Consider the following 60,948-nt stretch of genomic DNA (forward strand, 5'->3'; position numbering starts at 1 on the left):
CCTAATTATAAACAACACAATAAACCTCAATTCCAGCAGAGTTACTCTTCTCTATCAGGCAGATGGTAATTGCTTTTTTAAAAAAATACATATGTATACTCATGGCTTATCTGTTTATCTGTTTTGAGGAAGTAATAGCTATCTTGTTATATGGCCTAATTTTTTATTCTGCAGAGGCTAACGCTGAATAAAATCTCTTCTCAAGAAAAATATCACTGCCTAGATGAAAAAGCAGCACTAAAAACTGGAAGATTTTTGCAGAAAAGATGCGACTGCAGAGTGTTTGATTTAGAGGGAGGTCTTACAAGCCTTTGCTTTCAAGCTACTTGTGAAGGCAAAGAACAGCAGGGCCGTGCTTGGTGTTTGGCTGTTCTGCACCCAGGCACTCAGGGCAGGTTGGGGTGAGGACTTGACCACACTCAGGGGGGGAGGGGGGGAAGGAGGAGAGAAAAAGGGGGTGTTCTTGCCATTTAGGAATAACCTAGTGTTGATTATTCCCACTGCCTTAGAGGACCATTCCTTTTCTTTAGCAGATGCCTTTATCTGGAGTATTCCAGCCATAGCCCAGGATTCCTACCTATAAAATGCTTCACAGAAACACATGTTTTGTGGTGTGTGGGAAGGAGAGGGAATTACATTTTTTTTGTTTGTTTTAGTGGAAGATGATGTAGGCCAGAGTTTTAATACTGCAGGTCAAAGCCTATTTTCTAAAAAATGAAATAATAGAATAGACTAGACTGGATTGTAATAGGACAAATAAGAAAATATCACAGTGCCTTCCTTGCACAGAGGAAGGGTAAGCGTCGCTGCGTAGACCTTTAACCCTTGCAGAGTTACACAACCATTTATTCTAGATGCTCACTCCCCAGTTGCCCACCCACTGGGCAGAGGTGGTTAATGCTGCCCCTGAGCCATTTACGCTAAGACAAAAGGCACTGGAAGTCTTGGAAGGCGACTTAGATAGCAGGTGTCACCGCTGCACTATCTCTGCCTGCACGCTGCAGAACAACAAACAGACCAACCTAGCTCTGTGTGTTGACTCGAGCTGGTTTTAATAGATGCAAGGCTGAGGTAAAGAGGAAAGGATTATCACCACGTTCATGTGCTAAAACACACCACCTTCTCAAACAGGAGAACGGACATTTAGACATTTTCCAAAAGGGTCCATTCACTTCTAATGAATTACTATAGGCTTTTCTCATCATGGTGCATGTGTGTATTAGAACCCACCCCCATACCTCATGTGTCCAAAACACATACATTTCCTGCACAAATGTTTATAATTAAAATCTACATTTTTAACCAGATAAAAGACAAAATGAAACCCAAAAATGGGTTTAGCAGTATAGAGGCAACTCAGAGTCCGCAGTAGCAATCCGAAACTGTCATTGCTGAAATAAATGTTTGATGCCTCGAACCACCAGCATCATCCCCCAAATATGTTGCTTTCATCCAGGTAAGCTAACACTCTTGCACTCTGGGGTACTTTGGGATTCTGAAAATCATGAAGGAACAGTAACAGCCATACACTGTGATTACAGCCTCTGCGTTCCATCAAAATCGTCATTATGTGTGACCTGGCTTTTCCCAAAGTTTTCCTTAGTTAACACTCACTTTAAATTAAGCAAGAATTTAGTGTATTGCTCTCCACCCCCAGCCCTATCTGTGTATTTGAAAAAAAATTCTATGCCAGGACTCTCTTGTCCTCTGATTTTCTGTCGGAGGGGTTCTTGTCACACATTAAGGATAAAACCCTTTCCTAAAACCCATGTCATAGATTCTGAGAAAACATCTGAGCTCAGTGACTCTGGTCATGGTTTCGGCTGCCAAACAGCAGTCGAGACTCGTTCCAGTGTGGGGCTATCCTGGTGTCTCCTCCATATGGTATTTGTGCGGTCACATCCCTCAGTCAATGTAGGATTTCTCAGGGGTGGGCTGCCCAAGCTGAGAGGCGCTAAGAGGCCCTGAGAATCAGTCCTCTGTTTAAAAAGTCAATATGGCCCAGCCGGTGTGGCTCAGTGGTTGAACATTGACCTATGAACCATGAGGTCACGGTTCAATTCCCCATCAGAGCACATGCCCGGATTGCAAGCTCGATCCCCAGTGTGGGACATGAAGGAAGCAGCCAATCAATGGTTCTCTCTCATCATTGATGTTTCTCTCTCACTGTCTCTCTCTCTCTCTCTCCCCCCTTCCTCTCTGAAAGAAATAAAAATATATTCTTTTTAAAAAGAAAATATGTAGGACAGTGGGAGCCATGTATCACTACAACCAGAACACCAAAATGTGGGTGCACGTGAGACTCTTGTCCCTCCCTGCCTACAGTGCCTGCCTTTCTACACAAGGAAAGCAGCCCAAATTGTTTCTGGCGAGGCAGCATCACCTGTGGGGATTGCTTTGATCAGGACACAGGCCTTTCTATTTCAATACTCATTCCTGGATTAATTCATTTATGCACATATTCCATCACTCAGTAAGAATGCAGTCACAAATGCTATCCACTGACAGAGAGCAGACTCAATTGTAGCTTGCGTTGCTTTTGAAGATATTTGTTGCATGTGTTAAAATCTCCTTTTTTGTTCTTCTAGCTTTGTTTCCTCAAATGTTAGTTCTTTGGTTAGCGTTGCTTTTTCTCAAATGTTTGGTGGAGATTTATTCCCTGTGAATATGTGATTGCTCAGGAATCCCAGCTCACCCCCTGGAGAGGTGATTCTGAATTTCTGGTGTTCCATGATTGAGGATGAGGGACATGCTTGCACAATGAATGAAGTGGAGAGGGTCATCCGGGTGAGCGGCTTCCAGTTCATCCTGAGGTCTCCAGCTACACCCATGCTCTCTCCTAAATTTGGGTGCATCTTCTAAAGTAGCTTATTGTTGGCACAGCCAGAATCATCTTGGAGACTATCTGGAGTCCCCATCCCGTTGTTTATCTCCCTTACTCTGAAATAGCCCCCACCTCTGTGGCAGAGCTTTCACGCTGTGGCTTCTCTGGGATACTTTCTTTAACAATCCACTCCAATCTGCTCTTGTGTTTGGGGGATCCTCCAAATTTCACAGCCACTGATGATTCTCTTCCTTATTTTCTAGCAGTTATGCCAAGGGAGTGCAAAAGGACCCAACTTGGAAAATGGTCTAGAAGTTTCTTGTGAAGTTAAACAGATGCCTAGCCTTTGATGCAGTCATTGCACTCCTTGTCATAACCCAGAGAAGTGAAAACGTGTCCAAAAAGACTCATATATGAGTGTTCATCGAAGCTATGTATATCACAATATTTACAACTGGAAACAACACAAACATCCTTGGGTGGGAAGATGGATAAACAGAATGTGATATATTTATGCAATGAATACTATTGATCCATAAACGCAGAACACTGACACACATAAGACCTGACAAATCTCACCATGAAATCATATATTGATTATATATTGATTGATAGAAGCCAGATATAAAAGAGTACATACTGTACAAGTCCATTTATACAAAGTTCAAAAACAAGCAAGACTAATTTATGGTCAAATAAATCAGAATGGAGGGTGCATCTGGTGGAGGGTTGAGGTGGGCTTGACTGGAAGGAACATGGAGAAACTTTCTAGAGTGATGGAAATATTCCATATATTGATTGGGGTGTAAGTTACACAGGTATATTCATTTTCAAAACTCACTGAGTTGTGCAAGTGAGACCTGTGCAATCCACTGTACATAAATTAATCCTTTATTTTAAATAATTGTGAAAATAAGATACTACTTTTGAGTGCCAAATTTGCAAGGTTCATTTTAATTATATTTTTTTAAGCTGGCATAAGAGCAATAATACATTTACGGTCCTATATTGCTGGTAAGATAAATAGCAAAAAGGTTCAAAAGATTCCATTATGTTTTAACGCTTTGAAAATGCATAAGATAAATATAACACATGGTCTCACTTTCAACTAATTATAATATCTCACTCACCACCCCTCAGCTGTGTCAGGAAGCAGAACTGACTTCCCTTTCGCAGAATACTATACTTGGACCTATATTTAGAACTAATATTTAAGGCAGCATTGAATAGAGATGCCACCTTGACACGCAATATCAACTGTCATTTCACACTTCCACACAACCAGAAAGTAACTGTCTTTGCCTCAAGCAAAGATGAAAAGGACAGGGGAAATGAGATTATTATCTCTGGAAATCTCTTTAGGACCAAGCAGTTTCTTCTTCTGAAAAGAAAGCATGAGTCATCTCATCACTCAAGCATTGCTTCAACTGCCAGAGAAAATCTATATTCTGTAATTACGAAAGCCATCTCAGGTCCTTTCTTCTCTGCTCAAAAAGCTAAGTAGAGCCCAAGAGGAACCCTTCAGAAATTGTCACGGTGATGGTTCACACAGCTAGTCCACATGCTGACCCAAGGTTGGACTGGAGCACTTGACTTTGGAGGTCATCAGTTAACAGAGGAGTTATGATGCCATGCTAGCTCCCGGCAGTGGCAGCAGTGGCAGCGGAGGTGCATCAGCTGTGGACAGAGGCAGCCCCTGGGGATGGTGCCTCTGCAGCCATCCCAACACCGACAGCAGCTTCAGGTATAGGTCCCTGCACTCCAGCTCTGGGAGGTGAGGGTCATAATCCTCTTTTGATTCTTCAGCACCTTTGTTTCTTCTTTTATTTCTCAAATACTTCAGTACCTTTGTAACCAATTATCTAGAATAAATTTCTTCTGTTGAAACATTTAGCATATCTGTGTGTTCCTCACTAGACCCTGACTAGTACAGGGCTTGGGATCAGGAGTGGTTTTGAAGACTGGAATGACCATCTAACATCTCTGACCTTGAGCACCGTGATGGCCTCAAAGTCGGTGCAAAATGGAAAATTGGCAGTTAGTATAAAGCGAGGCATCACAATTCCGCTATGGTTCCCTGAGATGAAGGACATGCCTAGAGGAAAGCTTTGGGACAGCAAGTAGCTGCTTCCCTTGTCCCTTACAGTGGGGATGATGATGATAGAGGCAGTGCACAGAATGGCCACTTCTGACTGCGGTGGACAGCTTGCAAAGAAAACTGGCAAGCTCAAAGATTGGAACTCTCAGCGCAATTAGAGTCAGAGCAGGCAGAACACTCCATGATGGCCCTAAAGACTGTCATAACTCTTAAAACTGCAGACCTGGTACAACTGAAAATCAGTTCCAAAGTGTGGTGCTTGAGGTTGCAGAATTATAACAAACATTAAATTCACAGCTATGCAAACCCTCTAGGAAGTTAGGGCATCAATCATAAAGAGGTAACACCCTGACAACTGAAACGAGTCCATTTGAGTTGACTCAGAAAGCTTTGAGGAAACTACCACCTAAAACCTCTGAGCATCCTTGCCAGCAGAAGTAGTTTCTCCTCGCCTGGATGACAACACTAGCCTTCCTTTGCCAGAAGACTCCATGCTATCCAACCCAAGGAAATTGCCTTTCAAGGGAAGGCCTGCTCTCCTCAACACTCCTCATTGCCACCAAACCAGAGCCTAGTTCACCTCAAGGGGACAAATGCTGTGTCTTCCCCAATAGAAGAGAGTTTATATTCCAAAGGAATTGCAAAATGGTGTTATTATGCTGGTAGAAACCTGGGTCTCAAACTGAAGGGCAGAGTGGAGGATTGCTTGGGTACAGACTAGAGGGAATCTATGTATATAAAAGGCTAAGCGACAGTCCGACAGGCGGATAGGTATGACATGGCGGATAGGTATGACATGCACTGACCACCAGCGGGCAGACACTCAACGCAGGGATATGTTGTTGCTGGGCCACGCGATTCCACCTTCAGCCGTGGGTTATGTTGTTGCTGGGGCACTGTCAGCCCCAAATCTGGTTTAGCGGCAAGCTGCAGTGACTTGGCAGTGGCAGTTCTTAGGTGACACACCCCAGAACCAGAGAGGAGGGAGCCCGATTCCTCCTGGGGCTGTGCAATTCCACCTTCGGCCGTGGGTTATGTTGTTGCTAGGGCACTGTCGCCCCGAATCTGGTTTACTACACACTTGCATTTGTATTCCACACCCTGTATCACAGCAACTTTGCAGAATGCCCTCTCACCCTCCGGGACACCTTAGGGGGTGTCTGAGAGCCGGTTTTGGCCCAATCCCCCCAGGCCAGGCCGAGGGACCCCACCTGTTGGAGGGACCCCACTCACTCCACAGACACCCTTCGAGCTGCAGCACTGCCCTAGGTGAGGCTGGCCTGGGAGAGACCACGGGAGGTTGCCTCCAGACCATGTCCTGCCTGTCTTGCCCCACCAGCCACCTTCTGATTAATTTCCTTTCAATGTGCACGAATCCGTGCACCAGGTCACTAGTGTCTAATAAAGATTTTGCATTTGTGCATGATTTTAAATCCTTCATTTTACAATTTTCTCCTCTAAATTGAACTACTTAATGAATTAAATATCCACTAAGGAAAGTGCATGTGGCAAAGACTTCTAACTGACCCCCAGTGTCCATACTCCCTGTTTCTTCCTAGTGAGTTTAAGCTGATGCCTGCTTTCCAGCAAAAGCTACATTTCCCAGACTGCTTTGGAGCTGGGTATGGAATGGGATATGAGTAAGGGTGGTATATATAACTTCCAGGGCATTTAATTACAGTCACTTCCAGAATCAGCAAAAGGCAGCAACTAAAGTCTCCATGGAAGCCATGTGGTAAGTGCTCTGTCCCATTACATACAAGAGAAATATACTTCTTAGTTGAGCCTCTAGATTACTTTTTAAAAGCAACTTCACCAGTGCTATAACTAATACAAGGTGTATTATTTTTAAATATTTTTATTGATTTTAGAGAGGAAGGGAGAGGGAGAGAGAGAAAAAAAAACACCAATGATGAGAGAGAATCATTGATCGGCTGCCTCCTGCATGCCTTCACTGGGGATCAAGCCCGAAACCCGGGCATGTGCCCTGACTGGGAATTGAACCATGACCTCTAGGTTCATAGGTCAATGCTCAACCACTGAACCACCGCGGTTGGGTAAGATGTATTATTTTTAAATATAAATACTCCTAGGGAACTATGCATTACTTAAAAATTCATATGAATTAGTTTAACCAAAGTGTGTTCTTCCTGAATCCTTGAAGTTAAGTCAGAGACAGCCTGGTATATAGAACGCTGCTCATCCAGCACTTACAGCAGACATCCTTAAATCAATGGCCACATTCTTCTCTCAGCCCACTTATCCTTCTGAACACCGCTGGCAGCTTCCACTACTTGATCCAAGTTGGCAAAGAGCTAAAACCTACTTGCCATCCTGAGTTAGGTTTGTATGGAAAACAGCAAACTGAAGTGAAGGCTTTGAGAACTAAGAGCAGCATGAAGGCCCTGTGAGTTAGGGAGTGATGGATAGTACATGTGAAAGATGCCACAGAGCCTGTGCTCTGTGCAGGCTATTTCCAGCAAGCAGTCTCAATGGGACAGAAGTTGTATAAATTAAACAGTAGCATTCATCAAAGGAAAGTATAGATGTCATTTGAAAATCTCCAGGATGGAGAAATTTTATTTGGAGGCTACACAACCTAAATAACAACAAGATTATACTACTGAACCACCTGAAAGGAGACCCTACTATTCCATCCAGGGCACAGCATGTAGGTGGGACCATCCATTCTGAGCTCCAAAGCCACAGGAGGAATGGCTGCTGCCTCCAAAAGTTGGATCACCAGGACCAACCCTCATTGGGCCTCCATTTGTAACCTAAAGTTCCACTCTGGTGCATTGGATTGGCTAAGACCAAGTCACATGCCTGTGCCTGGATGCAAGGGAGTCTGGGAAAGCAAGCTTCTGGCTTCAAGGAGGCAAGAATTATCAGGAGCTGTATTGGTTACCTATTGTGGCATAGTAAGTTGTCCCAAAACATGATAGCCTACATGAATAATATTCTTTCTTATCTCTCAGTTTCTTTGGGTGGGGGACTCAGTTAAGACTTAGTGGGGATGGCCTATTTTTGCTCCCAAATGTCTTGGGCCTCAGATGGAAGCTTCAAAGACTGGGGACAGAACCATCTGAATCATCACACATATGTCTAGTGGGTGCTGCTAGCTGTCTGCAAAGACTTTAGTTGGGCTGAAGGCTAGACACGCTTCACCTGACCTCTTCATGCAGCTTGGGCTTCCACACAACATGGTGACTGGATTCCCCAGACAAGCATTCTAAGAGAAAGCAGTAAGAAGAATATGTGGGATGGGACCAACAAATCAGCATTGCCAGCTTTAGGAAATCCAATCTGCCACAGGAGGCGAATTCTCCAAACATAGGAATGTGTGCTAAAGTGCTGGTAGACATAAAGCATGATGGAAGCTCTTCATCACCTATTTCAGATTGACAGTGCTTGCCTCATGCTCCACCCTTCTTCCCTTCTGTCTTCTGGCCTTCCTTTCCTTCCTCTCTTTCTTCCCTCCTGCTCTTCACCTGTGGAATATGGCACCGGGAGGATAAGAGAGCCTTAGACAAGGCATCAGGACTGGCCTCCCTCTCTCACCACCTTTTGTGTGACTTTGAGCAAGATCCTGACTGCGGTGAATTAAAATGTCTGTGCTATAAAATGAAAGACTGATTATTCTATTAAACAACAAAAAATGGGTGTGTCCATTGTATGTCTTGAACAAATGCAGGGTTGAGTATGAAATGCTTCTTTGTGTCCTCAAGCTCTTTCCTTTAGTGACTGCCAGAGCATCTTTCTATGGAGGGCTCAGAGAGTGATCAGAATGTCCTCCCGAGAACTTCAGCTCCAGGAGGGTGGGATTTCTCCACAGTGACTGCATGCAGTCAGTGCTCACGTTGCAATGGCTATAGCGCCATCTGGAACCAAAGATGTCTGGGGTGAAATCCAGGCTCTGCTGACTCTGTGCCTTGGTTCACTCATATAGAAAATGGAGATAAACATGGCACCTACTTAATTAGAGTTCTTATGGAGATTGCTTGGGAAGGCATTTGAGATACGGCAAGTGCCATCTAAGAGCTAGCTTTGATGATCAATAAATGAATAGCATAATAGGTCATATGACCTGGTAATATCAAAGATCCACATTATGCTGATTTGCAGTGAATTCTTTTGGCAGAAAACGTTTTGTTTTTCTAATTTTGACAGTGATGTTACCAACTTCTTTCAAAAGAATAAACACATGGACACAGACAATAATGTGGTGAAGGCCTGGGGGCGGGCAGCAGAGACTGGGTGGAGGGAGGCAAAGGGGCAGAAAATGGGGGCTGTCAACAATATAAATAAATAAAAGAACCTGTCAGTTACATTCAGTCACCATTCCTGGTTATATAAAAATACTTGTAGAAATAAAAGACACTTAAAAAAAGAAAAGAGGGAGGCAGGAGAGTCAGAGTCAGAGAAGGAGATGTGATGAATGAAGCAGAGGTCAGAGTGATGTGATGGCTGGAGGGAGCAATGAGCCAAGGAACGTGGCAGCTTCTAGAAACTGGAAAAGGTCAGGAATAGATTCTCCCTTATACCCTTCAGAAGGAACACACTCTGCTGACACCTTAATTTTAGCCTAGTGAGATCAAGTGTGAACTTTTGACCTCCAGAACTGTAAGATAATAAATTTGTGTTGTTCTCAGCCAAAGAGAATAGCAAGTGTGACTCAGTTGGTTGAGCATCGTCCCATACATTAAAAGGTCACCAATTTGATTCCCGTCAGGGGAATCCAAGTTACGGGTTCAAACCCTAGTTGGCGTGTGTATGAGAGGCAACCAATCAATACTAAACAATGTGTGTGAATTGGGGACAGGTCTTTTGAAATGGTCTGGTTGATGCTTTGGAGATTCTATGAGATTGAGGATCACGGGGAAATAGGATCAATTGGAATAATAGGGTTTCAGTCCTTTGAGGCAGAGAATAAATGAGAAAACCCAAGTTCTGCATATTTTTGCAAAAACTGCCACTGGAGACAACTAGCCCCTGGAACCATTGATTCAAATGCTCATGGGAGAGTCATTGGCAGGTACAGTGCAATTAATTCCCTGACCGACCAACATCCCACCCCCTTCCTTTCTCCCGTTCATGGTAGATTAGCCCTGAATGTCTCTGCAGACATTCCCTAACCATCCTGCTCACCACCTCATCACTACTTGTGCACAGAGGAAGAGCTAGAGATCACAGTGGTCCTTAGAGATTCTTTTATTTGACTAAATGTTCTCAATTCAACTGTCCTAATATTGTAAATTTAATCTCAGAAGGCTAATTTTTAGAGTTTGTTAACAATTTTTTATTATAACTGTAATATATTCCTTTTCAGAATAATTGAAAATCAAGTAGAAGAGAATAACTACAGCAACAAAATAGAACCTCTACATCAAGCATGTCAAACTCGTGGCCAACAGGACGAATGCCTTGTTTATAGAAGTGGAACATTCTAGAATTTTCTGAGATAGGAAAATTTACAAACCACAGAGGCCTTCTTGTCACCGAAGTAAAGGTTTGGATGAATGGACTAGGGCATCAATTTTTAATCTTTTTCATCTTATGGGACACATAAGATGCAGCTACAGTGTGAATATAATTTTGCTCTCTGCCTTCTCACTTAACATTATTATGTAAATCATAAATATTTTCATTTGCTATATAATTGTTATTACTATAAAGTTACTGCTGTATACAGTAGGTCCTCGGGTTACGTTGGAGATCCGTTCCTACGGGCAACGTAAGGTGATTTTCGCCGTAAGTTGGAACCCACCTACATAAGCACCTACGTCACTCACATGGAGCACATAACAGCAGTAATAATGAAGTGAAACAGTAAAAAAAATTTAAAAGAAAGATAACAATTCCTGACCTTTACTTGTGATAAATAAATACTAAAAAACATAAAGCACATATGTACATACATTAAAATGACGGAACTGTTTTTTTAATAAATAAATGGGAGATGCTGACGCAACCACGAAACGACGTAGGTCAAGTCCGACGTAATCTGAGGACTGTCTGTAACATATCCTCAAGTGGAGTAGGTATAATTTACTTAATGCTTTCCCTCTAGTTGTAACTTTAGGTCGTTCCCAATTTCTAACTAACATACGGCTTTAGCCCTTCCAGAGCTGATGAGAGATGCTGTGTGATAGGTAGATAATAAGTAAATGACCACCATCTCATGTCAGTCAGTCCTGCTTTGGCCTCTTGTCCTAGCATCAGTATTAATTGTGATCCTTTCACTCTCAAAAAATAAATAAATAAATAAATAAATAAATAAATAAATAAATAAATCTGCATTCAGACAATAAATTTTATTATCACCCTAGTAATAATTTCATTCAAAAATAAAGGCCTTACAGACAGCTCCTTCGAATTTCAGTTAAACCTTTCCCAAACCACGCCAGATAACATCCCTGAGCCTCACCCAAGGTCAGCTGGTTCTGTGACAATGAGCACTACACCTGTGGAGGCTTTTGGGTCATAGACCTGGTAATGCAGTGTGCTGTTTGAGGCAGCTGGCCAACCTCAGCACAGGGCCTGGAGGCACAAGGACCAGGCCGTAGGTGGAAGCACATGGCTGAGCTGGGTCAGCGGCTGAGCCACTTCAAAACTCAGTTTCTTCACCAGTAAAATGGGACTTTTTCATATCCTTTCTCCCTCCAGGCTAAATGAACTCACAGTACTTAAGAGACAGACTGTATTTCATAGGTGATCTCTGCCTCTCACTATCACAGGGCTTGACCAGTCTAGACCATGCATGGCAGCGCAGTTCCTGCAAACATCGAAGCTTCACCAGCTCCCAGGTTGTTACAGCTTCTGAGGCTCTGAAGAAGCATTTTATGTGAAATTTTCACAGGTAAAAATTTTCATCTTCCTTCTCAACCTATCTTTAAAAATCAGAACTGGATAAAGCAAAGCCACCAAAAAAGCGCATGAGACCCAGACAAATAGACCTTCAGGCGATGGCAGCTGAGACTCCATCACCAATCCCTGGTCTTGCCTGGGCCACTGCACTACCCACTTCCACCCATGAGAAAACACTCTCTGCAGAAATGCATCTTTGTGTATAGTCACCTCTCCAGGGAACAGCAAGCCAGGATGCAGGCACCCCCTGCTCACCTGGCACAGCTTGTGAGGATTCTGCTGACATCTGGTAGACAACCCCAGAAAAGCAAACCCCAGACCCTTACTAGTGTCCGTCCACAGTGGCCTAAAGAGTTATTTTTCACAGTGGAATTTTTTAATAATTTGGAAAAGTGAAAATGATAAAAGCGGTTTTAAAAAAATCATGGTGGCATCAGAATGAACACACTCGGCTGATAAACTTCGAGGCTCCCCAAACTGAACTCTAACCAGGAACAGTAGTGAAGGTAGAGTCCTCAGCCATTTAGCTTTTCGGGGTAATGTTTTCCTATATTTCACAGGTGATCTCTAGACCATGCATGGCAGCGCGCTTCCTGCAAACATTGACGCTTCACCAGTTCCCAAGGTTGTTCCAGCTCCTGAGGCTCTGATCATGCATTTTATCCGAAATTTTCACAGATAAAAACAAGTTTCAAGGGTTAAAGACAGAAAAGGAGGGGAGGAAGGAAAGCGTCCAGGCTGAAGGAGGCTCCCCTCCTTTTCCGCGGATGGTCTGGAGGTCAGCCGTGGATACCCAGGACTCGGGTCACAGAGGGTCCTGTCCCCGGGGCTGCGCACCCACAGGCGCTAATGTTGGACGCGTTTCCCCGCATCCTTTCGGAAAGGAGTGAAAAACCATTGTTTGACTGTTCCCTCCTCTGGGGACCCCTTTTCAGAACGCAGGAGCCCGCTGGGGCAGAGGGTTAATTCCGCATCACATTAACCCTTTAAGGTTAACTCTAGGGACTTCAAGAGGTTTGGGGTGGGCGGGATTCCGGGCGGGATTCCGGGCGGGATTCCCACCCCTTCCTCCCCCGTCATGATTCTTAGATCAGTCTTCATGAAAGCGTCCCGCCACGGATCCCCTAGTCCCCGTCCCTGCAGGCTCAGGACGACTGTGCGGGACATCAGGCTCCATCTGGTCCAAGGGAATTAGTAATCAGGCTGCTTTCCATGCTGCCCACACCGCTTCCCCTTCGGATTGTTCTAACGAGGTTAAGTGAGGTCGGAGGCTCGGGCCGCGGGGCGCAGCGAGCACGGTAAGGGCGGAAGGACCGGAGTCTGAGACAGTCCCGTTTGCGCGCTCACACGCCCCTTCTCCTGCCAGCCCCCACCCTCGCCCAGGCTTCTGCCAGCAGGCTGGCCTCGCGCGCCCAGACCCCGCAGCCCACAGCTCGCCGCCCCGGCGCGCCGCTGTCTCCCCCCAGCGGCTGAGTGCGTGTCGCCGCGGGAGACGGGCGGCGGGAGAGTGGCGGGGCGGCTCGGCGCAGGCAAGCCCGCGGCTCCGCCCCGCGCCCCCCCTTTCCCGGCCGGCAGGGCCGCCCCCTCCGCGCCGCGCTCGGCTCAGACGGAGCAGCCGCCTCTGCAATGTCAGCAGCCGCAGCGGCGGCGGCAACGCGAGTGGCAGCGGCCGGGGCCCCGCGGTAGCCGCCAGCGCGGCACAGCCCGGCGGGCGCGCAAGACGCGAGCCCGCTGCCACCTCGCTGCCTCCGGGGCGCTGCGAGCGACTCTGCGCGCCCCGGCGCAGAGCTCCGACCTCAGGCCAGCCCGGCTGCGGCCACGCACAAAGGACCACGGACCCGGGCTCCGGGGGTCTGCGCCTGGGGACCAGCCCGGGGACAGCCAGCTACGCCGCGCCTTCTCCTCCCTCCGCTCCCCGGGCGGCCGGAGCCCGAGCCAGAGCGGGCCCCGTCATATGACAGCGGCGATCCAGCGGCCGGAGAGCGAGCCTGCCGCCTGCTCCGCTGCGCCACGGCAGCTGGTGCCCGGAGTGGCCCGCGCCGCGCCCCGCTGAGTGGTCGGCCCGCCGCCGCGCCCCGAGCCCCGGCCCTCGGGCTCCTCCGGCAGCAGGAGCCGAGTAAAGCCTCAAGCCGGAGCCGAGCCTAAGATGGCCACGCTGCTCCGCAAAATCGGGCTCATCCGCCTGCACAACCGGGACACCGAGGACCCCAAGCACCACCACAACCACCGCGGCGGCGGCGGCCAGCAGAGCGCGTCGCTGCGCGGCAAGGGCGGCGGCAAGAGCAGCGGCCACAAGCAGCAGCACCCCCCCGGGGGCTCGGGCGACGCCAGCCCCGGGCCGGGCAAGGGCAAGGGCAAGCGCGCGCCGGAGCTGGCACCGCGCGACAAGCCGCCGCAGCCGGCGGCCGGGGCGGCGGGGGCGGCGGGCGCTGGGGGGCCCCGGGAGCCGGCGACAGGCGCCAGGGCGGGGCCGGGCCCGACGGGGGCGGCGGCGGCGGCGAGCGGCAGCCTGATGCCCGTGGCGCGCCAGCAGCACTGCACGCAGGTGCGCAGCCGGCGACTCATGAAGGAGCTGCAGGACATCGCGCGCCTCAGCGACCGCTTCATCTCCGTGGAGCTGGTGGACGAAAGCCTGTTCGACTGGAACGTGAAGCTGCACCAGGTGGACAAGGACTCGGTGCTGTGGCAGGACATGAAGGAGACCAACACCGAGTTCATCCTGCTCAACCTCACCTTCCCTGACAACTTCCCCTTCTCGCCGCCGTTCATGCGGGTGCTCAGCCCGCGCCTGGAGAACGGCTACGTGCTGGACGGCGGCGCCATCTGCATGGAGCTGCTCACGCCGCGCGGCTGGTCCAGCGCTTACACGGTGGAGGCCGTCATGCGCCAGTTTGCTGCCAGCCTGGTCAAGGGCCAGGTAAGCGGGGAAGGGCTGGGGCGCGCGGCCCGCGATCCTACCCAGTGAGCTGGCCCCTTCTGCCACCTCGCTGCGGGACCGGACTGCTATTGCGAGCGGGCCTCCAACCGGGAGACTCCGGAGACTTCCTGGAGTCTCCACTTCTTTCCCCAAAGCGTTATTATCCTTCCCTACTTTTCCATCCCGTCGCTCCTGATCCCCCCACCCTGTCTCCGCCGCCCGTCTCCTCACTTCTTGTCTCTCCAGAATGCACTCTCCTGCTTTCTCGCTTCCTGCCTTCTCCTTTTTCTCCTCTCCCTCTTACCTCCTCCCCTGGTGTCCCTCAGGTCTACCCCTCTCTTCTCTGTCCTTTATCCTCTTCCCCACTCCTCCATCCCCTCCCCCATCACCGCCTCCCTCTCTGCCTTTCCTCCTCGCCAGCCACAGTCTCTCCCACTCTCCTCTCTCCTCCCTCTCGCTTCCACACCTCTCCTTCTCCTGTCCCCATAATGTCCTTAAAGGTGAAACTTTGTGTAACTGAGGATCCATATGTCCAACCTAGTTTACCACCCCACCACACACACACACACACACACACACACACACACACACAGGGTTCCTCCCCAACTTCTCAGGTGGGTGCCCTGCAGGTGGGCGCTCTGTAGTGGGGCGCTCTGCAGGAGGCCCAGGCGCCCTCTGCTGAATCTGCCCCCTGGCTCTGCTTGCTTTTCCTGAGCAGCAGCTAGCGTGAAGCTGAAAGTTTTGCTCTTGAGAAATTTCACGGGAGAGGCAGAGGTGTGAGTGTCTCCGTAAGTAACAAGGCCAGACTTTGTCAAGGAAACGCCTGGTACCTGTCCCTTCCAGGACCTTCACCTCTGAGGTAGAGGTTCAAGGTCCTGGTTTCTCAGACCTGTTTCTTCCTTTGGTTTCCTCAGTAGTTAAATCTTTCATCAGGGCTAAAGATTTTTCACTAAATATTGAAATAAGGGACAAGTTTGATGCCTGAGTCTTCTCACCTATTGCACCAGATGGCAGCTTTACCGAATAGAAACCCCAGAGGACTTGAGATGGGAGAATGAATGACTCCCCTGAAGTATGTTCCCACCTGGCTGCAGACAGGTGCAGGAGGGTTTTATCGTCCCACGTTAGGTGCCCTTCATCATATTCAAGTTGGTTGATGTTTTCCTGAAATCAATATTAATCGTTACTTAATAAAATCATATTTTTATATGGGCTTCTTCTAGATTTATGAAGAATAATTGTTGTGTTTAGAAGACTCGAATGACCTCTATGTGGTCTTTTTACAGCCAGTGTATCAGAAGCGATCAGTCCCTTGTCACCTGCCTCTGTCTCTTTCACTGCAGGATCTTTCACACTAATCAAATAATGCTTGTTCTGCCAATTTCACTAGAGCCAGAGCTCCTGGGATACCAAGCAAATAGCATCCTAACTCTAGTGGAGAAGGGCACTTAATTCTTGACTGAGGTCTGTTGTTACCAAGTAACTATCCCGCTAGTGCATCTTTTCTGGGGCTTAGGTTCCACTTAATTCTTGAGTTAGGAATAGGATGGATGTGGCAGGTCTAGAAAGACATCTCGAAGTGAGCGGGATTTAACAGTTTAACGTAAGAGGTTCATTCTGAATCAATGCTGGCTCTGATGTAAGGTGCCTATGAATTGAGAAAAGCCCCAGGGGTGGCTCGGGGCGGGGGCGGGGGGGAGGCGTGTCTCAGTTTATTTTTCAAATAGAATTTATACAAATTATGTGGGAGAATATTTTGTAGAAATGCCTTTGTTATTTATTGGTAATCAGAACTCTCTGGAGCAGTCTCTTACCTTTTTTTTCATTCTTCACAGTGAAGATGACTTTGGGGATCAGGGGGAAAGGAATATCATTTTGTTTTATAGAATCACAGAATCACATGTTAGGTTTGGAAGATATCGTAGAGGTCACCTGGACTACAGCCTGCACTTTAAAAGATGCAGGAAAGTAGGATCTCAAATGAAAACTAAGGAAGTCTTTTTAAAAAGAACCCTGTCTTAGTTAAGTGTTTTCCATGTTTATGTTAATGCTATGAATAATAGTTCTGTTGGTGCCCATATACTTCTTTTAAAATAGGCACACCCTTTGTGTTGTAATCAAAATTGAAAGTCTTGCATACAACTTGCAAGTCAGAGACCTCAGTATAGTTATCAATAATATTTTATGTATCGATTTCAAAGATCTTACCTAATTGAACTCAGGGTCCTTCACCTAGAACCGTGGTCGCCTAACTGTGGCTCGCGAGCCACATGCAGCTCTTTGGCCCCTTGAGTGTGGCTCTTCCACAAAATACCACGGCCTGGGAGAGTCTATTTTGAAGAAGTGGCATTAGAAGAAGTTTAAGTTTAAAAAATTTGGCTCTCAAAAGAAATTTCAATCGTTGTACTGTTGATATTTGGCTCTGTTGACTAATGAGTTTGCCGACCACTGACCTAGAATATTGTGTTATATTACCTATTCTAGTGCATTCAATATCTGAAATGAAGGTGAGAACTCAGCAAAGTTATTAAAATTCCAATCAGTTTATTTGCTTTTTTCACTCTGACTTCAATATCCAAAAGGGAGGAATGTAGAATATACATAAACTATTCGAAGTGCAATGTAAGAATGGGAGAAATGAAGTTATTCGTGTTTCAGGATTCTGTGCACAAAAGTGTTTCGGGAACCTGAGCATTACTGTGCCTTTCCTACCTTTATGAACTCCCTGCCTACAGGTTGCTCACTGCAGCACCGTAGCTACCGAATTATTTCCATAGTAAAAGGTAATAGGCTTTGGGGAAAATGCCTGATTAGGCATTCCAAGAGAACCAGGACTGCTACCAAACCAGTAATTACTTTAAAAGAACGAATCACTCATTCTAGTACATTCCTCCATCTGTTGGCATTTCTTTTCAGGGTTCATTTTTTTCTTAAGTGACAAAGTCAGAAAAGGCTCCTTTTTCCCTTGCACAATTGCTCAGCTTACCTTTCTGAATTGAGGATACACCAAGTCGATTTTGTCTCATACCTTTAGAGAAATCGTAAAATAATATTAAAGGTTTCATTGGCAATATGAAAAGATCAACTTAACCTTTTTGTGGACAAAATAAAAGTTGGGGTTTATCACACGATATGGTCAATTCAGTCATTTCACAAGGCCTTTACCTGACTCTTTGGCTCATGTTATCAAAATCTCTGGTGTGCTGCTGTATGGGTTGCAGCTGCTTTCAATGAAATCAGCATGAATTTCTTGTGTGCTGTATTCTGTGTGGAGGCAGTGACATGCTTGCAGGCCTATTTGTCTGCTGTCCAGCACGAAGCCTCTTTTGACTAATAGAGACATTTTAGGTTAACTCTTGCTTTTCTATAATTGCATGAAAAGCCCTGTATTTTTAAAATGAACTGCTGACAGTGTTCAAACGTTAGACCATTATTTATACCCTTCACCACTTATTGAACTCGAAGAAGACAGTCCACAGCTCCTGTACATGATTTTTAACGTTCAAAGCTGTAAGAAGTTGGTCTTGAAACCAAAGTCAGATGCAACCAAAGGTAGAAATGACAGTGGACAGACTCTGGGAACCTGACGTTGAAGGGTCCTGCCCGGAAGGGCCCCTTAGCTCACCGGCTTGTCCTCCAGGTGTGAAGTCTGGGATAATTGGAGGACTGGACAGAGACCCTCTTCTTGCAGTTGTGTGAGCATAAGGTTTCGCAAAAGCCACTTGAGGGAGCACTGACTTAGGATTCTGTTTTCACATCTGCTCACATCCTGAGTGTCCCCTTTTTAATTAGCTAGATATGGCCAGGGGCAGGGGACCAGATGGCACTTGAAAGACGGTTCCTCAGTCCTCCTGTATCCCCTCAGAGCCAACCACAGGACTGGACTTGCCATGAAAATGATATTGATCCGGATAATAGCGGCAGCCACTAACATGTGCTGCATGCTCTCGGCCTGGTTCTGGACCAGCTAAGTAAGCAATTAGGCTGTTTCACCTCACTTGGTTCTACTGTTTCGATGGTCAGTGTGCAGGTGAGGAAACCGCTGCTCCACGCAGTCAGGTAACATTAATACAACTTCATGTTCTAATACCAACAGTGAGTGGCAAGGCCGTGAACATCAACCCATAACAGCAAAAGCTTCAGGTATGACAGAGTCAAGCCCACCCACCTAAGCACTGGGCACTCTCCAAGTAGCCTCTGAATTGTGACCTGCATGATGAGCCTTTTTGTCCGCAGAAAACAGATGTGCAGCCAGCTATCAGCAGAAGACTGAGAACAACAGGACTGAAGCATCCTCAGATCTCAGTGTTTGAATTTAAAAAATTGGTAAGTGGTGCCAGGATAGTTATGTTTTCCTGACACCACCAGTTTCTGAGGCTTTAGAGTAAAGTAAACTGGCAGTTGTGGCCACTTGTCAGAATGCGATGAGGAGGTACAGGGCTCTGCAGACCACCTTGGTCATAACATGTATCACTGATGTAGGCCTTAAAGGGATCTGTACCATGGGTGTCACTGGGAATCACGTGTGCACACACACACATACACGCACACACACGGCCATCTTCAAGACTTCTTCCAAAGTACAAGGCCTAGAAACAGCATTTTACTGGTGACTGCAACATCTCCAGGTCTTATCAGAAAATATGATGAAGATGAACAGCGCTTTGGGTTCTTAAAATGTGTGAGCTTCTAAACTGTTATAATTGACATATGTGTAAAAACCCTGTATTAGTTTCCTAGGGCTGCTGTAACAAAATGCCACAGACTGGGGGCCTTCACCAACAGAAACTTACTGTGTCACATTTCTGGAGGGCAAAAGTCTGAGCTCAGGGTGCCGGCAGGCTGGTTCCTTCCCAGGGTATGAGAGAGAATCTCCAGGCCTCTCCTTGGCGTGTAGACCGTCTTCTCCTTGTATCTCTTCACATCTTCTTCCTTCTATTCGTGTCTGTGTCATAATCTCTTCTCATAAGGACCCTGATCATATTGATTAGGGCCTACTCTCATCAATATGTTTAACTTGATTGCCTCTAAATACAGTCACGTTCTAGATAGGACTCCAAAGATGAATTTTGTTAGGACCCAATGCAGCCCCTAAGGAGCCCAAACAGGAACTCCTTAACCAGCTTAATCCCTTGTTTCTCTAGAGCAGGAGTGGGAACCTTTTTTCTGCCAAGGGCCATTTGGATATTTATAACATCATTCTCGGGCCATACAAAATTATCAACTTAAAATTAGCCTGCTGTATTTGGTCAAACATTTAATTAACTCACCCCTAATGCCTTGGCAGGGCCAGATTAAATGATTTCATGGCCTGAATGTTCTCCACCTCTGCTTTAGAGGCTGTGCTGGTTTGCAGAGTAATGACAATGAAGGCAGTCGTGTGGACACAGGGCCACACTGAGGAGGGTCAGGAGGCCAACCTGGAGTGCAGCTTGGAACAGACAGATGGATTCCCCTTTAGAGGGAGGTTGGAGAACCTAGAGCACAAACAGTGATAATCCCAGGTGAGTGATACATGTGTTCACTCAGAGTGGACTTGAGGGGGTTCTATGAGTCACTGTGTGGTTTGTTCTGTGCCGCGAGTAGGTAGTGGAGAGATTTACCCACCATGATGACTCTGCAGCTTGAGGTATCCAGGTGCTTGACTGTTCAGAGGAAAAAATAGCTTGTTCTGCTATCAAGTAGGACAGGCAGGAGGACACAGACAGGACTCTGCATCCTAAAATAGTCCCACGCCAACTTGGCGGCCGGCAGCTCTGCTCTCTGGCGCTGTTCCTCCCCAGGCTGGTGGGACAGTTACTAATAGTAGTGACTTGCTTTGCCCTGAGTTGCCGACTTCTGAGAATCTAAACTTGCCAGAAGAGAATGTAAATGCATTTCTGATTTATATTAGGGGTGTGGGAGGTTTGTTTTTTTCTTTTTAAGGAACAGCACAGTTTTGGGATTGTGTTTGTTTGTTTCATGGAAAGTGCCACTATGGACAGAGTTCACGTTCAATTTAAAGTCTGAGAGCCACAACCCGGTGTGTCCCTCCTCAGCCCCGGGAACAGGTATGTGTGGATTCAGAAAGGCAGCCTCAGATATCATTTGGGGATGGCTGGTTTTACTTATTTATTAAAGCAGCCACTAACAGTGGTCTCTTTGAGCCATATTTCAAAACTGAGTCCTAGTTTTTTGCTGTGTTGATAAGGTAGTGAGAAGGGAGAAGGAGGATGGGTGACAGGTGTAACTCCTTTCCTCTCTGTCAGTGGTTCTCGCCTGGTGGTAAACCAGGTGCCCTGGGGAATGTAAATCATTCCAATGCCAGGGCCCTACCCTCAGAGATTCAGACTCCTGGGTCTAGGATCAGGCCTGGTAGAGGCTTGTTGGAAAAGCTCCTCTGTAATTCTACAGGGAGACCAGGATGGAAAAAGCCACACTGGACCGGTAATTCTTCATCATCCGGTTCCACCATCTGGGATGTGGCCTCACACAGCAGCTGTGGCAGGGAGCCTCAGGTGGTGGTGGGTATAATCAACCCCCCTAACCTTCCCCTCTCCACCTTAATTAGACTCGCTGTCCTCTGTCAACCCTGATGGAGCCCCCTTGAAGTCCTGCCATCATAAAACCAAGTCTCTTCCTCCCTGGACAGTATGCATAGATCAAAACAGGTGCGAACCCTGCAAAAGGACATGTGTTCAAGACAGATCACTGGCTCTTCATTAGGCACAGCTGGGAAGACTGGAGTACGGACCACCCAGAACTATGGATAGTCAGCTAATTCACATGGCAAGGTATGGGGTGCCTGCCATGTATCAGACACTTGCTAGGCACACAGGGGTGAATAGACACACGTAAAGTGCCTGACACGGAGAACTGACTACCCAGCGGGGATAACACAAACCCATTCATGTGTCTTTGACACAGCAGGCAGCTTCACAGTTACGGTTTGCTTGGTATTCGGGTAAGTGCCCATTCGTTGAATATATGTGGGTGTGTGTACACAGGGACTTTGGGAGAGGTGGGAACCTGGGGTCAGCAGCATCTTCAAACTTCCGAATGACTCTCCCAGAGGGAAACCTCTACTGACAGGTGGGTGGGACTTGACTCTACCATTGAGGGCTAGCTTATTTTCTCAACATTGTTTCATGCTAATAAATGGGAAGAGCAGGCATTTCTCAAAATACACAAAGCTCTCATAATAGCAGAAATGTTTCTAATAATGTCTACACTTTCCTACCAGGAAGTCAGCAAACTAAGATAAAGTTTGTTTTTTCCTCGTCACACATTTCATTCATTCATTCATTCATTCATTCATTCCGCACCCATTTGCTGAGGGTCTACCATGACTTGGGCACTATATCCACATTAGTGGCATTTCCGGGATGACCCTTCCCCATTCTGTGTGTTATTTCGTCCTCCTTTTGGCCATCTCCCAGGCTGGGTAATTTGGAGATGCCAGGAGAAAGCAAGCGGAGATGAGCAGGAGGACCAAAGACTGAGAGAGTCAGGGGACAAAGCAGATCTGGGACCAATCATGTGGCAAAGAACTAAAAGAGGAGGACAGGGCATGAGAACCAAAAGAGGTTGTTTCCCCCCAGCAGGCCTAGGTGTGGTCAGGGAGAGAATTAACTGGGATGCTTCCTTCCATGTTTGTCAGGCCCAGCTTTTCCTGCCCACCCTTTACTCCCGACTCAGTGGATACTTGTGACCTCCTGCTTGGATTCCTGCACTGCCCCTATCCAGTCACTCTGCCCCTTCCCACCCTCGCTGCTGCCACCTTCCTGGTTCCTCTAAAATGCAGACCTGGCATTCTCATACCCTTGATTGTGACCCTTACAGCATAGAGCCCAAGTCTCCGACGATGCCCACCCATAGGGGCACTCCTCTATTCCATGGCCCCCATGTAGGTCCCTCTCCCACCAGCCCCTTCCAGCCGTAGAATACCCACACTAGCTGGTTCTCTCCACCCCTGCTTAGCTCACAGATGTGCCCCCAGCCAGAAAGCACTTACTCCCCATACACCAGGGGAGCCCTTGGTCCTCCTTCAGAACCCTGCTGAGATGCTCAAACCCCTCTGCAAACAGCCCCTCACCACTCATGCAATAGAGCAATGGCTCCCTCCTCTGAACCACCTCTGCATTTTCTGGAAGACTTTCATTTCTAGGCTTAGCCTGGTAGATTATATTTACATACTTAAATGGTACTGCCCCTTCCTCTCAAATAATGCCTGACACGCCCTGTGTGCCAAATAAACGTCTGTCTCAAGATTGCTAGTCTGAGCAGACGCCCCATCCCTTAGCTTTGACCCCTCTCACAATGCAACATCAGATAGTGAACATGTATCAGATGCCATGCAAAATGCTTTATGGATAAATCCCTGCGACAGCCTATGAGATGGGCGTTGTTGTTATTCCCATCTTAAGATAAATCCTTGCAACAGCCTATGAGATGGGCGTTGTTGTTATTCCCATCTTACAGAGGAGGAAACTGAGGCATGCCCGAAGCACATGGCTAGTAAAGAGCAGAGCTGAGTCGCCACGAGGCAGTCCAGTGCCAGAGCCACCTGGTGCTATGAGCTGTGGGAATGGCAAGTGGAAGCCACCCCACCAAGTAGCATGTGCAGCTTGGTTGTTCCCAGGGGTCCCAATGCACCTTAGGGGAGGTTTGGCAACGATTTGTTCTTGGTTTTGCCACAAAGAAAGAGATAATGTATCCATCAAATCTAACACACAGTACTGAATTATCAGCAAAGTTGGACAACTAGAATGGTCCAAACTCACCATAAATTATTATACCTATTATGTGAAATGCAAGAATGTTTTAATTCTTTCAGACTGTAGGAGAAAGGTAATTATTACTGCTTTATTTCTTTGATACACAAAAGGGAGAGGCATTTTAAAGATTCTGAAAGTAACTTGAGAAAATGCTTTTTGAACATAATGGCTACATTGGTAAAATCATTCAGATTGAAGAAATTACTTCTTTAAAAATAATTTCTGTAAAATGAATACTAATTCTCTGTCACAATATTTGGCAAGCATTCTCAATATTTTTTAAGAGTTCTTTGATGAGAGAGATAAGGAAAAACTATGTTACAATGGATTAGATTACATTTAAAGTTGAAATGTATTCAATTGGGAATCGGAGGACAAAAATCCCAGACAAATATTGTTAAGAGGGTGCTTGCCATTTTTTTATCTTGAAATTCAGACATTTCCAAATATCAGAATTGATTATACACCCTATATAATAAAAGCCTAATAGTCATAGTGTCAGGTCGTCTGATTGACCAGTCACTATGACATACACTGACCACCAGGGGGTAGATGCTCTAACTGGTACGTTAGCTTACTGCTGGGGTCCGGCGGATCAGGACTGAGTGAGATGGGCTGGACATACCCTGGAGTCCTCCTGGTGTCCCTCCCTGGCTTGCCAACCTCCTGCATCCCTCCCTGGCCCCCATCATGCACCGGTGGGGTCCCTCGGCCTAGCCTGTGCCCTCTCACAATCTGAGACCCCTAAGGGGATGTCAGAGAGCCAGTTTTGGCCCAATCCCGCAGACCAGGCTGAGGGACCCCACTGGTGCACAAATTCGTGCACCAGGCCTCTAGTCTAGCAATTATTACTATTACATAAAGTTGGACATAATTATTAGAACAATTATTTTTGCTTTACCAATACATATGAATTAGGGTGATTTTTGGGTGTCAAGCTGGGCACCCACTTTGCTTCCACCAGTCAGGAATGGGATGTCATTGTATAAAATAAATATGAATTGCTGCAAGGATTTATCTGTGCCGAGGTCTTTCACAGTTAATGACATACCCTCTGCCACTCTGTTTCCAGCCAGGGAAAAGTAGAAGTATCATGGAAGAAATTTCAATTGAATTTTTTACAAGCTTAAATTAAACATAGCTAGTTTAATGTTATGTTTTTAAATATAACTTTTAAAAAGTCAACAAAATACTAATGTAATCATAATTTCTTCTTTTTAAAAAATATTTTTTATTGATTTCAGAGAGAAGGGAGAGGGAGAGAAAGATAGAAACATCAATGATGAGAGAGAATTATTGATTTGCTGCTTCCTGCATGCTCCTTACTAGGTATCGAGCCTGCAACCCTGGGCCCTGACCTGAAATCGAACCATGACCTCCTGGTTCATAGGTTCCACCCTCAACCACTGAGCCATGCCTGCTGGGATAATCATAATTTCTTTAATCTCACTTTGTGACAAGGAGACTGTTTCTCATGGAAGCTTCTTCTGCAGCCCATGTGTGTGGGAGAACTTGTCCATGTGGTCAGAGCCGCCCTCCAGCCTGGCCTTGGTAGGCAGAGCCTCCATAGCTGTGTGTAGGGCCCTCTGGGGAAAGGAAGACCTGTGTCCAGTCTGAAAATGGCCTAAATCTAATGTAGATGAGCTGCTCAGGGTGGTCGCTGCCATCCCAACCCTCACAGACCTGCTTGTTTTGCCTTTGATCAGTTTTATAAAGTAGATTTTGAAAAATCTTAGCTCGTAAAAGACATTTTCTCTAACTGTAGGGTCAACCAATAAAATTACATAAAGCTTAAAGGAAATAATTCTAATTCATAAATAAAGCTAATCTAATAAAAAGTGACTTTGAACACTGCTGGATTGGATTAGGGTGATTTATTTTTAGTAATTTTACTTAAAAGAGGATCCTGGCATCTGCCTTTTCATAGATAAGAGAGAAAGAGGCCTCTTGTCCGTTATTCTCGAAGATCAGTCAGAGAGGAGCAGGAGACCCCAGAACCCCTCCTGCCATGTCTGGCCCCAACAGGGTCACGTGGAGGACTGCGCAGCCTCTAAGCATCTGAACACCTGTGGGCTTCTCCTCAGAATAATGTTTTGAAATGCATAAGATAAAATCCACAGGATTTCAAAGGAAATGGAGTTATAGTAGTTCACCCTTATTCACGGTTGTAGTCAACCTCAGTCTGAAAATATTACATGGAAAATTCCAGGAACGCACAATGCATAAGTTTTAAATTGCACACCATTTTGAGTAGCACGATGAAATCTTCCTCCATCCCACTCTGTCACACCTGGAACGTGAACCATCTCTTCGTCTTCAGTCTCCACACTATGGATGCTCCTGCCTGTTAGTCACTTAGTAGCCGTCTTGATTATCAGTTAGATAGGCTGTTCCAGTACCACAGTGCTTGCCTCTCGTCTCTTAATAGCTAATTAGGGCCCTGGACATTGGCCCCTCATCTAGGGTAAGGCGAGCAACTAGATGTCTTCAGCATTTTTTCTACGTCTTAGGACTCAAATGGGTAGAACGGCATTCTCACAACCAGAGGAAATGGTATACCGCTCATTGATCCTCCAGAATTTTTATGCTGTTTTTGTTGTATTCACAGTGATTTTCCCATAGTTTAGCAATATTGAAATCTGAAATCCAGCATCTGAAATCATTGAGGCATGAAGCATCCTGTCCTCATTGTTTCTCAGCCTGCTGTGCAGATCATTCTAAGAAGGGATGTTATCATCTACGTGGAAGAGAGTCTATAACAATATCTAAATCCATGGGTGGTGTTGCCATAACTACTGCTTTAGGTCTGTAATGTTTTTAGCATCATAGTCACCAAATAGAAACAGATCTAAGCAGCATTGCTCAGGTTGTTTTTCACAGTTATTTGTGTCTCTTTCCTGCAAGCTAATTACTTAGCTGTCATCGAATCTTATGATTGAGATCATTTCAGTTGCCCAATCCAAAGAGAAATATTAAAGGCCCTCAAGTCACAACTTGGCCCCAACCACACACCATTTGGAGTTTCCAAGGCTGCCGCTCTCCCTTTTGATAAGTGAGTGGGCTTAGTTGGAAAGGATGAACCCAGCAGGCTCTGTTAGTCAGCACCTGACTTTATTGCCTTTCAGGGGCCAGTAGACTGCACAAGGGCAGGTGACTATCATTTAACCCTTTCAGACCTGTTAAAAAGGTGATAGATGGTCCCACCATGACTGTGGCCAGAAAACCCTCAGGGAGTTCAGAATGTCGTCTCGGTCCGCACCCAACCAGGAAAGACACCCAAGGCCCAGGACTGAAAACCCGAATGTGGGAGGAAGTGTATGAAGGACACAACCAGCAAGCAGATCTAAGAAGCTTGGGTCTGGGTGGAGAAAGGAGTGAGGATTCGGCCAGCAGGTGCCAGCCAAGGGCCTGGGACTGAGACAGGCTGATGAGAACAAATCAGACCCCACATCCCAGAGCAAAGCTTGCATTCACAAAGCACTTGCACATGCATGGCTTTCTGGAGGCCCAAGACAGGGAGGCATGCCTGCATGCAGAACAAGGCTGCTCGCACACGGGGGATGAGGCAAGTGTCTGCTTCATGAGTTCCTGCCAGTAATATTATTGAACCAGACCACACATCTCCAGTAGGAATGAGAGGCTGAGATCATCTCCAAGGGGCATCTTCTTCCCTCTATATAGTCTCATGTTGTAGCATCAGCGAGCAGTTGTCAAATACCCAAGTCTGAGAGACCATTGAGTAGAGAGTGAATGGTCTGCCACGAAGGGCTGGGTGAGCATGTTACAGGATTCAGGAAGTAAGAGATGGCCCTTGCTCAGCTTGCATTCAGGACAGAATACATCTTATCCAAATTCCTGTTGATGGTCTCCATATATTCGATGGAAACTTCCACACTGTACCATTAAGTTAAGTTGCCCCAGAACATTGAGGGCAATGTTAAGAAGGCTACCAAACTGAAGAGGGTCCGACCACCCAACATGCAGCAGAGGCAAACACTGGACACCAAGTTTTGCAGTGGAGAAATTAAAGCAGTTTATTGGCAAGGCACCAAGCCAGGAGAACAGGAAGCTATCCCTTAAAACCTGAACCCCTGCTGATTTTTAATCAAAGATTTTCAAATGCAAAGATTGAGGGTTAGGGATTAGGGCCTCAGGTGATGCTGACTGGTTAGTTCTTGTGTAAGCTTCAGTGGTTTTCCTTAGCCTGATTGATTCAGTTCCTGACATCATCTTGTCTGGAGCCTTCATCACTGTGGTCGGTGATCTAACTGGACTGAGGAACCAGGATTCTGCAAAACATCTCATGATTGTGTGTCAGTGATGTTATCTTTAAAACCAAAGGCAGAGACTAAACATCTTGTGATCACTGTTATTGTTTAAGCTATTGTTGCTTTGTGCTTAAGTAGCTACATTTTTTTCTATTATCTCAAACAAAGTGTACTTTTTAAACATTTTTGGAACTTGGGTTGTAGGCAGGCCTTCAGGATATGACAAACTTTCTTAGTCCTTGACTATAAGCTATTTGACAACCAAAGCAATTAAAACATTTAATTGACGCCTATACCTACATTTCTAGAGTCTGTTGAGCTAATGCCTACACATGTTTACTGTTGACTGTCAGTTTCAAGATCTTGGCCACAAGGAAAAGCTTCTGACATTTTTGGCTTCTAAACCTACAGTGAAAGACTGCTATTTTGTCATTTGTTTGGTCTTAAGAAGAATAATGCAGTGATATTAACTAGCCTTATAAGTCAAGCATAATTTGAGTGAGTGATAAAAGAATTTTTCATAGGTAATCTTACCTTTTGAAACCATGAATCTCTAAATCATCCATTATTTGCTACCTAACATTTTCTATTTTATGTTATTTTTCTCTACATAATTACAGTGACTATTGGTCCCTTGTACGCAATCCTCATTTTTTTCATCTCCTGCCAGTCTCATTCATTTCACTACTTTCAGGTAGTCTTCTAAGTCAGTAAGTCACACTATTGACTGGTAGGTAGCATTTTTAAAATACTTCAGAATATCCTAGAAGGTTTCACTCTGAGGTTGGGTGAGTAAATCCTTTAAAACTTTTATTCTTGGAAACCTTGAACATACACCATATGTTAAATTTATAATACAGTGATCCTAGAGAAAGTCTGGGGAGAGAACATGGGTTTGTAGTGACTGGAAGGGAGAAGAAAGAGCCCCTTGAATAGATGGAGAGAAGCATAGCATTTCCTCAGTAGAGGGCCTTGGATGGGACACCCTCCATTTTTTCATGCTGCTATCGACTGCAAATGTTGTCTTGTGTGTGGCTGATACCTCCTCCCACACTCTATGGACCTGGGACTGCAGTCAGGCCACCAGGGACCAGGAGCCGGATATTGATCTGAAATCCCTCAAAACCCAATCAGGCTTAACATTTGAGTTGTGATTTTAAAGTGGAATTTTTTCCAGAATATTCTAAACTTTTCTTTTCATTTTTGTACAATCAAATACTAAGCAGAGTTGGGAAAAGTAGACAAACTGCACACATTTGCCAGTAAACCCAGATTTTCACGTGTTTTATTGAGCCATAATAACATTTGGCATTCCCTTGCCATTCAGAGTAAATTCTCTTCCCAATATATTGTGGTATTAAGTTCTGCGATAGGAACAAGGAAGCTACAAAAGATCTAAAATCCTATAGGTGACAAAAATTCCAAAGTCAGGGTGGTGAGATCATAGCTGTCATCGAATGTTATGGTGGAGATCATTTCAGTTGCCCATCTCAGGTCACATTCTCCTGTAGCCTCTACTCTTTGGAACTTTAGGTTTTCCATCTCATCAATGGAAAAGAACAGGAAACCAGATCCCAATCAGTTCCCGTGGACCTTTCCGGCACACACATTCTATTGGTTTGTTTGCTTGTAAGGTATTGAAGGTCTCTTATCAGAAGTAGCTGATTTTAGTGTCGCATGTGTGAGGGTTCTTGGCCACTTCTGGCTGCCCTTCTGAGTTAGAACTGGACTGGATCAGTTATGAGGCCAGAGAGCAAACAGGGAGGCTCAGACAGAGCTGGTGCAGGCAGGTCTGGAAACGTCCCCTTTATCCTGATGTCACCTGTGGGCGCACTGCCCTAAGTACACACACACCTCCTCAGGCAACCCCCAGTCAGATTTTAAATGCCTTGACAATGTTTGGGAAATAGAGATTCCTTTTGACTTGGGTGCAGCTGTTTTCTGCTCTGGGCGTTTTAAGCAGGTGCAGTCAGAGGGATTCAGAGTTCTGAAGGGCCACCAGTCCTGTGCCCTGATGACGTCTCACCTTGGATGGATTAATAATATCAACCTCGCCGAAACCCGTTTGGCTCAATGGATAGAGCATCGGCCTGCGAACTGAAGGGTCCCAGGTTCGATTCCGGTCAAGGGCATGTGCCTTGGTTGCGGGCACATCCCCGGTGGGGGTTGTGCAAGAGGCAGCTGATCGATGTTTCTGGCTCTCTGTCCCTCTCTCTTCCTCTCTGTAAAAAATCAATGAAATATATTTTAAAAAATAATAATAATAATATCAACCTCATGTGCGACTTATCGGGGAGGTCACAGAATCAGGCACTTCTTAAATGTAACTGCCTTTCTAGTTTTCTTAGATACAGTGAAGTGGCAGACAATAATTTGATTGTTTCTGCATAGAGTGAATACTTTAATTTTGTAACAGGAAACCAGAAAATTGGCAAAATATAACTCTCCAAGTTGCTATCTCACAACCTGCTTCCGGTGTCCTGGAAGTGAACAGTGGAGCCCATGAGAGATGCTGTACTGTCCCTCTAACAAGCACTTTGTGAGGTACTCTGGGATGCCTCTTATGCCCCTCATGACCCAGGACACAGCAACTCCGTGTCAGGGAGGCCACACCTGGAGGACCCCCCAGCTTACTTGATGCTTGAGAATCACTGCAGGAACCTAACACCAGTTCTGAGACTACAGCATGAATCATGCTTGCACTTTAACCCGTATTTAACTTCAGTGAATGTGGAACCTTGAATCTTTTCCCCATTTTCAAATCTTTCTTTTTTCCCCCTGTGCAGAGCATTTACCTAATAATACACCTTTGTCTTTTCTATGTATGTGTTTATCACCTTCCTGCTCACTACCAGCTGCCTCCCTCTGCTGTTCAGGCCCTGAAGTAGCCTTCCTTCTCCCCATCCTCCCCATCCTCCCCTCTGCCCTCTATCCTCCTCTCTGCTCCCTATCCTCCCCTCTGCCCTCTATCCTCCCCTCTGCTCCCTATCCTCCCCTCTGCCCTCTATCCTCCTCTCTGCTACGCATCCACACCTCTACTCCCCATCCTCTTCTTTTTCCCGCTTCTTCACCTCTGCTCCCCATCCTCCCCTCTGCCCTCCATCCTCCCCTCTGCTCCCCATCCTCCCCTCTGCCCTCCATCCTCCCCTCTGCTCCCCATCCTCCCCTCTGCCCTCCATCCTCCCCTCTGCTCCCCATCCTCCCCTCTGCCCTCCATCCTCCCCTCTGCTCCCCATCCTCCCCTCTGCCCTCTATCCTCCTCTCTGCTACGCATCCACACCTCTACTCCCCATCCTCTTCTCTTCCTCGCTTCTTCACCTCTGCTCCCCATCCTCCCCTCTTCTCCTTGTCATCCCCTCTAATCCTGCTTCTTCTGCTCCTCATCATCCTCTCTGCTCCCCCATTCTCTCCTCTTCTCCCTGTCCTCCCCTCTGCTCTTCCATCCTCACCTATGCCCCATTCTTTTTTCTACTCCCTGTTACCCCCTCTGCTCCTCTTATCAACACCCCCTTCTGGTCCCTGGACAGTAGGGAGGCAGAAGGTAGTGAGAGCTCTGACTATGACTAGGGAGATCAGCTCTCAGGGTCTTAGCAGCAGGTCTGCCCTTTCCTTCTCTTCCCCAATTATTCTTCTGTAAACTGAAACATGAGTCCCTCTGCCTGGTGTCCTGGTGAGAATTTAGTGAGCTGCTATGGGAAGATTTTAGCTGCCCCTTTAGCACCCCAAGACCAAATCCCCAACTGGAATCCCACCCACCAGACCCATCTCCAGGTCACATTCTCCTTGTAGCCTCTATTTCTCCCTCTGCCCAGGTTCTCTGTACAATCCCAGAGCACTCTGCTTTCAGCTTGCTCTGGCATGTGCTTCCTCTTGGAAGCTGTGCTGTGTCTCTGCACCCAGCTGGGCTGGATGTTCCTCACAGGGGAAATAACTCCCTGTAACGGAAATCAAGGTTCAACTGCCTGCCACCAAGAAAGCCAACTCATGAGACAGGTGCTGGTTAAAAGGAAAGAGGTTTATTCAAGTGCAGGTAACCTGAAAAGATGGGGGACTCTTGTCGCAAAGCCCATCTAGCATCTCAGTGCAGGCAGGGGTTTTTATAGGGAGGGAAAGTTAAAGCAGAACAAAGAGATCACAGGGAGGGGCTAGGGATATGCAGACAGTGTCCTTGCTGGTCCCAATATGATCTTTAATGTCAGCATACAAGAATTGGTCAGTGCTAGCCAAATCCCTGCAGTTGGGTAATCCTCATCACCTGAAGTATGGTCAAGGCCATTTCTTGTACAAGCTGGAACTGGAACTTCTGATGCCTGCAATCCTACCTAATAAAAGGGTAATATGCAAATTGACCGTACATTTGCTACACCTAAGCCACGCCCACCAGCCATGGCCACCAGCCATGCCCACCAGCCAATCAGGGCGAGTATGCAAATAAACCCAACCAAGATGGCTACAGCCACAGAGAGCAAGGTTTCCCAGGCAACGGAGGAAGCCAAGCTTTCCACCTGCCCTTGCTAGGCCTAAGCCTCCACTCAAGCTACAAAGTTTCTATTATAGAAGGTAAACAAATCTTAACAGAAATGGCGGCAGCCACGGAGCTGGAGAGAGCAGGCCAGGGTTTCCCCCGGCAACGGAGAAAGCAAAGCTTTCCGCACACCCTGGCCAGGCCCAGGCCTCCGCTTAAGGCTACAAAGTTTCAATTATAGAAGGTGAATTAACCCCAACAGAAATGGCTGCTGGCCACGGAGCAAGCAGGAGGTTTGGCTCCACTCCAGGCTACAAAGTTTCAATTGTAGAAGGTAAATAAATTCCAGATACCAGGGCCTCCTCTTGGGTCACCAGGGGCGTGGCTGACCTGCAAACCACCACAGGCCCCTTGCTCAGGCCACCCCACGTCCCAAGGGAACCCCCATCCTGATCCGGGACACCCTTCAGGGCAAACCAGCTGGCCCCCACCCCTGCACCAGGCCTCTATCCTATCTAATAAAAGAGTAATATGCAGATTGACCATCACTCCATCACACAATATGGATGCCCCCATGTGGTCAAAGATCCTGCCCCCATGTGGACACAAGATGGCCACCACAAGATGGCCAGCAGGGGAGGGCAGTTGGGAGGCATCAGGCCTGCAAGGGAGGGCAGTTGAGAGGGACCCAGGCCTGCAAGGGAGGGAAGTTGGAGGCTATCAACCCTGTAGGGGAGGGCAGTTAAGGGTGACCAGGCTGGCAGAGGAATGGAAGTTGGGGGCAAACAGGTTGGTAGGGGAGCAGTTAGGCATCAATCAGGCTGGCATGGGAGTGGTTAGGGGGTGATCAGGCTGGCAGGCAGAGGCGGTTAGGGGCAATCAGGAAGGCAGGCAGGCAAGCAGTTGGGAGCCAGCAGTCCTGGATTGTGAGAGGGATGTCCAACTGCCCGTTTCGGGCCTAAACAGGCAGTCGGACATCCCTCAAGGGGTCCCAGATTGGAGAGGGTACAGGCTGGGCTGAGGGACACCCCCCCTCCGTGCACGAATTTCGTGCAACAGGCCTCTAGTATGTTAATAAGGAAACCATTAGTGTGTGAGTGTCTTTTAATGGTTAGTCAAATCAGAGTAGTATAGAGTTTTTATTCCCTGTCACATACCCACAGGAGGAGAAATTTGTTGGGACTCTGGGTAGGCAGGCATTTGGGGCTTGCAGGAACTAGCCCAGACCTTGCATCAAGCAAGCACTCCACAGCTATTATAGAGTGAAATTGAGTTGATGACTTTCAGGTACCACAAGGTCATGAATCATCAAAGAAAAATTATGGGTGTTGCATGCACTGTAATTACAGTGTCGAGAAAGTGGACATTTTTAGCAACAAAATGACAATGGGTCAAAAAGTCAGGCATTGTCTAGTTGTCACTGAGTGCCAAAATAATTTCACCTCCAGCACCATGTGCATCCCATGTGACTTGAATTTATCTAAACACTGAATTTATTGATCATATTTTAGTAAATATGAGAATTGGTGTTATGAGTTTGTGTTTTAAATCATGTGCCCTGGAAATGTCGTTTTACTATTTTCCAGAAAATAAATGAGGTGAACACTGGGTGGAAGCTTGAGTTCAGAGTCCAAGAGATAGTGAGTTCGGGTCCCAGCTCCCTGTCCCCAGCTCACCAATCAACATGTTAGGGTTTGGCACTTATTTTGTCATTTCAGCATGAAGGGTGTTATTTAAAGAATTTGTCAATAAACATCTTCTTTTTGGTTTCTTTGTGGTCTTATCCTGATTGGAGGTTTCTATGCTACTGTGTTCTCCTCTCAGTCTCCCTCTCTCCCTTCCCCACATTTCTTCTCTTCTCTTCTCTCTCTCTCTCTCTTCCTTCCCTCCCTCTCATCCTCTCCCTCTCTCACCTCTCCTTCCTTCCATCAGTCATCTGTGGCTTTTCTTATTGGAGCCTGAATTTGCCTGTACTACTATTGGAAGGCTGCTGGGATCACAAGGTTATGCAGGCTGGTTCTTTAAGCAACAGAAATTCATTTTCTCACAGTTCTGGAGGCTGAAATTCCAAGATTTAAAGTGTTCGCAGGGTTGGTTCCTTCTGAGGCATTTCTCCTTGGCTTGTAGACAGTCATCTGTCCTCACAGGGTCTTCCCTATGCTTGTCTGTGTCCTGATCTCTTCTTATAAGGACACCAGTCAATTCAGATTATGACCCACCCCAATGACTTCGTTTTTCCTTAATAATATTTGTAAAGACACTTATCTTCAAATACAGTCAAATTTGGAGGTGCTGGAGATTACGATATCATCATATAAAAACTGGGAAACACTATTCAGCCAAAAACAGTACCCTTTTTCCCCCAAACACATCTTAATTTAGATTATTTTCTTTTCCTCTTGTGACTTTGATCTTAGAATTCACATCTTCCCATCATTGTCCCGAGGCCTGGTCCCTTGACTCCTGCTGCCTCCAGATCCCTGAGGAACTGAACTTTTCTCCATCTCCTAAGCCCCCTTTCCCTCCTGCAGCCTTCCTCCTCGTGAGCTTTAAGTTTTTCAGAATTGTTGTTTCTTAGTTTTGTTTTTCTTAGCTTTCCCAGAATTTCTTTTCTACTTTTTCCCAGTAATAATAATTGCCTTTCTTTTTCATTCTCTCCTTTTTCTTTCCACTAAAGGATTTCTCCTGGTTTTGCTTGCTCTGGGCTTTTCCCGTTGCTTTTAGCAAAACCTTTGAGCATTCGCTATGTTTTGCCTCTTTATTCTTGTGCACCTGGTGACATTTTGTCCCACTTTTCCTTCTCATGGTCTCTATACTCCGTGCCCTACTCCAAGCCACACCCCTGAATTGGGCCAAGATTTCGGAGAATACTCTTTTCTCCTTTCTTTCCAGCCTTTACTGTCTCAAATATCCCTGTCCACGCAGGACTAGTCACTCATCCTGTTGCTTCTCTCTGGTTCAGTATTTCCTCTCCTCTGCTTTGCCCAGGGTTCTGTGTCTGCCTTTTCCTCTCAGAGTCATCTCAGCCCTCGGAGCAGGTAGCTGAGAAAAGGGACATTGTGCATTGGCCTGGGGGCCTGCAGAGACAGAAGACTTTGAGCAAAACCAGGGTGCAGAGGAAGTGGCCTGGGGTAGGCAGGGTAGACATTCCAGGTGAACCAAAAGGGAGAAAGGATGCTTGGTTGATGATTATTTAAAACAAAACAGCTTGATGTTTAGTGATCCTGGAAGCCCTCACTGGTGGACTGACTGAGATCAAAATTATTATGAATATGTTTTAATCTAATTGGTTTTTATGCTGATACACCCACGTTGATGCATTTTTTTATCCAAAGTTATTTTTATCAATTTAATGCCCTTCCCAAACTCAGATGTAGGATGCTTTCTGAAAGCCCTTAATTCCATTTATATGCTAATTTTACTCATTAATTTATATTACATCAGAAAACAATTCTTATTTGGTAATTTTATTGATCAAACTGTTTAAACCAAGCACTTAAGAGTTTGGTGATATATCAGATTCATCACAAGGTTTATTGAAAACAATTTTGCTCACCTATTTGCATTTTGCATGCATTCTTGTTTTACTCAAGAGTAGAGGAACTCATTCAAATATCCCCAAATATCTGCACCAGTTTCCCACCTAGACCTGAGAACAGGCTAGCACAGTCCTGCGTGATGATTCCTGGAGGAACCTAACATAATGTGTAAGCACTGCCATCCCCCTCTTCCCAGCTCCGCGGACTCCTTTTCAGAATTTAAGTACCCTTTAATTTATTTTCTCTGTGTATTCTGCAGTCCATCTTAAACCCTCCCTGCTGTCTCCTGTGTTCTAGGAACCTTGAACTCTGTAGAGCAAGGACTTGGTTTTACCACCAGAACTAACAGAGGGCAGCAGTGCTGTTTGAGCCCTCCCTGCCTCTCCTCTAGACGAAAGCTGAGCAGATGACACTCGGATCTTATTTGTTGTTACTCTTTCTAGTATAGCAGTACAGTTATGAGCAGGGGCTCTGGAACCAACTTTGTGAGTCAGATTCCAGCTCCACCACCCATCTGCTGTGTGAACTTGGGCACTTTAACTCTGTGCCTCAGGTTCCTCATCAGGAGTGAGGTTATGCCAGTTCATCCGTGGTGAAGATTGAGCACAGTTACTAGTATATACATAAAGTCCTCTGAACATTGACTGGGACACACTTGATCTGTATTGTATTGTAAAGTATGTATTGTTTGAAGATTCCCAGGGATGTTTATAAAAATCACTGACTGAATTCGTTTCTCTACTTATTAAAATTCTTACTCAATCAAAAAGAAAGAGTACTGTAGGAGCACCCTTATACAAATAATAGAGTTGAAATCAGAGCATCCCCAAAGTAATGACCTAAAAGTAATAATAGCCATCCCAGTTGCCTATAGAAAATCACTTTTTAATTTTTATTAGGTCAGTCAAAATCAGTCCCTCAGTTTTCTAAGCTTTTCAGTCAGAGACTAGAAACTTGAATTTAGAACCAACTTTTTTCCTTGATTACTATCATAAGATGATTTCATGGTAACAGAACACCACCTTTTCCAGACACATCCCCACCTCCTTGCTTTCTCAACACCGAGTAAGCTATTTCATGCCCTGCATCATCTCGTAAACAGGAAAAGCATGTACTGGTTTCCACCTGCACCAGAACCATCACCTGTGTGACACCAGCAAACAGCAAATTTGGGAGCAGGGGATGATGCTGTGTGGCCCTGCAATGGTTCGAATCCTTCACTTTTATCCAGTTATTCATGGCACATGGCCAGGTGGACTCCCCGTGCTCAGAGCTCTTTATTTAACAAGAAACCAATGTGGGGAAGGTACAGGGTGGAGGGGATTGGAAGGCAGGGAGTGGGGGTGGTGGAGGGGTGGGAGCAAGAGGAGAGTCAGAAGAGACGGGTGTGACACGAGAGCAGTAACTCCAGCCATGGACCCAGAATGCTGACATGCTGTGATACACGTCCATGGTGTGGAAATGAGCTGACTTTCCCGAGCATGTTCTAGGAGCTGAATTTCACCACAAGACCCTCCAGAACGTTGTTTTATGATACACTTTGTTTTTAATGTAAGGTGCACTAGGATTGGTTGAGTTAGGACAAGCCATCACACCCCTGAAATGGCCCAAAATGTGGGGTGGCACCTGCTCAGGTGTGGGTGAGGGTCTGGAAATCTTCAGGGGAAAGGGGGGCTGTCATGATCAAGCTCCTTATCTTCCCAGCAGGTGCAGTCTAATGGCCCGAGGTGACAGAGGTGAAGTTGCCTCCTATTTCGTGCAGAGCGGTGCCTCCTCCAGCATCCAGCACCCTGGCACCTCATTAGCGCCTCATTAGCAGCTGGTGCACAAAACAACCAAAAGTGTGTTCTCAAGCAAATGTAGCAGGCACTGTCAAGTTTATTGCAAGGTGTTTGTTATTCAACGTTTTCAGCACATAGAGGGCCAGTTTTCCCACAGGGGGAGCATCCCTTTTGAAGACTGTCCTGCTGGGCTGGTCCTGCTGGGCTGGCATTGCTGCCCTGAGGAGCTTGTGGGACGGTGACGGGGTATTGATACATTATGGCAGGCATCCTCAAACTACGGCCCGAGGGCCACATGTGGGTGTTTTTGCCGTTTTGTTTTTTTACTTCAAATTAAGATATGTGCAGTGCGCATAGGAATTTGTTCATAGTTTTTTTAAAACTATAGTCCGGCCCTCCAACGGTCTGAGGGACAGTGAACTGGCCCCCTGTTTAAAAAGTTTGAGGACCCCTGCATTATGGGATGGTCCAATGAAGCAGAAACTCGAGGCGGGGGAGAAAGGGGTCATGAAATGTCACAGCATTCCTCAAGTGTGCCAAATCAGCCCCAAAACTTAGGGCAGTTTTTATGAAAGTGACACAGGAAGCAGAAATGCTCAGTGAACACATAACCTGTAGCAGGTGATCCTTTTCGGTTCTTTTCATCCTTGGAGTGACCTCCGGTCATATGCAGAGTGCAATGCCCACTTGCTAATTAGATTCCTCAGCAGGAAAACATACTTTGGATTTGTAAAGCCAAACCACCATTGTCTCTGCTGGACACTGGTTGCCACCAATAATGGTTTGCTTTCACAGGGCAGGAGTGGCCCCCTCTTGGGGTAGAGAGAAGTGAAAACCAATGACCCCAACTCCAGGGACTCAGAAATCCATCCATCCTTACCCGAGTGGCCTAACCCATGAGCTCTGGGACCACCAGCTTACATCAGTGCTGAAGGCCCATGGTCACATGAGGGTGTCCCATTCCCTGGGAGGACTGGGCCAGCAGGATAGACCCCCACACCTCTCACACACCTATTAGCCCCCCACAGCCTTCTGCCTCAGACTAATTGGACATCTGCCCATCTCCTGTGCATCTCCACCCGACCTCCGTGCACCCACCAAGCCTCACAAACAGAGCCTGGCTCCAGTCTGTGGACCCCCCAGTCAGGCTGATGTAGGAGGATCTGACATCTTAGGCCAAGCTCATGGTTTCAGCCATGCCAGGGGTTCCTGATGCATCACACTCACACCTAGCTCTCACACTGGAGGTAGCCTGCTAAGGTTTGCTGCAAGTGTAGTGGGCGTAGGTGGGGAATTTGTGGAAAGCTACCCCACTTTCTGCCCCCCAAGACAGGTGTGACTGGCATTCCTGATGACCACCACCTCCATCTTTGAAATCCGAAGAACTGGCTCTGCCAGCAGGTCTCTGACTGAGAGGCTCTTGGTGAGGTTTCAGACTTTGAGGAAATGGTTGGATAGAAAGTTGGGTGAGCTTTGTTCAAAATAGGGAGGTGAAAGGAAAACTCTTCAGGGGGGGAAAGGTGATGAGTTTTATCCTGACAGTCTCCACTCAGAAGCAACAGTGGCTGGCCTAGAGCAAGTGACTGGCAGGATGGGGACTGACATTTGGGATTGAGGTGGAGGCTGATGGTGAGAATTCCAGAGTCTCCGCCTGGACATATATGAACCAAAGATGGAATGGACTGGTGACCTAGATTGTGTGGTTCTTTGGAGACAAACTAAGTGTTCAGGGCTGTTCTAGGAGGCTGCATCCAAGCCCTCATAACGATGAGTCCCATCTTTGCTCAGCACTTCAAGGAGGACTAAGCCGAAGGCAGACCTTGATCCCCTCCTCCGATCTGTCCTACGTGAAAGGCAGGAATGGGACATCACCAGTGGCCAGAGGTGAAATTTCACATCCCTATGAGCATTGCTCTTTTGTAATCCATGTAGAGTCTTTGCTATTACTGTGTTTTTATAACAAAACAGACTCTTCTCAAAAGTAATATATATTTTAAGACATTTTTGCCCAAATCATAACATTTTTCCAGAAAATATATCTTAAGACAGCCAATGATTCCAAAATCTCATCAGCCTTATTTATTCGATGTTGTAGAATTTCCTTTCCCATTTTAAAGTTGCCTTGTTAACTGTTGTGGTGGCGACTTTCTCTGTCATTGCAAGTCACACTGCTTTGGGGAACATAGTGAAGCTGTGAAATGTCGCCATAAATCGCCCAGACAGACATGGCTCCTAAAACCAGAAACCATCCTGAGGGTGAAAACACGATGCCGATGCTACCCTGGTTCTCTGCGAAAATCTTGTGTTGCTTCTTGATGCAATTTTTCCAGATCAACCCAGTTTGGGATAATTTTGTCAAACTCATGAAGTCCCTGCTAGCAGAGGCAGAGGGTGGACTTTTCCGAACCCACGAGGAGGCATCTGGGATTAGCTCATTAGTAGAAAACACGGAAGGAGTGGCTGTTTTGCACAACAGAGGTGTTTTAGCCGTGAAAATGGAACACGGTGTCCTTGGCTTGGCCTGTTACAAGCAGCTTCCTTTGCATTCTGCATCTAGCAAAAAATGGAGCCATGGATTGCCGGTGGTCCACAGGAACAGGGACTGTGAGTGGACGAGCATCTCATGAAGGTGGCCCCTCTGCTCTGATCACTCAGGTACCAGAGTCCAGGAGGGTCCACACGCCTGGGGCAGAGAGACCAGGCTCTCGGGGTGGAAGCAGATGCAATGCACGGATCAGCTCAGGGCTTAAACAAGCTCTGTGGTGAATGTGGGATGGAGGCCAGGAGCTCCAGGTTGAAAAGAGGGTGCAGAGGGCTAGAGGACATTCAGTGACCTTGACTCATCCTCCATCCAGGGTTGGGGGTAGAGTGGGGGAAGGAAGGGAAGCCAGGGCGGGCAGTATTTGTGAATGGTCAGTATCTCATTTTTTTTCTCTTACTTCTGAGACCCTTCTCCATGTTTCTGAGAGCCAGCTGGGCCTTGGGTACGGAGTGTGGACTTCCGTCCTGCGCTGGCATCCTGTGTGACTTGAGGCACGTCCTTGAGCTCTCTGTGTCTGTCTCTTCATCCATAAATCAAAGTTGATGAGAGCACAGCCCACTTGGTGGGGTTTCAGGGAGGTTTTAATGAGTGTGTTCAAGCCCCATCCTGGCACCCAGCAAGCGCTAGACAGAGCCACGAGTGCCTTTAATAAGTAGGTCTGGCTGTCACTTCCTGAGTTCCAGTGCCGCTAATGAAACCCACTGGGACCCGGCTGCCTCAGCAGAAGTATAAGTATGAGTGGAATCTCCAAAGAAATACTTTTGAAATGATTATCTGATATTTAAATTTTCAGCAAAAAGTTCCTTTTTCTCTGCTTGCTTCTTCCAAGAAAATACGATATATCTCAAAACAGAATTAATAATTGCTGGAACTTTCTGTAAAATGTAAAGGGAAGAGATCCTTGTGTTTCACAAGCATCAAACATATCCATGAACTGTGTCTTTGGTGCTGCCAGTGGCTTGAGGGTTTTTTATGGTAATATTGAATATTATCCAAGTTCTTTTAAAGCTGATGCTGGCTTTGTCATCCTGAGAGTTCCACAAGTTTAAAAGCAAATATCTGAAGATGTTTATTACCTAATACTTGGGAAAATGTTTTAGAGACTTTAAGAGAGAGCCTGTGGTTACATAATATTTCTCAATGGAAAATTCTAGAATGTTCCACTAAGGCAAGATTTCTTCTTGAGTGAAGTGGCTTTGCATCTTGGCATTTTTCTGCTGAGAGTCATTGCCCCTGAAGAGCTGGGCTATGGCCCTTCTAGGGCAGGGAGCTGGGATCTGGCCAGTTGCACTCATTCATTCATTCACCTACTGCCACCACCCACCAGGCTCTGGCTAAGCCCTGCGCATTTCGCTCACCTGCTGTCACCTGGTGTCTCTAGCAATATACACAAGGTCTGCTGGGTGGCAGGCACTTAATAAACCTGTGGGAAATAGAGGTTACTGTCTTGGGACATCTTTATTATTAAGCTGCACTTTTCTAAAGGACCAAATTTTTCTTTAATGTGCAGAGGTTGCTTAAAAAGATAAGGTCGAGAAGAGTTTATAAAGTTCTGATTTTATTATAAATCAAGCAAGTATCACATTTCCTGCTAAGGGCTGGCACCAGTGCTTTTCGGGCACTGACCTGGCACCCAGCACTCAGGCCCCCATCTGCATCCTCCCTGACTCCCCTTGCCTGCCCAGCCCCTGTACCCATGGCTTTCTGCTTCTCCTCTTGCACGACCCCCCCGACCCCCCACTGCTCCCCAGTCCCCTTTCTGGAGCATCTCCTAAGACAGTGTCACCTGCAAGCTGTCCTGTGTCACTGGTCGCACCACCAACATGCCCGCTTGCCACCCTGCACACCAAGCCTGTGATTTCTCCTTGTCCAAAGGCTCACCCATACCACAGTGGGCGCATGGTTCAGATGTGGAGACCAAGGTGCAGAGAGGGCGACTTGCTCCAAGCCCGTAGCTAGAGAGCAGAGTGGAGGCACAGCCCCTTGCCCCTCCCTTTGTGGACCCTCAGTCATGTCCATCTTGCATGATGTGAGAGCTCCAAGCACTGCATAGAGCCATGAGAATATAAATTTCTGTTGTTTGAAGCCACACACTATGACGCTGTTCCTACTGCCCCGGGAACTACTGTGCCTCCTATTTCTGCCTCCTCCCTCTCTCCTCCCAGGAGCACCTGGACACAAATGCCTGGAGCTCCTCCTGGCTTCCTGCTTTCTGGCTGGATTATTCCACTTGACCTTTGAATCCAGCTCATGAACAGCCTCCTCTAAGAAGTCTGCCTTGCCTGAAAGGAGCCCAACATGCATTTGCAACCCACGTAACAGGGGTTAGGGTTTATGAGTGCCATTAGACTAACAATTACACTTTCTAAGACGGTGAAAACAAATAGCTATTCTGCAATTCAGCCCAGGAAATGAGTGAAGGAACTTCAAAACTTTACATGAATTGTCTGGAAATTTATTTTTAAAGGAGCAGAAGGCTGTAATTCATAGGTAAATAACACACAAAAATGCCACGAAGGTATGTTTGCAAAGAAAAAAAAACGTAAGAAGAATCTAATCAAGGGAGAAATATAGAATGAATGCATTTGTTAAAATGGACATTATTTAAAAGGTTGAGAAATTAGCCACAAAATTCCAAATATTGGACTTGCCTAAAGACATTTTTGTGACCAAATAAACCAAGTCATAATATTTAAACAAAAAAATAATTTTTTTGTATTTTTATCAAAAGGAAATAATGCAACTAACTTTTCCAAAGAAGAAGGCCCTCTGATAGTTTTTAAAAAATGCAGTACTTATTGCGTTTGCCCTGTGCCTGGCACTGTGCCCAGCATATCATATGCTTTAACTTACTAAGTCTTTATAAAAATCCAGTGTCATATAATACTATTATATGCTTATTTTACAGTAACTCGCCCAAGGTCACACAGCCAGGAAGTGTTGGAGCAGGGATTTGAAGCCAGGTCTGTTGAATTCTGCACCCCCCACCACAACACCCACACTCATACTCACATGCGCTCACACGCGCGCGCACACACACACACACACACACACACACACACACACACGTATACTCTGTGCCCTAGCTTTACCAAGTGTCTGCCCATCATTCTCTAAATATAGCTGGCTGTTTCAACCTCTGCTTTGGGACCCCTTACCCACACCACTAGGGCCTGGTAAACATCTACCCACACATATTTCAAGACTCAGCTCAAATGTCATTAGACATAGAAATCATTCTGGATGCACAGACAACTGACACTACCCCTCTCCCCACCTTTTCCTTTCTTTCTTCCCACGGTAGACTTTCTCTCCACACCCCCACCCCTCCCCTCAGCTGTATGAGAACCAGACTCATTCCCACCTTGGACAGTGCTGCAGTCCCAGTAACCAACACGGTGCCTAATGGGGAAGACTTGTAGCAATTATTTGCTAAACAGAGAATGATCTGACTCCTCCTTGCTCTGGACCACCTGTTTTGTTTTTGTTTTGTTTTTTAAATATATTTGTATTGATTTCAGTGAGGAAGGGAGAGGGAGAGAGAGAGAGAAACATCAATGATGAGAAAGAATCACCGATCTGCTGACTCCTGCACACCCCCCACTGGGGATCAAGCCTACAACCCGGGCATGTGCCCCTGACCAGAATCGAACCCAGGACCCTTGAGTCCACAGGCCAATGATCTATCCACTGAGCCAAACTGGCTAGGCCTGGCCCGTCTTTATTCTGTACATCAGTGGTTCTTATTCAGGGATGATTTCAAGGGGACACTTGACAATGTCTAGACATTGTCATATCTCAAGGAGTGCTGCTAGCAACTAGTGGGTGGAGGCCAGAGGTGCTGCTGAGCATCTTACAATGCACACCACAGCCCGCTCCCTCATCCACAAGAAAGAATTCTCCAGCCTATGACAGACATCAACAGTACTGAGGCTGAGCAACCCTGATCTACCCCTTCTGTCTCAGCAGCTGTGACATATGCAATTCACTCACCATGATGGATCTAGGCTCTAAAGGGTAGGATCACTTTGTCTTTTAAGCACCCAACATAATGGATGGGTGGGTGGGTGGGTGGGAGGGTGGATGGATGGATGGATGGATGAGAGAAATGCATAAAGGACAGAGCCAGACTGAAATTCAATGTGCACATTGGGGTAATGAAAACCCTGTAAGATTTTTGGCTGAACTGAGGACCTGAGTTTGGGGAAACTTATTACCTGTGTAGAAATGTTTTCATGTTGACCATTGTGATCAGCCCCCAAAAAGGTCAAACCAAAGCACCAACTTATGGCTTTATTTGACAGACACAATCCCAGAGAGCTGTATTCTCGTTAGCACTGTTCTGCATCCATATTATGCTGAGATTCTTCAGATTCCTACGTTGTTCATAATTTTACGTTTACAGTCTGTGGCTCAGAAGAGTCTTTACTTATCTAACCTCCTAATGACAACAGGATCACAATGGGCTGAGTAATTGTAACATCCAGATCTTTCAGCATTAAATACAAGTATGTTTGGTGTTTTTTTAAAAAAAGTTATTTTAACAAAAAATGCCCAGAATAGACTCTGTTATTAGTTAAATGGAAACAGACAAGGGAGAAATATGTATGTTATGAGAATAAGGAAAATAGTTCTTAATTAACTATATATACTTAAAAATTCTCAAAGTATTTCCAAGTTCAGTATCTTATCTGACATTCCGAGTGATACTGTGAAGTGAGTGTTGTCCCCACTTTATAGAGGAAAATACAGAGCGTCAGGGCAGTGAGGCTGAAGGTTTCCTCAAAGTCCAGATTCCAGGAGACTGGACCCTGCAAGTAAGAATGGGAACCAGTTCAACAGCAGCATGGCCAGGCGACGTCAGGGGCCCTGGATGGATGGAGTGGTCCTCCCCTTCCTGGCTCAGTGGGCACCTCATGGGCATTTCAGCAAAAAGCTCAGCCACCCTGGCAGAGCCAGGAAATGCAAATGGTCATTTTCAAGTTCAGTGTTTCACTGGATGACACTTAAATAGCCAATCAGTGGAGGGCAGGCAATCCATGAAAACATATCTGTTAACTGTGAGGGGGGTGTAGGAAACTGGAGAGGAGAGCAGAGTTCTTTGTAACAGCTGAGTGCAGTGAAGGCGTGGAGACCTCCGTCTAGCTGACAGCAGGCGCTGTCTCCTGGTTGCTGAATAGACTGGGCACTGACACTTTATGTTCATAATTCTTTCCAGGAAGACAAGGCCACAAAGAGTGGTCTGTTCATTGGGGTTTGTCTGTTGTTATTTTTGTAACAATTGGGACTTTCACAAACAATAGGCAGTGTATATGTTCATCCAAAAGCCAACAGAACATTTCAAGATTATCATTAACCTGCATTTGACTGCTTTTAGTTCAGGATTCTCAAATTACACCATAAATTTTCAGTATTATAGAAAAAAATCCTAGAGATGATTAGAATGTTAGTTTCATGAAAAAAACATAATATTTGCTCTTACTCATGCAGAAATTGATGCTGATATTCCTACAAGTTGCATTTGCATATGTTTAATGAAGTAACTTTGGACTTTGATCTCAGCCCATGATAATGATTACAAATGTATTAGCTTTGGCTGGTCCCCTTTTATCAAGTATAAGTATACCACATAAGCAACAGAGGGAATCATAAAATTAAAACTAGAAGTCATGTCCTGGGGAGACATGAGGAAGTTTCTAGAAGTCAGTACGTAGCAGTGTCCAGTCTTCCTTCACCCTTTTAGCAGCTCACTTGAAGTTAACCAACCAGCAAATTAGAAGAAGTTTATAGTGGTATGCATGGGGAATAGTATGCATGCACTTGCTGGTGGAGGAAACTCAGCCAAGTCTTTCTAGAGTGTTTCCACCCCAGCAACAAATGCACGCATGAGACACTGAGAAAGGCCAGCAGGTCTTCAAGGAGGGGCTAATGGAAGTCAAGTGCAAGGAAATGTGCCCAAGAGGCTTCCTGGGCCCCCACCCATCTCCCAAGTTTGTGTGAGGGATCACTGGCCCTTTACCTTTACCCCCTCGCTGGGGACTTGAGGACAGACCTCCCCCACCAGCGGCTTCCCAGCGGCATGACATAAGAAATCCACTGAGTGCTCCCGAGCTTGAATTTTAAAAGTCAGATTTTTAAAATGTGTGTGTGTGTGAATATATAAATATGCTCATGTATATGTAAACATAGAAATCTCTACTATTATTGAAGAGGAACTGAAAGGTATCATTAAAGGCATCTTTGGTGGGAGAGAAGGAAGTTAGGACGGTATCTGCCTTGGAGAGGGCACGCTGGGTCCTGCAGGGGTGCTCTTGGATAAAGCTGGCCCTCCGGCTCGGGAACTGGTGGAGGATGCTTTCCGGTGTCTTGGGAGGAGCATGGGCGGAAGAAGCCAGTGCCCGGGTTTGTGAAGACAGCAGCCCCCTGCCCCAGAAGCTTGCCAGCCGCTGGACCCCTCCATCCGCCTTGTACCAAAGCTGTAATGCTCCGTATCTCTCCTTGCATCACACCAATTCAGGCGTTAGGAAGGACCACAACTTCGCCGGTTTTAACAAAGATGGTGGTAAACAGGATTCCTGCCGGGGTTCTAACCTGGTTTCTCTTCCCTCTCACACAGGGGCGCATCTGTAGAAAGGCCGGCAAATCAAAAAAGTCCTTCAGTCGCAAGGAAGCGGAAGCCACCTTTAAGAGTTTGGTGAAGACACATGAAAAGTACGGCTGGGTCACCCCACCAGTCTCCGATGGCTGATGTTTGCACCGAGGCCTCTCCACACTCAGACACCCGCCATCTCCTCCTCCACGCTGAGCATCCTCCATCCTTTTTTACTCCAGCGGAACTGAATCCTGAATGCCAAGGAGACATTTAAGTTATTTATGAACAGATGTGTTTACAGAGAGAAAGAGGGAGCAAAAGCTGTTCGGGATTAAGTTTCGATCATAAATGAATGATCATCTCTAAGTCACTTTAGAACAAATGTTGAGCTGGTGACATTTCCCGGCCCACCTGCCCCTCCACCTGGTCCCATTGCCCTTAGCTTCTTTCCATAACAGCAGCTCCAAAGAGCAGGCAGGAAACTCGACGCCCGCGGCTTGACCCATTTCCGTGTCCGTGGCGCCGCTCATATTCCCTAGGAGCGCCCTGCACCGCCGGTACATGCTCGCTGTGCCCTCTCTCTCTGTTTCTCTCCCTGGCAGGGCAGCATCACTTAAAGATGTGTCTTTCCATGGCCCCCTGTGACAACATGTAGACCTCATTTGTGCTATGACCTTCGGCTCATGAAAACAAAAATTTAATATTGCCAGGTTCTAGTGATTTCACACAACTGCCCTCTTGGTTCAGATGTGCTCTCTGTGCTGGTGGGGTGGTGGCCACAGAGAAACCAGCGCCCTTAGGTGAGGGGCAGGGCTGTGTGGCCTCAGTGGGGCACACAACCCTGCAGACGCCAGGTGTGCACTCCCTGGGGCTCAGAGCAAAGTGGGGGGGACATGTGGACAGTCTCTTCCGACATCCTGAGATGCTCCTCCGACAGCCGGTTTCTGTTCCTGTCTTCTCTCTGCTGGTCAACCCACCACCAAAAACGAAAGACAGTTTTCCACTCACGGAAGTCATCAGACTCATTTTATCATGTGTGCTAGTGACAGGGAATGCCAGAACTGCCAAAGGATACCAAGTGATCGTACGACGACTTGCATGACCGGGTTTAATTCCTCACCCTGTAGTCACTTGTGTGTCCCCCTGAGGCTGGGATGCGTGAGCACCCCGCTGTGATATAAACTTCCTGTTATTTAATCTCCCCACAGTTTCATTTCTGTCTTCTGTTAAGTTACTTAGAACTTTCTAAGGAACTCCATGAGATGAAGAAATACTGTTTATAATCATACGCAGGAAGAGGAAAAATATTCACCCCAAGTGGAAAATCTTACTGGACACATTTGAAATAAAATCATGCATACCTGACACACTGCCTCGAGAATCCAGTCATTGTGGGCCATGCTTCTATTTCAAATATTTAATCTATCTTAACTATTTTAATATTTCAAATACCACACATAGCACGACAGCCATCGGCAGTGAGAGCTAGGAGATGGGTCAAAGGAACCCGTAGTCTTTGCAAAAGGATTAAAATGGTCCCCAGAAGCAACTAGGGAGATAACTAGAAACTGGCACATAAAGGGATGATTTGGCCAAACTTGAATGTTGCCAATTATATTTTACCACTCTGAGGGAAGAGAAATCATTCTTCAGCCAGTCTTGGCTGCTCAGGGAACTGCCTGCTCATTGTCCAAGGCTGTCAGAAATCTAACCTCGCTTCACAGGACAAGAGTGGAGTCCTCTCAACACAATTGGCCACTCATCAAATCTTCCTTTTATTGCTGTTTGTTTGTTTGTTTTTGTTGTTGTTTTTTTTACCACATTTTTATGTGCCCTCTAAACACACGCAGCTCTGTTCGGCCAAAACAGCAGTGTATTGAGAATGTCTGACCTCCTGCTCAAGTTCCCTCCACGTAACAATAGTCACGAAATTTGATGACAATGAACTTTAAGCGTTCATTCATCTGATCCTCCACAGAGGAATTCTCCATTCTGGAAACCTGACATTTAGCGGATGGTTTGGGACCCTTGGTTATTCATTGTAATCGAACCACACTGTAGACATTAAAGAGCTAGGACAGAAACAGGTTTTCAGGGAAGCACCTGAGTTCATTTCTTTCCAGATAGTTTCCTCTTTAATGTAAAATTAAAGGTGACTTCCTTTAAGGAACCATATGCATTATTTGGAGATATTTCTATCTGTCCAAAGCTGGGTCACCTCAGTGCCGTCTACTAGCTTGTGGAAGAACTTGTGCATGTTGTTTCAGGGGATACCACCCTTGAGGGGATAGGAAATCAAATTGTCACTTTACTTGCTTGGGCCTCAGTTCCCTCGACTGTAAACTCATGCAAAGTTGTTGTGAGAACTGGCTACAAAATGAGGGAAGGAGCTTGAGAAACCCAAAATTGTCATATACACTTTACATGTCATTTTCACTGGTATTGGGAAATTTACATTATAACAGGCTTTCATTAGAACACACTTGGATAAAGGCTCAGATTGAACAATTACAACAATTCATTACAGTTACCTTGTCATCATATACTGGCTTTCTGTCTCCAAACCTCTACTTCAAGTCAATGAACCAAACTTCAGATATAGGGAATACAGAAGTGTAATACATGTCTCCACTCATAAGACAAGAAAAACAAACAGGAACCAGCAACAAGTGAGTGGAGACTAAATGCTAACTACAGGGATAACACTGTGCAAGCAGAGGATTTCTAATTGATAACCAGGGAACTTTTCACAGAGTAAGTTAGGCTTCAGCTACAGCTAAGCAAGAGGGAAGGACTGGTGTAGAAATGGGGTTGGGGCGGGGAGGGCGCTGAAGTCACCTGTGTAGAGGGCATGGTCTTTGTCCTACTGGACCTGGAGGGAGAACTGGGCAGCTCCTTGCCACTTCTCACCTGCAGGGACCCTATCTACAGATCTGCAGGATGCAGTCCAACCTCACAGCCCAACACACCTAAGAATTCTATTCCAGTGTTTTATCTGAACCCTTCTAACAGCATGCAAAGTTTAAATAGAATTTGCTTTCTGGAAAAGCAGAACTAGCGTGCTAGTTCAGAGGAGGGTATAACCATCAAATTTGGGAGGCCACTTAGTCTAACTTCATACACTCTCCAGTGGAGGAAACAAGCTCAGAGTTATTGAGTGTTTTTTCCAAAGTCAACTGCAGGAACTAAGCCAACTGGTGCTGTCTGATCCTCGGTGATGCCACCTATGAACCATTCGGCAATTCTCATGGTCCACATCCTTAGCCCATTGCTGGATGGAGCCACAGGTCTTCCAAGCTGGCTGGGAAACACCCAAAGTGATCCACTATGTGTCAAAAACAAGTTGGTGCAAAGGGCCAACTTTCCACTCTTGACTGATTCAGAGAAGCTATAGTGAGGGACTTGGACCTCAGCCCATGTGATCACAATCAGTATTTGTTTTTCCCTCCAAAGTCATTAAAATAATATACAACTCTGTTACTTAGCTTTATGCTGGGCTCTACCTTATTTTCTGATTTTGGCAGGCTCCAGTCTACATAGTATTGAATATCGCTCAATCCCAGGGCTTATCTGACCTGCAGGATGTGGTCAATGAACTAGAAAGGCCAAATAAATACAGTTGACATCCAGGAATGCAATAAGCAATGTTAGCTTTGTTCCAGAAGAAACACAGGAGCAAAGTGTGCTGGCCAAAGAGAGAGTCAAAGCAGAGTATTTGAACATAGTGTAGATCCAAAGGGGAAGCAAGATTTTATTTCAAGGTCATAACAAGGCTAGACAAATAGAATGGACTGGGGGCGTCAACCTCTGGGGTCACCCGCTTGGGTCAGTAAGGCAGTATGTGGTGAGGGAATAAATACCTGCACTGCTTCCCACTGCTGATGAACTCTGGCACTTCCCTGTTCCTCTACTGGAGCAAATTAAGTGGCTGTCCTTCTTTGTAGACACACCATCACTTTGTATCTATAGATCTCAGGTGACCACTGGTGATGACACTAAGTGAACTAAAATAGAACTGCTGCAACCCGATGTGCTTGGTTTCATTCCTGCTTGCCTCCCCAACTGATGTGACTTTATTTCATGATCACAGTTGCCATATGACTATGGCAGGCTGCTGATCTACATACCATGGGCTACTGGTATGTAGACTATCACCACAATTCACACTGTGGCTTTCATGTGTACTCTTTCCAAAGGTGTCTTATTCTGTGGTCCTCAAAAGAACAGGGGGAAAATTGCATATGCCATAAAATAACTAGGAAAGAAATGTTGGCTATTGGAAGAGGGTGAATGCACAAGTCAAATAGTCTAGCAGTGGTTCTCAACCTTTTTAATGCCACGACCCTTTAATACAGTGTCTCATGTTGTGGTGACCCCCAACCATAAAATTATTTTCGTTGCTACTTCATAACTGTAATTTTGCTACTGTTAATGAATCGTAATGTAAATATCTGTGTTTTCCGATGGTCTTAGGCTCTACAGCAGCGGTTCTCAACCCGTGGGGTCTTAGGCAACCCTGCTAGCGACTCTGCTAGCGGTTCTCAACCTGTGGGTCGCGACCCACAGGTTGAGAACCGCTAGCAGAGTCGCCTAAGACCCCACGGGTTGAGAACCGCTGCTGTAGAGCCTAAGACCATCAGAAAACACAGATATTTACATTATGATTCATAACAGTAGCAAAATCACAGTTATGAAGTAGCAATGAAAATAATTTTATGGTTGGGGGTCACCACAACATGAGGAACTGTATTAAAGGGTCTTGGCATTAACCTTTTGCACTCGGATGTCGCGTGTGACTCGACACAGTTAGCATCGGTAACAGCTCGATGAAAAAAGCAAGCGAGTCCAAAGGGTTAAAAAGGTTGAGAACCACTGGTCTAGAGGTACTGTCCTAATGGAAAAACAAGGATTCTCAAAAGCAAGACTTTAAAATCAATAGATGTCTTTCCATGGAATGTTTGTTGCGTCCTTGCATGTTCTATGTTCAGTATTTGTTAGAATTCCTTGTGATTTCTATATGAATTATCCTCGGTGGTCCATTGTGGGTAGATTTCTATCAAGTGGTGCCCTCTGATCTTTTGTACTTTGATTTGTTTGTGTTTTAAAGCATGTCATGGGTATCCTATATAATAAAGAGGTAATATGCAAATTGACCATCACTCCAACTCACAAGCTGGCCGCCCCCATGTGGACACAAGATGGCCGCTACAAGATGGCTGTCAGGGGATGGCAGTTATGGGTGATTAGGCCAGCAGGGGAGGGCAGTTGGGAGAAACCAGGCCTGCAGGGGAGGGCAGTTGGGGGTGACTGGGCCTGCAGGGGAGGACAGTTCGGGGAAACCAGGCCTGCAGGGGAGGGCAGTTGGGGGAGACCAGGCCTGCAAGGGAGGGCAGTTGGGGGGGACCAGGCATGCAGGGGAGGGCAGTTGGGGGTGACCAGGCCAGCAGGGGAGGGCAGTTAAGGGTGACCAGGCCTGCAGGGGAGGGCAGTTGGGGGGCACCAGGCCTGCAGGGGAGGGAAGTCGGGGGCAACTAGGCCTACAGGGGAGGACAGTTAGGGGCAACCCAGCTGGCAGGGGAGGGCAGTTAGGGGTGATCAGGCCAGCGGGGGAGGGCAGTTAGGGGCAATCGGGCCAGCAGGGGAGCTGTTAGGCATCGATCAGGCTGGCAGGGGAGTGGTTAGTGGGTGATCAGACTGGAAGGCAGAAGCAGTTAGGGGCAATCAGGCAGGCAGGCAGGCAGGCGAGCGGTTGGGAGCCAGCAGTCCTGAATTGTGAGAGGGACTAAACGGGCAGTTGGACATCCCTCGAGGGGTCCCAGATTGGAGAGGGTGCAGGCTGGGCTGAGGGACACACACACACACACACACACACACACATTCCATGCATGAATTTTGTGCACCGGGCCTCCAGTTCTCTATAAAAGTCAATGAAATGTAACTGAACCAAATCTAATTAAGCAGCAGTGTGATTTAGAAGATTTTGCTTCAGCTTCCATTTGCATTATAAAGATTTATTAATGTGGTTGCCAAAGATCCCCATTAAAGTTTCTCAACTTAATTGAGACTGTGTGCTTAGCACAACACTATATCCTAAACTAATACTGATTTACAGAGTTACTTTTCTGGAAACTGTAAGAGAGCATTAATTCTGCAAAGTGACAATTTTCACATTCCTAAACTCAATTACTTAAAGGATACCTCAACTAACTTTTTACATGAATATAGAAGTTGACTTTCAGTTTTCATTTTAAATGTTTATCAGAGGGATTTCTCCACACTTGTGTCAATATTTGAAATTGTTTTCCAATCAAGAGCCCATTTTTTCATTTAAAATCTGAGATTGTGATAATTTTCATATTTAATCGACATAGGTTTTGAAATCAAACAGCCTTGAATTCCTTCTGCCTCTTATCATCTGTGGATAAGGAACTTAGGCTGCAAGACTCTATGTTTTCACTTTCCAAACTCACTTATGATGCTAACATCTACTGTTGTGGGTTGCTGTGACAAGACAGGCAATGTGTGGGAATCATGAAGCACCATGCCTGGCATGTAACTAATACTCAACACATGATTTTGGAAATACAATGAGGGTGAACTGGCATGATCAAGTTGACAGCTTGAGGTGGCTGTTAGACTCTACTTCAGGTTGTTCATTTCATCTCCTGTGAATCTGCATCCTTTTCTTTGGTTGAAGACATGGAAGATCCACCATCAATAGGACATTGGCTTGTTTCCCTCTCACATTAATATTTCCCTGACTCAGGGATGTTTCTCTTTCTCTCACTCTCTCCCTTCCTAAAAAAAATAAATTTAAAAAAATAAATTTAAAAATCTTTTTTAAAAAATAGGCTCTGAATTTCTCTTGGGTGATGGAGCTGGATGAATGCCCAGTCACTCAATACCCAGAGATCTCCAACCCTAGCTGGGTGGGAGCATTGACTATGCTAGCATGGGTAGTCTAGGTCCAGAGACATAGTTTTCTTAAAGCAACAGTAAAAGAACCAGTAGGACTGCACCTGGATCCTAACACTGAGAATTCCAGGTGTGGCCTCTGTGTTGGTAGGATAACTGAGGAAAATTCATGCTCATGAGCTCTGCTTTGTCTATCACATCAGTGTTTGTCCTACTGAGTTTTCTTTCCATGCCAGAATAAATGCTACATTCTAATGGGAACAAGTTACTCTTACTTAGACACAGGGAAGTGGTAGCGATATTGAGGTAGATGGGCACACAGTCTGTTTGCAAAAATGGAGTTAAAGTCTATCTGTTCAGCCTTCTGTAGGGATCATGGATAACCGTGCATGAGAGAGGCAACAGGGTCAGGATTCAGTGACTGTTGAAAATACTTTTGTTTTGTTTTGTTTTGTTTTGTTTTGTTTTGTTTTGTTTTGTTTTGTTTTGTTTTGTTTAAACTTATGCCAGAGTTTGGTTTGTTTTTACTCATGAAAAGTTTTTTTTTAATAATTTTGAAGGTTAAATCAATCAAATAATTCTAAACAAGTTTCCCATGGAGGACCATTCCTATTTTTTCTTTTTCTACACTTCAAAAGTTTTTAATATCTCAAAGACCTTTTAGAACTATCTTCTCATATCATCCCTATAGGCAACGCTGTGAGGTAGAGTACTATGCCAAGCTTGTAGATGGGAAACAGGCATTTAAAGCGTAATTGATTTTTCTAATGTGATTTCACTTCAACATGGTCAATTACTTTCCTGTCACAAAAACATTACATTAAGTCAATCCTAAAACAACTTTGAAACCTCTGACTCCAAGGAATATTTGTAGCAAACACTCTTCAGACTTGGTCCCTTGTAAATACTAAAGATCATTTTGCATTGACAGTACTTCTTATAGCAAATTCACACACATACACCTGATTTATGGAATCTTAGTCTCACTGTTTCAAGGATTTTCTTCTCACTTTAGTTTCTACATCTTACGGTGTTGCTTTTCCATAAACTATAATTTCTGAAACAACACAGTGTTCCATGCAATGCTACCTCCTTGATCTCCTCTCTTCTGTGATCTGGAGCCACCGGGAGGGTCTCTGTTCTCACCTGCTGGGGTCTTGTGTCCTGTCAGCTGTCCCCAGAGCTCTGGACATCATGGCATCCAGGATCTCACCACATTCAAACGGTGGGACTAGAGGCTGCTTTGGGTAAATGATAGCTTGGAGCTTGCTAACATTTACTCTAGAAGGTTAGTTAGTGTGGGAAACAAGATCCAAGGTTCTGACTTCTAATCTCCCTGCCAATTACTTATTTAATAAATAAACTGTAAAGGGCCTTGGGGGCCAGTGGAAATGACCTTATCGTTTAATTTGGTTCAGACTGCCCCAGGCTGAGTCCTAAACTCAGAGCCTATTCAAACACACTTCCCTCCTGTCACGTAGAAGGTTTTTTAAAACTAGCCTATTCCAATCACTTCCAAAGGTGAAAGGTTCTTTATGACAAGGGAACTGTAACCTCAAGATCTCATTTTTTTTTTCTGTAAGGGTTTTTAAGGTACAGGAAATTAAATTCAGGGTCCAGAGTCCTTATCTAATCTATTATAAAGTAGAGACCAGAAATGGGGATCTTTTACTTGTAGTCATGTTGCCTTAAAGTATAAAATATATCTACACACACATATACATGTGATACATCTAAGAACTAAGCACTATCCTGGAACATAAAGAGAAAATATACATATATATGTATATAGTACTGAGCTGAATAGTGGTGCCCAAAAAGTTATGTCCACCCCCTAATTCCAGGAACCTATAAATGTGACCTTATTTTTTTTTAATGTCTTTGCAGATGTAATTAAGTCAAGGATCTCAAGACGAGATCAACTGGGATTTAAGCTGGGCCCTCAAACCAATGGCAAGTGTCCTTGTAAGAGAAAGGCAGAGGCAGACTTGAGAAACAGAGGCATAGGAAGAAGGTGATGTGCAGAGAGATTGCAGTGATGAGTCTGCAAGCCCACTCTAGGTGTCATTGTCAGTGTAGAAACTTCTATGCACACCCAAATCTCAGCTCTTCCTGCCACGAACTCTACAGCAAAGCCTTTTTTCCCTCCTCTGTGACCTGTAGGTCATTCTCTCTACAGAGCTCTGTCCATGCTACTCCCCCACGAGCACTGTACCTCCACAGTGGGAGCGCAGGTCCATCTCAGCATCCCAGCCCTGGGGTGAGGGGTGGGGTTCAGGCCTAGCTGTGCCTCTCCCCACTCACTTGGGTCAGTTCACCCACAGCCCTGCAATAGGAAGGACACTGGGCCTGCTTCTTCCCCCGTGGAGGCTTTGGGGACAGAGGGGGAGGCATAGCCACCCCGATTCTGCTTGGTCCAAGAAGGCCTCTTTAGGTCAGTTCATTTCAGTAGTTCCCATGATGGCTCCTTTGGGGAATGAATCACCAACTACCCAGTGCACCGTTTCCTTTAACTAGATTTCCCTCTGTCAAGTTTGCTCTAAGTAATGAACCCCTGGGGGGAGATGTGTGCTGCACCAGCCCAGGGAACCAGTCCCACCACTTGGTCCCGCAGGTGCCTCCTCACAGTCCTGACTCATCGCCTTCCACTGCCTGCCACCCCCCTGGCTGTGAGCAGACATTTTCTGGGACCATTAGAACATCAGCAGGAAGAGAAAGGAACACCAATTTTTGTATAAAAAGGTATATCTTCTCCGGGAAGGGAACCCACCAGCCCTGTATGAGGACACATCTCTGCCCGCTGAGAAACAAAGCCCCCTGGCTGCCCCTCCCGCCCACAGTAGGCCCACTAGTTGGGCCCGAACACGCTCAGGACCTCCGAAGGCAGCACTGCCCGAAGCCTAGAGAGAAAGGCTGCTGCCTTCCTCAGGTTCTCCCGGCCACCGCGGGTACTTGCTTCTCTCTGTCCACCAGCAGAAGGCTCAATCTGCTCCCAAAACAAATCCATATGGGATTTCCCCCCCACATTAATCCCTGTGCTTGCCATTCTCAAAGCCACTGCCCGTCCCCATCTGCCCACCAGGATTCAGTCCTATGCACAACTCTGCTCTGCCTGACTTGTGCATAATAGGTGCTAGAAGGCCTGGTGAAGGGTTAACTAAAAAGAGAACATTTCAATTAGAAGGAGACAGGAACTAGGGACCAGGAAAGAGAGGGGCTCGGCTTCGTCTCCTTTTCTGACACTGGCAGCTTCCGAACGGCATGTGCCAACGTGTGGGTGGTTCTGGGAGAGTTTAATTACTTTTTTTTTCCCAAAGCTGATCCAGGCCAGGACTACAGGAGCCTCAGAGGGGTGTGAAGTGATCAGCTGCAGTGGGATCAGGCTCTCGCACCAGGATGAGGAGGGGCAGACGTGCCTCTGCACTTGGACCTGGTTCTGGTGGTTCCCTCTGGGAGGATGACCCTGCAGACCACGCTGCTCAGGGCTCGGGGGGAGGGGGGGTGGGCAAGTGGGGGTCTGCTGCTGAGAGCAGCCCACAGCTGGACACATGCCTTCCGATTCCCAGCCTAACACAGAGGACGGCCCTTCTCCAAGGCAAAGAGAACACGAGCCAGCCACCCAGCGGGACCTGGGCAAAAATATCCATCTAGCGCTCACCCTGTAATTTACTTTCCCTCTCATATGGAGAACTATATGTTTTTCTTTCAAAAGCTTCCTTTCCTTCCCTACAATTCTGAACATTGGATGGAAGTAAGAGATGCGTCAATAAAGAGTTCCTGTCCTGCTCTGGGTGCGGGGCGGAGATCTGCATTTCACTGGGCCCAGCGGGTCTGCGGGGCTGTCGGAACAAAGAGGCCCAGCTACGAGCAAGGCTGCGTGGGCCCCGAAACCACAGACTGGGCCCAAATTGCCCACTTGAGCTTTCTACCATTCTATTTCTGTGAGTTCTCTTTTTAATTTTTTTTTCCATGTCAGTAGGAGAAAGATATATCTATTTCCTGTTATTTTTTACTTTAGAGAAATGATGAGGGAGCTGTGAGAAAACAGAAAGAAAGTGAAATGCATGGTTATGAACCTCCAAGAGAGTGTCTGTGTCAGCCATGGGGATGGAAGGGGGCCGGGGGGGCATTATAATACTTAAGGTGCTACTGCTATGTCAGGCGAATAAAGTGGGGTGGGGTAGGAGACCCCATATTTATGTTGAGGCTGATATAGAGTAGTGGGAGGGGACTAAGGAATAAAGGAAGGTTCCAGGAAACTAAAACTTTACATTTCCCAGTAGCCTCTGCAGGAGTATAGCAGCACCATGTGTGCACTTTGCAGGGGTGTGGGGTTAACTGGGGAGGTCTCCTGAAGTCATAACAGAAGGCTCAGCTGGCCCAGAAACCACAGGTCACAGCACCTCATTTACTCAGGGGCTGCCCTTCTTCAGGTGACTCAGGAGTGGAGTTCTCAGTGATGAGGACAAATTTGAAAAGACAGCATACAAACTGAGATTAGGCTCATAGTGGGGTGGTGCAGGGCAGCAGGACACACCTGTACTACATGCAGGCACGACCTGCCCACAGGTGGAGACCCACTCAGGGTAGTGGAAGCAGAGGCCTGACCTAGTGTGGAAGGCAGACCCTGGCCCCCAAAGGCATCCCAATGGATGTCCTATCCCCCGAAACCTGGGCAGCGTGGCCTATAAGGAAGGCCCTGGACAGTCACAAACTCAGCCAGCCATGGAGTACATCCCTGTGTTATTGGGGAAATTGGGGTATCCCATTCCCCACTGAGTGCTGGGGGTAGAGTTCTTACGATAAAAAGAATTTTCTGGGACTCTCACGGGAGGATGGGTGATTTTTATTTGTGTGGAATTACATCCCTGGGTTTCCAAAGTCCCATTTCCCTTAATTCAGTCCTGGAAGAAATGTAACTGGGGTTTCAGTAGAGCTAAAAGCAAAGCAGTGTCCAGAGCTTCTGTTCCATGTTGCCGCTGGGTCCAGTTCAGCATCAGGCTGGTTCCAGTCCATTAGTCCATTGTGTGTGGGCGAATGCAAGGGAGCCCAGAGAGCCCGCCCCCTGCAACAAGAGTCCCAAGAGAGCCGAGAGAAACCAAGAGCCCTACCTCCTTTGTTTAGGGGATTAAATATTCCAAATTTCATGCCCTTGCAGTGGCCATATCTATTCTGGCCAATGACTTATTCCCAGGTGTGACTGACGAAAACCTTTCCTATCACTCCAGTTTTACTGGGCATGGGTCTATCTTCCCTCCGTTGGACCCTTGGGGAATGTAAAGTTTTAGCTTCCTGGGAAGCTGCCCAAATTGCATGCCTATAACATTTGGCCTTCCTTTGCTCCTTTCCTGTTTTTAATAACTAGGTTAATTACAACAGAATCACCTAGGCCAGGCTTGTCTGTGATAATCTCATCTAGCTAAATGCACAGGAAATTGGGCACTCACAGAGGAGGCTGAGGTCACAGAGGGTAACAAAGAGACTTTGGCAGAAGCAAGCCAGGTGTGGGAAACTCTACGAATAGTATGGGGACCTGGGTCTAGGAGCACCTGAACTATTAGCCCCTGGCCCAAACCTGGGAGAAGGGGGGGAGGGGGGAGCAGGATGGGTAGAGGGGCCCCACAGAGGGCATGACCTCTGAGGTGCCCAAGCCCCAGACTGAGCTCTGGGAAAAAAATAAATCCTGTGCAGGCCTGGAAGTTGGCCTCTGCTGGAGGAGGAGCCCCAGTGAAGTAGAAACACATGCAGATGAGCATAAATACCATGAGCTAGAGCAATTTGGGGTTGGCTGGGGGCTCGGACGGTGGTCAGGGGGACCTCCCTGCCTTTGAGCTGGGCACTGGGCAGAAACATTCCAGACAGAGTAGTAATTACAGCAGAGGCCAAAGGGACCGGGAATAGTTGGAGGATCAGAGGAGTCCAGCGATGGGAGGTGGCAGGTGTCTGCTCAGGAAAATGTGAGGGGACTCGGGCTCAGCAGGACCAGGTGGGTGAAGGGAGGGGCTGGGTGTGTCCAGGAGTTTGTTGTAAAGATGTACCAAAGGCTGTGTGGTCAGTCAACATGTCAGGGGACATACCCTCCTCTGCCCATTTTGTGCTATGCCCACAGGTCGTTGGAAGCAGGCAGGGTGCATGTGGTTCCCCAGTCTTTCACTATGTCTTGTGGGAAGACTAGAGAGAGTAGATCATCCAATGGGTTAAGCCACTAGACAACCATCCCATGAGATTGTTAATTGCCGGTATCATGTCGACCCAAAGAGTCCTACGGTCTCCCAGGATGTCCCTTATTCCTTCCAAGGGGCGTCTCCATCTCAATGCCAGGTGGAGACCAGCACACCTGGTGGGTGGATGGAACTCCCACTCTGAAAATAACCTCTGCAATTCTCTCACCCAGTGGCCAGGTGAACCGTGGATGGAATACTTGTGAGGCTTGCAGAAGGCCAGTGTTTGGTGCGAGAGCTCATTTCACACATCACAGAATTAAGGGACGAAGACAAATTCAGGAAGCTGCAGTTCTGGGCCAAAACAAGCAAAGTCTAACCAACACACACCTAAAATCCTGGGTTCACATTGCAGAGAAGGTGACTGAAAAGGAGGAAGAGATCTGGTACCCAAGAGGGTGACACGCTGGCTGCTACCAACGCATCCTCTCCATCCGTCCCCATCTATTCAGCTGCTAGAGTTGCTAGGGCTGTGTTAATGGGACCACACGAAGTGGACTGATTTTAATTTCAGACTGCTTCTCTTCTTGGCAAAATCCGGGAGAGGTGAAATTCTGAACACCCTCCCATTTTAACACGCTTAAAAAACTTGGGTATTTTATATGTATATGCATGTTTAAATGCATAGTTGAGCTCACAGGAAAATACGGAAAATTCTCAGAAGAAACAAATAAGGTTAGAGACCAAGTACAGAAAAGTTAGGAGGTCCTGACCGAGGACAGGACCTCCTAACTGAGTTCTGTCCCCAGAGGTGTCTGTGTGTCTGAATACATGGGGACAGGACACAAACCCTAGATGAGATGCCTCCCACAGGGCTGGGACACCCAAAAGACTCACCTCCAATTACAGTAAGGTGATTGAGGGAGAGTTTCTTTAGGACCCACATATAGGAGCAGGACTACTGAATCATAGGTATTCATATACTTAACTTTGCTAAATTCTGATGGATTGCACTAAAGAATTTCACTAGTCTATGCTCCCCAAGAAATACAAGAGTGTTTCATCCTTGGGAACAAATGTTTACTCAGCTTTCAAATATTTGCAAGTCTAATGGGTATAAAAGTGATTGTTTTAATGGGTTCAAAGTGATAGTGTTTTCCAGGTTGCAATTCTTTAATTACTAGTGAGTTTAAACAACTCTACACTCTTTGAAGTTTCTTCTG

The 60,948-nt window shown here is 46.3% G+C and overlaps 1 protein-coding gene across 1 annotated transcript; it reads left to right on the plus strand.

Annotated features, from left to right (window-relative positions):
- Window positions 1–13,388: 13,388 nt before the first annotated feature.
- UBE2QL1 (ubiquitin conjugating enzyme E2 QL1) lies at window positions 13,389–48,089 on the plus strand. The gene is made up of 2 exons (XM_079800822.1): window positions 13,389–14,706; window positions 46,674–48,089. Exons 1-2 carry the CDS (start codon window positions 13,936–13,938, stop codon window positions 46,803–46,805), a joined length of 903 nt encoding a protein of 300 aa, XP_079656948.1. The 5' UTR covers window positions 13,389–13,935; the 3' UTR covers window positions 46,806–48,089.
- Window positions 48,090–60,948: the final 12,859 nt, after the last annotated feature.

The sequence above is a fragment of the Cnephaeus nilssonii genome, assembly GCF_951640355.1.
Source record: "Cnephaeus nilssonii genome assembly, chromosome: 2".
Classification (NCBI taxonomy): domain Eukaryota; kingdom Metazoa; phylum Chordata; class Mammalia; order Chiroptera; family Vespertilionidae; genus Cnephaeus; species Cnephaeus nilssonii.

Excerpts from the sequence above, each read along its gene's own strand:
- UBE2QL1 (XM_079800822.1), top strand. The coding sequence starts at position 13,936 with ATGGCCACGCTGCTCCGCAAAATCGGGCTCATCCGCCTGCACAACCGG. Across the intron at positions 14,707-46,673 it reads CCAGCCTGGTCAAGGGCCAG|GGGCGCATCTGTAGAAAGGC; the intron begins GTAAGCGGGGAA and ends CCTCTCACACAG.